This window comes from Cornus florida, unplaced genomic scaffold, assembly GCF_030987335.1.
Source record: "Cornus florida cultivar Cherokee Brave unplaced genomic scaffold, ASM3098733v1 CherokeeBrave_3.0.0_Hap2_Chr06, whole genome shotgun sequence".
Lineage (NCBI taxonomy): Eukaryota > Viridiplantae > Streptophyta > Magnoliopsida > Cornales > Cornaceae > Cornus > Cornus florida.
In genome coordinates this window covers 85378841-85450029 of record NW_026775576.1, presented here as the reverse complement: position 1 = coordinate 85450029, position 71189 = coordinate 85378841, and the positions used below count along the sequence as shown (strand labels likewise).

Genomic DNA, 71189 nt, shown 5'->3' with positions numbered 1-71189 from the left:
TGGACTTGGTACCACTGCTGCTTCCTTTCTCCACTGTCTGGTAGTCTCGGTTAGCCCGCTTATCTCCCTTGGACTTCCGGTAATCACTCCTCATCTGGCAGTGCTGTAAAGCGGCATTAACCACCTGGATATAAGTAGTATATGCAGGACTACCTATGATCACCACTTTAATCGGCCATATCAACCCCTTCACAAAGCGGTCTCTCTTCTTTTCTTCCGTATTGACCTCCTCTGGTGCAAATAATGACAAATTAATAAACTTCTGTTCATACTCAGCCACAGTCATATCCTCCTGTTGCAGATCCAGAAATTCAGTATAAGTCAATCTGGTTCTCTCTTCGACAGTAGTAATAGACTCCCACCACTGCAATGCATTGCCTATTAGCATAAACGTAGCTAGCATCTGTTTCTGCACTTCGGTACCGATTACCATCCGAAGATGACGCTCGCTAACCTGTTTCCACTGATATGCTAACAGGACATCTGTGGACCCTGCAAATGTTGGTGGATTTCCCCGGATGAACGAGTGACGAATTTTGTCCCATGACATTGGCTGTGCCACTGGTTCAAGAACAGGTACTATCGGAGGAGGTTGCTGGTTTCGTAGAGCAGATGTTACTCCTACTGCTACAGCTCGTGCAATAATATCAGCAACTTGAGGGGAAAATTCCTGATTCTCATTTTGCGTTGGGGAAATACTACGATGACGGTTCGCATTCCTTGTCCCACGCCGAGACATCCTTCTTTTGGATTCAGAAAAATCTAACGTCAGTACATTATAATGGACCGACTAAAAGAATACAAAGAACCCTAATAATGAGGCTCTAATTATCAGAATACACAACGCGGAAGTATAGTAATCACAGATCCCTAAGACACTCGAACCTGGAATGCTCTGATACCAACTGTAACACCCCCAACATTTTCCACGCATAAGTTGATCAGACTTATACACGAAAAACGAGGGATATCAAAACAATTGGCAATATACAAGCATGGAATACAAAATGATAATAATAAAAGAATTTAGACAGGAAAGGAACCCTAAATAATACAACATCCATCCATCCTTTATTTAATATAGTACTCCATTACAACTTGGAAATCCTATGTCAAGGATTCCTAAATAAACCTGAGAGTTCAACGTCAAAAGTAAATAAAAACTGAAACTGAAGTAATGCATAAAACTTCTACCCTGAACTGGATCGTAAGAGTAGATGAGTTCGGATGATGGTCCCACACTGCTAACCTCAACCTTGGAACGGGTACTGACCGTATCCTGAAATAACAACAATGGTGGGTCAACCCCACGAGCAAGTCCTCTCTACTATGACCCAAATCAGATAATTAAATAAATTAATCATTTATATCCGGATGAGTACTATATCTGTATACATCCTAATGGAACTATCCAATGTATAACATGACCTCAACTAGAATAGACGGTGATCACTTAGACTCACACTAGGTGGTTAAGTATCTCATTTCCCTACCCGGGAAATCAGCTATTATACATGGTGCACGGTACTGACAACACAGAATGTAAAGGCTACACAGTAATAACGCATCTCAATGTACTAATGAGTTATTGAGCATAACAATTAGGCAATACATGCCAATAATAATACTAAATATACTGAGTATGTTAATTAGGCAACACATGCCAATAATATTAAACCACATACTCCGACAGCCACACATCTGTCTATAGCAACGAATGCATAAGGTATAAATGAGTCTAAACTTATTAGCCAGCTCGCATGGTTCTATATGGCAACACATCCATATAATATAAATGCGACATAATTTAAACAGTCCATTTATTCTCTGAAATGCACACAGCATAATAATCATGGTTGATATATGATTAACAGTATAAATATCCCATAATATCTAATGCATAATTTATATGACGATAACTGTGACATTATTAACAGTACTACTGAATACCATTTAATAAAATAATACCAGCATCTATAGTAATGTTGTTAAATGAATCACATTCATATCCGTACGGTAAACGGGTCAATTAAGGTTTAGAAATATTAATCGGCCATAATAATACTTAACGGGTATTAAAATAATAATTTCGTGGCCCGTTAAACCAGTAAATACCAACACAGTACCTAAAAATCCAAGTTTAAGGTTTTGGAATTTACAAAACAGGCCCTAGGGGTATTCTGGTAATTTTTAGCAGCTGAAAGGGCCCCTCACGCGCCCCCACGCGCTGCCCTAAGCTCCCCCACGCGCAGTCCAACCTTCCCCACTCTCCCACGCGCCTCCACGCGCGTCAAGCATCAGCCACGCGCGCACGCGCTCCCACGCGGGCGTTTAAGTCTGCTGCAGATGTGGCACCTCCTGGTTGGTTGGCTGTATTGACTTGCTGTGGGTGCGCTACACAGGATCACTTCATCTCATCTCACTTAATCCAAGGGTCAATGATCCGGGTGTACCGCGGTAACATGGACCGCGATGCACCGGATCAATCAGATTCATCTAAGGCCCAGGATGCGCGCGCACGCTACCCTAAAGTACGCCGCATCACACCGGATCACTCCGGTCATCTCCCCCACATCCGGTGGCCGGAAAACTCGCCGGAAATTGCAGAAAAGCCCCGGAAAAATCTAGAAAATTCTAGAAAAATCCCTAAAGCCTTATTTAATTATTTTCAGCCATTATAAATTTTATAGGATATTAAATAAATATATACCGTCCTATATAATTAAAATTTCATTAATTTAATAAACTAAAATTAATAATTTATTAACCTCCTAACCTGGTCTCTATGCATAAAAATAAACTAAACAATTAATTTATTAATTCAAAGGGGAAAAGTAGATACTAACTTGCCTTTTGGATTTAAAATAAATCCGCCGGTTGCGCGTAGTCGGGTAAATTTCTTCTACACCGGTCCAAGCTCCTTCTTTCTCTCTCTTCCTTTCCACTGTTACAAAGGCTCACTAAAAGGTATAACTTTTTTTTTTAACTCCCTTTCATTCTTTCTAAGGTAGGCTAACTAATTTATATACAATTTATATAATATAAATATTACAAATATCTAATTTTACATTTAACTAACCACATTCACAACCATATGGCTTCAAGTCTACCCATAAATATTAATGAAATCCTATCCTAATCTCTAATTTCATCATGACATTATGATTTAATACTATTATTATTATTATAACTATTATTATTATCATTAATAAACTATTATAATTATTATAATTATATTATTATTATTATTATTAATAAACTATTATAATTATTATAATAATAATTATTATTATTATTAATAAACTATTATAATAATAATTATTATATTATTATTATTATTATTATTACATAAGAATACATTATATCATCATAATACTTTATAACACAAATATAATACTTTAATTAACTAATATTGCTTAATTAAACATAATCAACAAATAAAAATTATTAATAATAATACATGCACAATTAAATGAACTCAATATAAGATGGTAAAGAAATCTACACATTAATTAATTCAAATAAACTAAACTCTTTAATAAAATACGGGGTATTACAGATTTGGCCAAAAAATCTGATATGTTATGAACTATTTCAAACCAATATCAGTCATTCCAAACATGATATGGGCACAAATTTGGATACCAATACTGGAAAAACAATATCATAACGCATGCCAAACGAATCCTAAGAGAATGAAAATGACCGTTTCATTCCATTCCATTCCATTCCTAACTTCATTTCATTCTCATTCATTTCATTATTGCATGCCAAACTAGGACTAAGGAGTTAGCCCAAATAGATAGTGTAACAAGAGTCATTTGTCTCACATCGGATCCGAATAGGAAAGTGATTGGGCATAAATAGGTTGGTATGCAGTACTACTCAACAGCTTGAACTTTTGGGTAAATGAGCAAGTGTTCACCCATTACAGTTGATATCAGAGTCAGACGCAGTCCTTAATCTAGTCTCACACCAAGCGTCTGGCCCGGAGGACGTCTAGGTTTATAGCTTGAGTAGGCAGGGTGGTCCGAACCTTAACGAGGGCATTACGAGTTTGGGTGGGAGAGAATGTAATAAGGGTCATTTGTCCAACATCGGATTCGGATGAGAAAATAATTAGGTATAAATTGGTGGGTATGTAGCACTACTCAACAGCTTAAGTTTTTGGGTAAATGGGCAAGCGCCCACCCGTTACAATAAGTCATTTGTCCTTCATGTCTCATAAAGTATCATGTTTAAAACAGTTCCTTAAAGAGTGTGTGTATGAGTATTAACTTGGGAAAAATAAATAAATAATAGTAGGATTTGGTTCGAATTGATTTTAAAGTATAACTTGTGAGCTGAATGATTCACTTAATTATAAAGTCATAACCATTTTCTTAATTATAAAACTGATTGGTTGAGAAATTGAATCGAATTGAATTAATGATTTTGTGGGTTACATGTGTACCCTATTAAAGATGAATTATAGCCATATGAGTTTGAATTATTTTTACTATATGATTTCTAATTACTATATAGTCTCTCAGTCTCTGGGCTTATAGTAATATTGGTACTTCATTTAGATTGAAAAATGACACAAAGTCTTGATAAATCAGCCACTAAAATCCCATTAAATTGCTATTTCTTTCTTAAATCATTTTGAATCTGTACCCAGTTCAATTAACCGATCAAGTAGAGGGTGTAGTTAGTGGACAGTGGGTTGAAGTCTTGAAGATGAGTGAGGCCTGTTTTTTGTACATAAATTGGGCTATGGCTATTAAAAGTCAATGGGTCAAGCCTATTCCTTAATCTGTGGGCTGTGCTTTAAACTGAACTCTTACTCAACCAAAATGTGCTTCAAACTCTAATTAGCCTATAAAATAATATTATTTTCCAATTATCGGAGTGTTCGGGCCCTGACTAATTAGCAGCTCCAATGACTCTCTAGAAAATAATATATTGCACAAATGAGAGAAAATAATACTTTCTGCCATGGATGACAGTCATCATGCATTTCTTCTAATAAACTTTGTTGTCCCTTTAATGTAAAAATATTTTTATTTTTATTTTTTAGTATTTGGTTGTGGTAAAATATTTATGACGAAAAAATATATATTAAAGTCTAACAAAAATTTACTTAAATAATTCCAAATTGTAATTATTAGTTTTATCGTATGCTAATTTGGTAGGGTGAAGACCAACCTAAATCTTACATCTAGAGGTCACAGAAGGCCTTATAACTAGTGCCATAAAATTGCACATTTAAATTTTTTTAGCATCATTAAATTATAATTAGAAATTCTAAAGCTAATTGTCCAAACAACGCTTTTTTGGCCCAAATCTTCAAACCCAATGACCGTGGGCAGCTCAATTATGGCATTCTTGGACTCCAAAAATTCATACAAAAACAGTAGTCTGGACAACGAAGAAATCCCTCCAGCTGAATAATCAGACTCTCCACCTGCTTCACCTACTATAGGTACCAAAAAGTCCATAGGGGCAGATAATGTCTTTATTCCCGCCTTCTCATGCCTCTTCAATCGAATCTATAATAAATAAGGTCACGTCAGGAGTTTTGTCAATGATGATCGTGGGCTGGTCGGTGAGGTTGCAACGAAGTCATCTACCGAATGTTGCAATTGCGGCAAAGTCATCTACCGGAGGTTGCAATTGTGGCGAAGTCATCAACCGGAGATTGCGATTGGTCGGTGAAGTCGTTGGCTGCCACATAACAAGATCGTAAAGTGACAACGTAGGGAGAGAGCTCTTTTTGAATGGCGTAAGGTCGTGTTCGGTACTAAAGTGATGTGTAACAATTATTGGGTGTTAAAATTGCTTTTGACCCATCATAAACTGTAGTAACTAAAGCAAATTGTTTTACTAAAGGGTAAATTAGTAATCTAAATTTTTTGGTGACCTACTCTGCTGCAACTTTTAATTTGTCCTAAAAATGCAATTTTTTTTTTATTTTTTAGTTCTTATATATATATATATATATATATATATATATATATATATATATATATATATATATATATAACACAACATGCATGTATATGAAACATGAGAATTGCTGTAGAAAGAAACTCGGAACAAAAATAATATCGATCCCCGAAACAAGTATGCATGCATATATATGCATTAATAAGAGAGAAGACAATGGATAAATTCAAGATCAAGAGAGAGAGATTAATAATGTAAGAAATATACAACCCAAAGATATAGATGGTAATGGTATCTATGTGCACTACCGGTATCCGCATGCTTGCAATGTGAAGTCATGAGTAAGATCAAAGAGTAGGCATGCGTGAAATATTGGTGTGTGTAATGGCCGGCCGCCAGTGTGCATATACATATGCACGAGTATTGTGTGGGCGGGCATATATATTGTTGGTGCCAAAAATCTACACGTTCCAGAGTCGGTGGCGATTCCTGCAAAACAAGAGAAGTGATGACCGGCGTGGTGCCGGCCGGGTGCACTCCGACGGTCAAGTTAGTACTTGACGATCTAATATCCGATAAGGATTACATATAAAATTTATGGCGTACCTTTTTAGGTTGACTGATCATTTCTTTTATAGAAGCATTGATGGTAGTAGTTGTTGAAGCGAGATTCTCCCTGATCCAAGATGATATCGTTTCCTTCTTACAGGAATGGTAACCAAAGATTTTTTATAATTCCATAGAGATTTTGAGGAGGATAAATCCCTTACCTTTATCTTATTTTGACTTTGAGTTGCCTCATTAGTTGCCCCCCATTCTTGTGCTTGTTTGTCAAGCATCGAGAATGTGAAAGTGTTTTTTGACTGACATCTCTTTGGAAGAAATCATTCTCTTTTTAGGTTAACCCTTGTTGGGCGACCTCTTTTTGGTTGACCTCTTTTACTCCTTTAATAAGGAAGCAGATTTGCCCGAACTTCATGAGCTGAGGGAGTAGACTTTCTTAAGTTGAATGAGCTTACCTTTTAAAAAGGGAAGTATATTTATGAGCTTTACTCAACTCGCCCCTTAAAAAGGAAAATATATTTTACGAGCTTCACTTAACTCACCCTTTAAAAAGGGAAGTATATTTTACGAGCTTCACTCAGCTCGCCCTTTAAAAAGGAAAGTATATCTTACAAGTTGATTTTGACCCCTTTTAATATAGAGGACAACAATTACGAGCTTCATTCAGCTCAGGCCCTTATAGTACGTGGCACTTTTATATCAATCCCTTGTAATACGTTCAACTCGCCCTTTAAAAAGGGAGTAGGTTCTCCAAGCTTCATGAACTTATCCTTTTAATATGGAAGGTTCATCCTCGTGATTTTCGTCACCTCATCTTTTTAATAAGAGAGACTAATTATCTGTAGTTGCGTGAGCTCATCTATTTGATAAGGAAGACTGATTTTCCAGAGCTTCGTGAGCTCGTATCTTTAATAAGAGAGGTTAATTTTCTGCCCCCATTCTCAAGCTTACCTCTCATGCACGAGGAATACTAATGTTCTCTTTCTATTTGCAAAGTTAGCAAAGCAAAAATAGAGGAACAGATGTACAGTTTGAATGGATAATATATATATATATATATATATATATATATATATATATATATATATATATATATCAGAATTGATACAACTAAGGCAAAGGCAAAAACTTATCATTGAGCATTATAGGACCAAAATCATCCATGGAGCTAGCGATTGTTCTCTAAAATAAGAGAGTGTAATCATGCTCTCTTTTTTTTATTTTATGACTATTCACTCAAACAAAGTATAAGTTAGAGAATTTAAAATAAAGTCACAATAACAAAGTCATTATGATGTGGTTTGTACCCACTTATATGACACCAAACAAAGAATTTGCATTTAAGAAAATTTAGATATAAAATGATTATGACCATTCAACATTGTCCTGGACACTTTTTTTTTTTTTTCGTGAACAGTACCCGCGGGTACTATTCATGTAAACAGTACTCACAATTTTTTTTTTTATTTTTTATTTTTTTGTGATGGATTAATTAAGAAATTAATAAAATTCTAATCTATGATTTTTTGGATACCAACGTTAAATCTATGATTTTTTTTTTTTTGAATGATAGTGCAGACCAAAAAATCTAATCTTACTCTATGTGTTTGGTCTTGATAGATTATACCAAACAGAATCATAAAGATTTATGTATCATGATTGCATCATGTGTGAAAATATATATACATATATAATATTGATATATATATATATATATATATATATATATATATATATAATTTTTAATAAAGATTTAATTGTAAAAATTAAGTTGGAAAACTTATCTGATTAGAGACCCATCACCACGTTGTGTCTGAAAAGGAAAACATCAAATGGAAAAACTGCTACTATTGATGTCGACTGGGAGAGATGGGGTACTCTCTTTGATTGGATTGCTTGTCTGCGACTACCGATACCATCAATTGGAAAGAGATTTCGTCCACTGCTTCTCTAGGAATTGAGTAAGTATCATGCAACCATAATAATGTGTCAAGTAGGAGCTACTAAGAAGAAATCAAGGGCGGGTCCCAGTTGTCAACAAGAAGATGAAAAGCAATGGATCATATAAGCGCCATCCTCTATTATTCACTTATATTAATATGCTTGTGCTGTTGTCTTGTGAACAAGAGTGGGCTCACTGACTTCTTTTTGTGTGATAAATAGAATGAATTCTTTCGAGGTACGGACTAGTTGGCCTGACGTGAAAGCCTGCTGCCCATGTTAAGAGGATAGCCCAATGCGTTGTCTGAAACAGTGGTGACTGATTCAATGCTTCAAGCCTTTGAGATAGAGCTTCCTCCGCCTCCAGATAGTTGGTTTTAGATTGCGATGGTGATAGAAACCTGTCGGCACTGTACTTGAGCCTTTTGAGAATGGATTTATTTTTTTAGACCAATAATGAACAGAACGTCAGAGTTAGCCAATAAACACAAATATCACTAAAAATATTAGGAATTTTTTTATTATAACTTCTTTGGGGGAAATATAAGGAATTTTTAGATCATAATTTCTTTACGGGACTAACACACGTTTCCCACAGACGGCGCCAACTGTTAATGCCAAAAATCTACACGTTCCGGAGTCGGTGGCAATTTCTACAAAACAAAAGAAGTGATGACCGGCGTGGTGCCAGCCGGGTGCACTTCGACGGTCAAGTTAGTACTTGACGATCTAATATCCGATAAGGATTACATATAAAATTTATGGCGTACCTTTTTAGGTTAACTGATCATTTCTTTTATAGAAGCATTGATGGTAGTAGTTATTGAAGCGAGATTCTCCCCGATCCAAGATGATATCGTTTCCTTCTTACAGAAATGGTAACTGTCGTTACACATGGTAACCAAAGATTTTTTATAATTCCATAGAGATTTTGGGGAGGATAAATCACTTACCCTTATCTTATTTTGACTTTGAGTTGCCTATTATTTTTATCCTCATCATATATATATACATACATACATACACACACATTCACGCACATGAAAAATTAAGTTCTTAATTGGTTGTTGACGTGAATATGATTGTTGGGGGATAAAGGATGGTTTTTGCATGGATAGAGAGAATAATGTCACAATTCAGTCTTTAGATGTTACGACACGTAAGGGATATGCCCATTGAGTAGGGTGGTGCATGACGAGAAGAGTCTTTCGGAGTTGTATGGAGGTTCCTAAACATGTGTACAAGTATGTAGACATATGTAAATATATATAGAATATTGTAGAAGTATAGAGATGATGGGAGAGAGATGATTCTAAAAAATCCATTTTTACCGTACATTAAATTACTTTTTAATCCTCAGGTCAAGGAGGAGATACCTATAAATAGAAGGTAGGACTTTATTTGTAGCTATCAGATCATAAAATGTGAGTTGAGAGTTAATGAGGGCGAACTTGATCAGTGCGTCCTGACAGGAAATCAATTGACTGTGAGTTACATAACCTAATTTGGTCACACATTCACACAGTAACAACTGCAACTGCAATTGAGTTTTATTCCAAAGCAAATAGGTTGTGCGAATGAGTAGTTTGTGTAAGAAAAACGAAGTAGTTTGTGTAAGAAAAACTAAATGATACTGTATTTAGTTAACCTCTTTAAACCATTCTCTGTTAGCATGACAAAATAAAAAATAAAAAATAAAAAGTATTTAATAGATTTGTATTAAGTTATTCTGTTAATCTAAATTGTCACTCTAATTAAATTATTTTATATTTCTATACATTTTTATTAATTTAATACTAACTTAAATAAGTGGATTAGAAAGAGTAAAATACATGTAAGAAGTAAAAGCTTTTCAATAATCTTATAATAAAGGGGAAGGGGGGTAAAGCTCGAGTGGGTGGATGGGAAAAATCCGGGGCGCGAAAGCAATGATCACCCAAACTCAACCAAAATCTAAAGGATTTTCTAAACTCCTTCAATCAATCACAACCTAGATTCAACTGGTTAAAATCTAAGAAATTAGAAGAAACCATTTTCAGAAAATGGTACCCATTTACATATCTCGTAATAAATATGATTAAATTTCAAAAGTAACATATCATTTCATTTTTCAAGAAGGCAAAATCAAGAACTAAAATAATTCCTAATTTAAGTTTTTTTTTATTTTTATTATTATTATTATTTTGCGTAAATCCTAATGAAATTTTTCAAAAACAATCATTTTCCAAATCATAGATTTTATACAGAAGACCACAAAAGAGATATCTGTGTGCAAAGGTGTGCGTCTGTGCTATGTGTTAAAAAGAGAGAAACAGTTACAATAAGTGAGAGTTACTCTTTTTTTTTTTTTTTGCGCCAAAGCAAACTTGTGATTGCTGGGCTTTAATGTGTTTTATTGCAACCTGTTTCAGATAATAAACTACAAGGGCAGATATTGTAAAATATTGAATGCTTAATATATATATATATATATATGATCGGTGTGATATTGCAATTTCTAAACTATTGTTTCTTTTTACAATAAATTCTTCTGTTGTTTGAGAATATTTTGCTGTAAAGCCCCTTGTCTTTGCATCAGGTTGTACCCAGCAATCTGCAAATTAACATCAGCAAGTTGTATATCAAGATTGATACAGATCTCAAGTTGCTGCTCGCAGACATTGCTCCTCCAAGCCACCAAAAACTCTTTCTAGAAACTTCTCAACAATTGACACAAACTCTTCCACCCTTTCTTCTTGGGGCAGGTGGCCACAGTTCTTAATTATTTCGAGGGAAGCTCCAGGTATGGCTCGTGAAAGTCTCTCCGAATTCCAAGAGGGGACAAGCCGGTCACTATCACCCGTGACAATCAGAACTGGGTTTTCATTAAAGAAAACAATAAAATTAGAACCACATTTTCACTCATTCAACTTGATGGTCTAACCTATTGGTTGAATTGTATATGAAAGATAGCAAATTGGTGTCTTGTTCAATGGCAGAACATATGGACAACCTGAAGATTAGTGAAATTCTGAATACGGTAGTTCCAAGCTACATATGATAAGACTCAAACAAGATGATCATACTTTGTTTTCCAGGCACACCACCTACAACTGGATAACTGAACTATTAGCGCGATGACTCTGTAGCCCGAACATCATATGTAGGCAAATGAAAAATTTCCTGATCTAAAAGCATTTTTTTCTTATGACCAGTCAGCAAAAGATAGATAAGAGACTTAAACTACCCTTTCCTAGGGAACTTTGAGGCTGAACTGCAAAATAGACCAATTGATGGGTGAGGCCAGTCCTTATCCCCATTTAGCACACGACATGACATGACGTGAAAAGTTAGGTCAATCACCGGAACTCTGAATAGAACTTCTCATTATCTCATCCATTCTAACGTGGACTTATCTCACTTTTTAGTCTATTGAAATTTCAAATTGAGTATTATGTCTTTTTCCCCATTTTAGACAAATATCAAGTGACACAAACAGAGAGTTAACATTATTACCTGGACATGAGATATCACCGAGTCTTTTTACTAGTGGTGGCTTTGATTCAGAAGCAGAATCTGTAAGCATTGCTGCTGTGTATTCCACAAGTGCCCTGTCCCAATCCTTGGTCCTCAATGGCTGCAATGATACCAATAAATGTGAACATTGTTGGTAAGAAATAGAATAAAAACCATCCAAGTTATTTTATTAACCAGTACTGCATTGTAGTATATAGAATCAAAGAAGGAATTAGAAAGACAAAGTCTAAAGGCAAATTACCTTTGTATAGCCATTTAAGACATTATCAGTGATTTGATTTGCATCATACCATGAATTTCGAATGGCAGCTATACCAAATTTATCTATTACCATCCTTATCTGAGAACCATGTAAGTATGTCCATGTCAGATCAGAATTATGATAGGTGACCATTAAAATAAAGAATTAAATTTTGTATGTTTGGCAAACAAGAGATATCCGACATCAGCAAGCAGAAAAATCTTTCTCAATCTAATACTTTGTCATAAATCACACTACGGTTTCAACTCGCCCTTGTGAACATGAGTCCTGAAATGATTGAAAGAAAAAAAAAAACTGTCCCTCAACCAAACCCAAGTAGCTGGGATATAGCTACATTGAGATTAAATGCCTTTCACCCTACTGTTAGATGTCAAATTCCCTCCACACAGAATGCTGTGTTTCTCTTTAGACAAGGCAATTTGCTAAGCGTGATGCCAAAACTTAAAATGTAAGGACAAAATTATATGAGATTCTATCAGTCTATTGATTTCTCGGATGGGGCCTACAAAACTGATTTAGTAGTCATTCTAGCATAATAGCTCAAGCCTAGTGTATTTTGGAGTCATCCAGAGAGAAATTTATTACCAACATCACAGCAACGGCAGAGCGCAGAAGAGCGGATAAAGCTTTCTTATAGAGAGAGTTGACCATATCTACCATCCCTTTCACCAAACGCATTATTGCCTGTGCAATGAGTTTAGAGAACTCTGATAAAAAGTTGCCAAGCCTGATAAATGGATTCCCATGAATTTTCGAATTCGAGCCTTCTTCTTGGATCTCATTATCTGTTCTAAATTGACTTCCTCTGGCAACCTTATGTGCAGTGCGTGGCGCTATAATTGCTGGTGCAACGAGGACCAGGGCAGCAACACGCTCAGGTGCTTCAAAATATGTTTGAACTGCTACAATCGAACCAGCTGAATGCCTGACATCTTAATAATATTGCTTTCAAGTTTCAACATGTTTAGAGAGAATCTGCTTTCAAAACAGAGAAAAAAATCCAGGAGGAAAACCCCACTAAAACAGTTCACCAACTAAGATATAATTTTAATTAGAATATCAGAAAAATTAAAAAGTTTTACAACAGAAAGGCTAACTGTATTTGCTGGTGTAAGCTTAAATGATTCCATTTTCTTCACTGACAACAGTATAACAAAAAATATTTATCAATATTCTACCATTTTCAACAGTAAGCAAATAGCCTATTTGATATTGAAGACAGACACGCAGATGAAGTCAAACTTCAAGGATGATCACCGCCATAGTTTGCATAGAAAGGCAAATGCACATTGCATCCATACTAAGAGGTCCTAATAGCGACTTCCATAGGCTATGAAACTAGATGGCAACTTGTACAATGACAATGGATGTCACGTTAAATTTCTATAGCCATCAAGCTATAAGTGACCAAAAAGCCCCCCATAATAGTTTCCAATTCATGCTTGTTCACTCGATCTTGCATGTGCACTATAAAATGCACATTTATCAATTCCCATTATTGTTATGAAATAATACTCCCCCTAAAGATGAAAGAGAAAATGAGCTACGGAACAATAAAAATTGACAAATGTACATACCCAACAAGAATTGCCTTCTTAGCTGTTAAGAAGTTGATGAAGTGCAATGTAGCTAGCACAGAAAACATGGTAGAGTATGGGTTTAAAGGTTTTCTATCATCACTCGCAGGAGATGAATACGCAGAAGAATTCACCCTTGATGTCAACCCAAATGCAGGTCTATCGAAGGCAAGGACTTTTGAACCAGTGAAATGTGCCAAAGGCTTCATAACTCGATCCCATGAGAAAACCGAGGCTCCAAAACCATGTAACAAGATCATAGGAAGACTTTCTTTCCTGATTTGGTAAGGAGTTTGAGAACTAGTCGGGTCATGAAACATGCCCTGTGAGGGAGATTCTGGGTCGCATATCTTGTGGTGTATCTGTACCCCTTTGAACTCACAAAAACAACTGTCTGGATCAGCTAAAACTGCCGGATCCACTAACTCATCCTGATCTATGCCAGCTATTCTCTGCCTCTTTTTCTTCGGTTTAGCTCCTAGCAATTGCTCTGGAGATTTGAAGAAAGCATGCCATAAAAAAACCCACACTCTAAATTTTGTACAAAAATGAATGACAAACTGCAAACCAATCTCTCTCAATATATGTGTGTGTGTCAGATGATTCACTACTTAGCTCACTAAAATCAATGGAAGACCTAGGATTCATGATTGTACAAAAATGAATGAAAAAATGCAAACCCATCTCTCTCTATATGTGTGTGTCAATGTGTAAGTGTGTATATATATATATATCAAATGATTTGCTGGTTAACTCACTGAAATCAAGGGAAGACCTAGAATTGATGTTTGTACAAAAATGAATGACAAAATGCAAACCCATCTCTCTCTATACGTGTGTATATCAAATGATTTGCTACTTAAATCTCTAAAATCGATGGAAAACCTAGAATTCATGTTATCTAGCATCTGGGTTCAACTCCTTTTGGTTAATTAAAATCTCACCAAGAACTTTCTTAACTCTAATGCCTAGACAATCGATGAAAACCAAGAAAGGCAAAATTAGCATGCTTAAATAGTATAATATATGCATAAAGATTTACATGTAATTGACCAGAGTATTTAACCCACCATACAAGTATATTATTGCTTAGTCAGTCATGAATGCGAGGAAAATGCAAGATTAACATGCTCACATAGTACATGTGTATGTGTGTGTAATTTACCAGAGTATTCGGCGCCGGAACCACTGACAGAAGCAGCGGAAGCTTTAGGGATGAAATCAAAGCGTAACATGTTAGTCTTTTGCAACCCAAAAGGCTTTCTTTTGCTTAGAGATTTTGATAAATCATTGCGGTCAAAGAACACAAACTGATGAATCAACCCAATACTCATATGTTCAGGCCTTCTCTTAGCTTCCTTCTCCTCAGAAAATTGGGTGATTCGATTTGGAGTGAGAGGATTTCACTGAAATGAAGTTATTCGGCGGGAATAAAAAGGATTTTCTTGCGCCCCAATTTGCTATTTACTCCACAAAACAATACCCAGTTGAATAACAGTAATTGGTATAAAATGGATACTAGTAAATCATTTCTGGATTAGAAAATTAATTACCTAAATTTTGAACTGTTTTTCCATTTTTTTGTCATATTAAAAGAAAAATTATTTTCAAAAATTCAATCAAAAATAAGTTAAGTCCTGCAAAATGACATCATTATTCATGGATATTAGTTCAAATGGTATAAACTCTTCGTCTCAACTGCAAAGGTTGAATGTTCAAATTCGTGAATGCATAATTTATGTAGTAAATATGCGTTTAGTTAAAATTTTAAAAAATAAAAAATAAATTACATTGTTCAATGTTGAGAGATTTTTTATAATTTATATTTATTATAATTATTTTTTTCTTGGAACTTAAGCTGGCAAACTACTCACTATTATTTTATTGGAGATTTAATTCAAAACTACTTGAACTAATACTGGAGATTATTTATTGACATTAATAATTTAAATAAGATAAATGATTTTTAAAGTTACTTGAAAGGCCAAAAGGCCAAACCAAATTTTGGTGCAAATAATTTCAACCCTCAATTGAAGAGCTGTGTTAATTAAAATAAATAAATAAATTGAAAAATGAAGAGTCAGTGGCTATCATCTCACTACGTTGGTGCTTTCTCTCTCTACATTTTATTTGAACAATTTGAGTGATTCTCGTTGTCCCACATAACATACCAAATTGTTGACTTACAATGCAGTGTCAGACACAAAAATACTCGGTTAAATTTTAATGAGACAAAAAAGTAAAAATGAAAATAATAATCAAAATGACCAATACTATCTCCAGAGTGATTGCTGTATAATAATACAGCCATGATACTTCTTGAACTGTAACTATTTTTAGCTCTGATTACTAAATTTATTTCTTGTCGAACTGATTTATACATATGAATATTAGATAAGATGGAGTTGGATTGTTTATTGGCCTTTTAACCTAAGTTTACTTTCTACGCCTGACAACATAAGTTTAAATTCATTTCTCTGTTTCACAAATCTATTGCTTATAATCATAATAAACGCAACATGGACTCCATCGGAACTCAACAACATTTTACACCTTCTAAACCCGACTATCAAACTCATGCTATACAACCACAAAATAATAATAATAATAAATCAAACTCATGACCAAAACCATGTTTATATTTGTACTCAGACAACAAATCCAGAATCCCAATTACACAAGTTGGTTACATAATTATGCAATTGCAAATGCTGAAAAAGGCATGGCACACTCAGTTAGAAAAGATGAGTACACAAGCACCACGATCTTATAACAAGTATGAACAGATGTTCCTGTTATATAGTTTTACAGATGTCTAATGAGAGCAATATTTGCCTTTGCAAGCAATTTATGACAATTTACAAGTTGCTAGGCTCTCAGCGTGTTTCCAAAACATATATATACAAAACACGATCGTATATTTTATGAAACAAATACATGTATTTACATCCAGGTTCTATATTTATATAGATAGTAGGAATACAACTATTGCTCGTGCAATTATGGAGATTTCACTATCTAGGCCTATTGTCAGTTTTGAGAAAGCGAACATATTCCTGCTGCAACATCTGCCCTCCGTTTACAGGATCGAAACTGCACCTGTAGAAACTGATACACGGGACAAGTAAAAAAAAAAAAAAGAAAAAAAAATGCATGAGGGTGGGTAAACATTCCCAATCTGACTAAAAGAGATAGTGAACGCCATTTTTTGTATTACTATTTGCCATTTTGCTAAAAGTATTAAAGTCCGCTTTTCAAATAAAAAAATGAAAAATATAAGAAAAAAAAGGTAAAGATACACTCGGTGCAAAAACCACAATATCCACACAAAGTAACCTAAGGGTTTGCACTCTCTCAAAACTTCACATGACAAAGTTTAAAACAAGACACAAGGGGTGTGTACTGTGGACTCTTGTTCGGAATCTCCGAATTGGAGAGCAAATAATTTTCATATGTAAAAATAATTAGAAAACCAAGAAGAAGAGGATAAAATAATTATAGTTTTAAATTGTGGTATTAGCTAACGTAAAAATGGAAAAATTGGCTGCAAGACTGCAAGTATAATCAAAATCAGTTATCATAGCCTTGAATTTAGTTTGTCTAATCACTAGTAAATCAATCAAATTTAACCAACGAAATATAAGATAGATTATGAGCAAAATTCTAATTAATTAAACATCAAAATTATGTTTGTTAAAGAGAAGGGTGATTTAGATAGAATTTATCTCAGTCGAGTAGCAAAATGAAGAAGTTCCAAAATAAGGTTTCAACAAGTTTCTACTTATCAAAAAAAAAAAAAAATAATTGTTTCAACAAGTTTCTACTGATTTTCTTCATGGTTTTAGGGCATTCAAATGTCAAGTTTTCTTGTTTCTATATTTTTAATATTAATTTTTCATATGCGCATATGTATTAAGGTTTCCCAAAAAAATTGGTCTAGACATTAAGGTCTGCCCCTGTGCATACAACTTGCTTACTCTGGGACGATGTGTAGCATCATGCGCATGGAATGCTCGGTCAAAGCCACTCTCACAATGATCTATAAGTCACCAGGAATTTTTTATTTTTTTACTTCGATAAGTGTCACCGCGAATCTATACTTGAAGTGAAAAATGAGATAAAACACGTATAGAGGTAGACCTATTGTGATGACCTTGGAAATCTATCAATTTAATAAAAAGAAAAATAGAAATGACATGTTAAATGTTTTCTATAAAAACAAATGAAACGGAACAAAATTAATGGAATTAATATCTATATATATATATGCTTCTTCTTTGAGAGGGGAGGGGGTGTCTGTGTTAAGATGCGTAGTATGTAATTAGATTATACATGCAATTTACTAATCTAGAAGAAAGGCACAATACGAGACTTTGTTGGGTTGGCTTATAGTCTAGCAACATATTTACAGCAGGATTTCTTTAAACGTAGAGACACAGAGAAAGAAAGAAAGAAGACAATTTCTTACCTTCCATCCATGCCAACAATAATGACAGTGTTCATAGATCCAAATGCCGCAATGAAGTGGGTGCATTCTGGTACGTGGAACTGGGCAAATGACCATTCTGAACTAAAATATTTTGGTAATACACCTGAGAGATCAAGAAATATGAGAATTGAAGAAAGCAAACAATACCGGAACCTTTTGAACCTGAATTATTTTGGAAATACCCCTAGTAATAATATGAAAAGCTTCGGTAGAGTTCAGGAAAATGAACATTCACATACTTCCAAACACTGACCACCATGCAGTCCAGCGAATATAATACTAACTAAAACAGCAGCTCAACTAGCAAGAATTCAATGGGCAGGAAATGCTTACAAATCTGGAAAATAAGAAACCTCACTAGGTTTTAAAAGATTAGATCTCTCAAATTCAAGTACCTTTATCAAATTCATGGTGATTACTAAGTTTGATACTATGAAATTCTACTTAGGATCTACCTGGAGCTTCATAAATAAGTTTTAGTAGTTAATTCTCATTGGTATTGGCATGTCATAAACCCTTATGCAAAGCCTACCCATTCTTTTTACATTCATTCCAAGCTTCACCTCTCAAATTATTTATTGGCAGACATCTCTTACCTTTCATAAAAGACAACGATGAGCCTGGGTTGGCACCAGTACTTGGAGAAATAAGGGCATCAAGTGAGGATGAAGAATTCTGGTAAAACAGAGCCGCACTTTGAGCAGCACTGGATCGAGTTGACGAGTCCTCCCCTACAACCCTAACTCTAAGACTGAATATATGAACAGTACCTTTGTCACTTGACACAGCCAACCACTGGACATTTGGAGAGAGAGCGATACTATAAATATCTGCTTTGTCCACTCCTCTGCGTACCTACTCCGAAGCAATAATATTGAGAATCAAGTTCTTAATTCATCTACCAACAAGACAGATCACCAAACAAGTGCATAATTATAACCTGATGGATAACCAAACCTTGTGCAAGTAAATCAAATTTTAATCAGAAAATTGACGAATGTAGAATTTACAGAAAATTGTGTAATGCATGGATGCGAACCAGCGTAATGAGACCAGGGCAATCTCAGAAAATTGTGTAATGAATTTAGAATGTGATGAAGTAGGTGCAATTGCAAGAGTTCTTATCTGATTCATTAAATAGAAAGATGATGCAACATTATTTTAGATGGCACAATTTCCTAATATTCCTGTCGCACGGTGTAATGCCCATAATTTTGGGAGAGATTTAATTTTATTTTTTTTTATTTTTTGATAAATAATAATTTTGGGAGAGAATTAATGCATTCGCATCAATTGAATCCCGACTTCTAGTTTAATTTCAAGCTAGCATATTAAGATAACACTTAAAGATTGTTCTTTGCAAAAGAGCTTGGCTAAAAGAATTCATTATTCTCTACAATAGAGTTATAATAAATTTATATAAGCAAAAGAGGGTATTCAAAATGTTTTCATTTAAGGATCAAAATGCACTCTTCTACAAGAATGATGGAACATCTTGACACTGTAAGGAAAAGTATGACTTCACTAGTTCCTTTTATTTTGAGATGTACAATCCAGTTACTAGCCTGAAAATATGCAAAAATAAACATAAAAAAGACTAATTCCAAGAAGCAAAAAATCCAGTATCATACCTCCTGTAACCGAGTCCCATCCATTGTGTTAAATATTCTTACTAAAGTGCCCTTTGTACTAGCAGTTGCAAGAAGAAGCCCATCCATTGTCAAGGTTAAGCATGCTATTTGAGAATCATGGGCATTTATTCTCTTGGTCATATTCAGCCCAAAGTGATCAATCCGAACCTGTCCTCGATGAAGACCTGGGCAAGCCAAGACAGATGTATTCACATGGTGCGAAAGGCAACAAAGTCCCCTGGGGTTTGCAGTAGTCTCTATCTGATGAAGAAGCTTCAGATCCGTAAAATCGTAAACATATATCTTGTGCTCAAGAACAATGACAAGTCGATCCTGTCTTAATTTTACCGCACGAACTTCAGATCTGAACGAAAGTTCACCAAAGCACCTGCATTGGTGATCATCCCAGAGTACAACTTTATTGGGAGGGTACTGGGAATTAGCTTTACCACCAACAAGTGCCAATATGTTGCACCGGAACAGCATCTCAACAATTCCGAATCCCCCACTTTTCAGATCACGTCTAAATGTTTCCTTAAAAGGATCACAGTTGTAGATACGAAAACCACGTGATGTGCCGGCAGCAAAGCATCCATAGTCTTGATTCCAAGATACAGACAGCAACTCAGTTTCATCACTGTCATTGAACTCTGATTCTATCTGGCTAAAAGGACCAGAAACCTCTCCATTTAAGGATTCAAATGTGCCAAGTATTGCTGCTGGAACTGTCCCTCGAGATGTTGAGACGGTCGAACTCATGGGGGAGGAAGAAATAGTCATGGCATGTAAAGCAATCAAAAACTGCAGAAATCAATAGCATCCAAAGTCAGAACAACGCAGGTATGATTCTCTGTGATTAATAAGAGATTCAAATTGTGAAACGAAAAAGAAAAAGCAACTGCAATAACAAAAAGGAAAAAGAAAAAGAAACACATCTTTACCCTATTACATGTAGGTGCTGCTGGCCAGAAACTTAATCAATATGACAACGCATATTAAAACTAGGGTTAAAGCTCACTAGAAAGAAAGAAAAAAAAAACGTAGAATAAGAAAGTTGATTGCGCATTCAACTTTGATGGTAGCAATCAGAAACACACACACAAATAGAGAGAGGAGTAAACCATTTATTGTCATCAAACAATACTTAAAAATTCTGACAGGTAACAGAAACATAATCTAAACTGGCTCTCATTCACTACAATAAACTTCTCCATCTTAGTCGGAATACAAAATTTTCAATTCCCTAATATAATTGCCACTTTCAAATTCAAATTTTATGATGTGAACAGGAGGGAAAATCAAAGAAAAAGTCAGTACACATTTCCATTGTCTAAGGGGTCACTAAAGAACTTGTTCTAGAAGTGTGCCATCTTATATATATATATTTTATACAGGATGAGGAATGAAAGGAGCTTTAAGGATTTTACTGTTGATTTTAGCAAATACAGAGAGGAATACATTCACAGCTACCCAGGAGGTTTCATTGATAGCCAAGAGTTTGCATGCATCAGCCTTCCGAAGTCATTAAGGAGTAATATGCAAGCTCCCCCATCTGTTTTCTCCACCCTTAATACAGTTCCATTGAAGCCTCCTCCCCGAATTTCCAATCTGAATGTTGATGCGCCGCCAGCAATTGCCCCAGTCCATGTTGGAGGATTGTGCAGAAAGCATAAAAGCAAGTCAGTGTTTAGACTCCCTATACTCACTGGTTTGGGTTACCCTAGCCAAGAAGAGCTACCCGTGTTCATGTACAATGAGAGGTTGAGACCTTTCGTAATCAGGTGGATTTTGCTCTAGCCGTCCATTAATCTAACCACAAGCTTAAAATGCCTTGCGGATCTTCGTATATGCAAAACAAGGCCTTTGACTGAATCTCAGACTGTAACGTCATTATCTTGTGGAACACTAGCTCTGCCATCTTTACCTTATTGTTATCCTGCATCACCTTTTAGCAAACTGAACTTCGGTTGATGATCCTCTGTCACCCCCAATATTAATTACCAAATGTAATCAACCTAACCTAGTTTATACACTATGTATACTGACAAATCAAAATGAGAATTTGCACCCTGCAAACTAAAAGTACATGCAAAAAAGTTACTGAAATTGTTCTTCTAGCTTTCAACGGAACCATCAGTCATTCCAACTAAGGATTTTTTTTTTTAAGCCATTCCAAGTATTAAGTTCCAATCAAGCCAATACCTACTCCAAATGAGCTTGAATTAAAAGAAAAATGCTCAATGCGAATTAATTGAAAAGTTGAACACTTGCAGTTAGGTTTTACAAAACAGATCGTTCATTTCTATATGACAGAGACATCAAACAAGTAAAGATAATAAATATTGCATAAAATACACAGATCTCGTATTGAATCGCATGGAAAGAAATATACAATCAATTATATATATATATATATATATATATATATATATCAAATTAGTCACTTACAAAGTCGTGCAGATCAAATCTTCTGATCTTCCAAACAGCACATTCTTAGCATGTCTAACGACGACTCGATCGATCTGCACGCATTTTTCGAATCATCGAAATTGAGAATATTACAAAAAAATTCCCCAACTATGAATTGATGAGAATGCTAAATTCGGGAAGATCATGGACATATGAACTAGCAGGCCTGAAAATCCCTTCGTGTGTGTTTGTGATTTTATACCTTCAAAGACGCTATCAGTAACACGATCGAGCAGAGATTGATTTCATAGACGATACAACAGTGCGATTGTTATTTTCAGGTTTAGGGGAGAGAGAGACTCTTCCTTGAAGCCGGTGGTGTCTGAGATGATGCCACGTTTGGGGCAAACAGATCGGATGGTTGAGAATTATGAGCCTGTGGAATTCCGCCACCGCCACCCATGTGATTCTAATATTTTATAAATGAGGAGAAAAAAAAGAAGGAAAAAAAAGAGAGGCATGCATAAATATCTACAATAATTTTGGGTAATTATTATTATTATTTTTTGTCACAAACTCACAGTTGTGGCGTGGACCAAAATAGCCATGTATGAATACTGAAACTGACCTGTTCCAAAGACCCTGCTTCCACGGTTCCACCACAATCTACAATAATTTTGTGGTTATTATTATTATTTTTAATTATTTTTTGTTTTTTTTTTTTGCATTTCATAGATAGTGGTCTCTTATTACTATAGAAATAATAAGATATTGGACACTATCTATTATAGTTGCACAAAAAATCTAAAGAATAAAAGAGATTGTATTCTTATTTAATGCTGACAAGGTTTTTCTTTTTTTGGTTAAAACTCTAATAGTAAAAAATAAAAAAACAACAAATGAAATATTGTAACATTACTTTTGAGAGATGTATATGTATGAAACTTAAATTTATTATTACCTCCCAAGTAATAATTCTTGAACCAATCCATTAATCTGGTTTCAATTTAAAGAGATAGGATTGGGTTTATAGAAATCTACTAATTTAGTCTTTGGACGGGTTAGGACGTTTTTTCCGTTTGTTAAACTTCTTTTTTTTTTTTTTTTTTTTTTTTTTTTAACTTTTTTTAACTTTTTTTTTTACTCTAGTTGAGTTTAAGTTGACTTTGCAATATAAATTGAAATAATTTTGTTATAATATACTCTATCTCTTTTAAAAAATTTGTTCATCTTTTTATTTTGAGATGTCTTAAAATATACGTATCATTTAAAAAATAAATGTATTATTTTTTATAACATTTTCAAATTATAGTATTTTGTAATTAGATAAAAATAAATTTAAATTTTCATTCTTATCAATGCAATAAAAAAGTAATAAAATTTCACAGCTGTATTCCCAAACAACCCTGAAAATTTTGGAAGAAAGGGCGTACTTTATTTGAATTTCATATTTTTATTATTTATTAAAAATAATATGTAGAGCATAATTATACTAAAATTTTGAAAAGATAAAAATAACTTTAACAAGCAAATAAATTTTAATATAAATTTATATAAAATTCACTGGCTTTGCCTACCAGTAGTGAGACATCCGAACTGGAGTAACACCGGATCAAGAATTAGAACTAGCTATGATATTAATTACAACGAGTTGGATACTCCTGACCCAAAAACTTAAACTATTAAATGAGACTAATGTCTAACCCGTATGTACGTACCCATTTAATTTCCCTTCAATATTTAATATAGGGCAAGTCCCACTGGTATAGCCTTGATGGCATGATCTTCTCTCCGACGAGAGAGTTTAGTGTTCGAGCACTTTTAGAGATGATATTGTATGTTCGCCTCAAACTTTTAAAAATAAAAATAATAATAATAATTAAAATAAAATAAAATTTCATCCTTTAGAAAGTTCTATGAAGTGCAACATGTGAAGCCCACTATAGTGGACAAGGTTAGACAATCAACAGCTGCACATTCTTCCAATTAACATTGCAAAGCTTAAGTTTGAAAAGTTGGTAGAACATTTTTTAGCACAACCCCTATACTATAATTACTATTCATTAAAAAAAATAAAAAAATAAAACAACATCTCCTGAAGATCCAAGGAAAAAAATAAATAAATAAATCTACTGAAGATCCACATAAGTTTTAAGGAAATGGTTTACAAACAAAGGGACAGATTGAGAAGACCACTTGAAACTAAAGCACACAACATTGACCAATTGATTTAAAAATGTGAAAAATACCGGATTAGTCCTGTAGTGGGTTGTGACTTGTTAAATTTCTAGATGAGAATATACACCAATAATTAAATTCAAAAAACAGCTATGGACCCATTTTCTATACATAGTGAAGAACAATGGGACCACATTACAAGTTGCATATATATATATATATACAAATATATATATTGACATTTTCAATACAAAGAAGATTCCAGATACAACCTGCACTATAATGACAGATTAGTTCAAACTAAAGCTCATTTCCAAAACAGGACCTAACTTACAAATGTCCCCCTATCCATATTTGGCAAAATCATATTAACCCAAAAAAAAAAAACCCATCAAATTATACTAAGTAGGAGCATTACATGAATCATGAGAGAGAGTTCAAGTTTAAGTTTAAGTGTGTGACCAAGTAAAATAACAAATTAGAAGTTAACATAAACAATTAACAACCACTTGAGATGTTCTAGTAAATAAACACTATGGCACAGTCGCACGTGAAAAGAATAAGATGAAATTTACTTTATTCCTTGGAAAACAAAAACAACCAAAATTTAAACATAAACCATCCATATAGTTGTACTTTCAACACACATTTCCACATTAAAGTACAATATTCTTTGCTAGTTTCAAATCTAATGTTAATATATTCACAACTCCATAGAAAAAGATCAGTTTTGATGCTTTATGATTAATAAACTTCACTTCTTCCTCAGAGAGTAAACAGAACTGAGGTTTCAATCTTGAAGCACACAGATACTACTCTCTACACAAAAACTAAGCACAAAACTACTGTTTTTGCTGGTTTATGACCAAATGTTTCATATAAAAGAAGAGCAATATAATGCTTTTATGGTTTTTAATGGACTTCGTTGCCTTTTAAGGCCACAATCTACAAAGGTGTGTTGCCTAATGCGTCTTAGTCGGAGTTGGGAATGAAACAAAACCTAAACTGGTTCCAACTATGCAAACATGAAGCCTGGCTGTAAAGTTCCCGAACATAAAATTATTAGCAATGAAGATGCACCAACAATATTTCAAACACACGTCACAGCAGCGTTCGATTTCTGAGTTAAATGAAGAAAAATCAATCAAAAATAGTATCAATATTAATTCTAAATGCTAATAATTAAAGAAGAGGCTTTAGGTCACGGACATGGTGGATTTATTTTAGGTTTAGGGAGAGGTGAGTAGAACAAGCAAGTAAAGGAACTCAATGGTGCTACCATTGTGATGACAATACCCTTCAACAAAAACATAATATTCTCTTCATTTTTATGTGATCATAACGGTTATTTATAGAAATCATATTAGTAAATGCAATTTAACTTTTCACTCTAAGGAAATAAAATCAGAGAAATGCCTATCCTTAGATTAAAAAAAAAAAAAAATTGTAACATATACCTTGAATATTGTTATTACAAGAATTTGGGAAAAAGAAGACAACAGTAACAAAATTTGATGGCTTTATGATGCTGTTGCAGAACTTGACCTTCAAAAAACGAGTACTATATATAAAGAATGAAAATATACGAAAATGAAGGCAACAGGAAAAGGGAGCTCCCTTCAGTCCAAGCACGGAGGTAGAGGGGTGAAAACTATCTCCCGCATCATTCACTCAATCACAGTAGCACAAAACTAGTCCTTTTCTACTGAGTAGTTGAATGAATGAGTCGGCAGCTAATTCGACCCCCTTATTTCATCCATGAGTGGACTAAAGGAAGCTCCCTCGTACCATTTCTCACTCCCGCGTCTACCATTATTATTATTCACATAATTCGATTGTGTTCCAGTACTTGGAAAGAGTAGCTTCCCAACCATAAATGATGAAACTATGGTTCCACTGCCTCAGAATACCTGAAATATAATTTCATTTTCAGTGACGCGAAATTATCATCAGTAGATCAGAGGAACAGTACTGCAGACATAGTTTATGCACTAATTTAAAATGGTTTATATTGTATAGAATGATTTACAATTTATTTCTAAACAACTCATTAATGAAAAGAAATTTCTTAGTAATTGAGTTTATTAAATAGTAACATAAATAGTTCTTTTTCTTCCCAGAGAAAAAAAAAAAAAAAAAAATGGTAATATGTACACAGGATAACAATTTCTTACACGTTGATTTATTAAAGCCACACAAAAGATTGCTACGAAATTTAATGCTTGAAAAAACAAAAGCACTCATAAGGAAATTGCAAGAGAGTACAATTTTTTATTTTTTTATTTTATAAAAAATGTAACATAAATAGCTTTCTTCTTTCCAAAAAATAAAAGAAACATATAACAGAAATATTTCACATTTCTTGATAAGGGCATCAAAATAATGCTATCAGCTTTATGCTTGAAAACTAAAAGTGATCATTTAAAGTAATTTATTGTAAGAGAATGCATTTTTTGGGGTTGTTCCAAATTCAACCATTTTTGGGCAATCATATTAAGTCCAGCACAAGAAAGAGAAGAAAAAAACAAGACCAAAATTATCAAATTATACTTGAAACAATTAGTCTTAAAGAGGCAATTCCAAATCCACTAAAGCCATCTAAAAATGAGTATTTTTCTGTAGATCATATGCACTTAAACCTAATTTTCAATCACAAAATACTATTTCGGCCGATATAACGAGTGGAACAATATTTCAAGGATATTACAGTCAACTACTTTAAAGACCTGAAATGAACAGCAATTAAGAAATATATATACCCTCAAAGAATAGGCATAATGAACTTACATAAACCATAGACCTAAACTTAATCATGAGAAGCTAGGTACTATAGAGGGATAAGAAAGACCATTTTCAAACTTTAGCCTAGATTATTGGAAATAGAAATGACCCATAAAGAACAGACCAACTAAAATTGAAAATCCATATTTAGATATGTGTGTGGGTAATGTGAATAGACCTACATGCGTGTGTAAAATTTTATGGAAAGAAAAAAAAAGAAAAAAAAGAAAAGAAAAGAAAAACTTAACTGGGACTAAAGGGCTTGTCTTGGATACTGAAACCCTAAATCTCCATTGATGCTGCATATATTTTTCAGTGTCATGTCACTGCAATGAAAAGAAACTACCACGATCAAAGAACCAAAAAAAAAAAATTTAAACATAAACATATATAAATTTGGATATGCTGCATATGAAAAAAAAAAAAAAGAAGATGAGAGAACAAAGAAAAGCTGTAAACATATAGATAACATGTTGAAGGAAAAATACAAAGTGATATAATGAGATATATATATATATATAATCAGATATGAATAGGGTACTTGCAAAAATTACGGAAGAGAAATGTATTTATGCAAAGAGGTAGATGATGGGTCATTTTCGTCATGTGATTCAGAGACAAGAAAGCGACTTTAAGATCTCAATAAATCAAAGACGATAGAGAGTGAGAGCTAGCTTGATAGAGGAAACATTACCTACATACACAACTATATATATATATATATATATATATATATATATACATACACTTTATGTTACATATTTTGCAAAATCTTCTGAACAAACACACACTCTCTCTCTATATGTATATATAAAGCAATTAACTGAAGTGGAAGAGCAGTTTCCCCATTTAATAGACAGAGGGGTGCAGAGTGTGTGCGGTTGAAGTTTGACCATTAAAATGCTTTCATTTGGGGGATTCCATGAAAGTCTCTGTCTATGAGTACAGTGTACCCCATTGTTAATGGAGGTACTACACAAACAACTGTGACATCTAATTTTATTTTATTTATTTTACTTAATCAACATTACATAGGTATCCAACTCAACTCAATTACTCAACACTCACTGTATAATCCACATTACATCTTTTTTTATTATTATTTACAAAATTACCCATGGGGTAAAATTTTTGTTGAAGTCTTAAAAATGAACCAACCCAATTTTTTATAATACCTGCTATATATTCTTGTTGTTTAAGTGGGTCCTTACTCATCATGGTTCGCAATTGCGGTGTAATAAACTCGAACAAAATTAGTGTAAATTGGTCAATACGAATCGCGTATCGAACTTAAAAAAAGATCGCGTATTGTCCGATACGTCGCCTATTTGAAGTATCAATGATGCTGAAATATCTTCGTTCAAGTTCATACCTAGACACTCACTCAGCAAGAAGATAAGAACCATCAATCTTGTTAGCAACAAATTGGTGAGGTAACAATTTATGGGTTGAATTCCAAGTTTACCATGTCTGCTTCTTGTTAGCAATACACAAACAATTCATGGTTTCAATGATAGTAGTTAATAAAAACTCAAAATGGCCAAATAAAAACTCAAATTAGTAGTTAACAAATAAAAACTCAAAATGGCCAAATTATGTTGGAAAAATAAACTTTTATAAAATAAAAAAAAAAGCAAAAGTACCCTGATACATGCTTCAATTAATCTTCAGAATCTTTATTTGAGTGATCAATACAACGTCAAACGATTGAAATCACCCCACTAACATAATAACGTTTTCCGTCTCAAAGTGTACATTGATATCGATCCAAGTCCTTCAAAGTGAAAATTAATATTCAAACCATCGTTGCAAATATTAAGCTAGTGTTGTGTTGATTCTCTTTGGTCAAGATTACTCATGTTCGTCAACAAAGCAATGAGGTGACTCATGTAGTAGCCAAACTGTTTAGGAATCATCTCCCGTATGATTTTGTTTTGATTCAAATTTCATGAAATATTAAGTTCTCTTATCCCTAAGGAAAAAAAATATGTAAAGAGCGCAAAGAAAATATTAATTAAGTGATCAACGTAAAGTTGAACGATTAAAATCACTCCACCAGCAAAATGCCCTCAATATGCATATCGAAAACGATTGAAATCACTCCACCAGCATAATGCTCTTGGTGCGCACACGAGACATCCAAATGTAGGGAGGAGAGAAAAGGTAATGTGACCTTATGGACAAATTTTGTCTATGTGTTGTTACTGTGTGAGGGGACATGTGAAGTGTCATTTAGATCCCAACATTATCCTTTATTGTATGATAGAAATTGGGGCAATCATACATCACAGCTTTCATCTCTAGGTTTATGCATCCAAGAAAGCTACTGTTCAAATATTCGACAGCTAAAAAGCATTCATCAACACCAAGTTTTTCACAGAAGGGCCTTCTTTTAAATCCACTTGAATCATAGTGTTGGTTGTTTATCTGACAATCTGATTGTTTCCTAGTCCACCACCCATTCGATTCTCTTTTTCCTTTTTCTTCCAAGTCTTCGTATAAAACTTTAATGATGTTGTGATATGGTGATTCAAATTCCTTTGATATTCAGTGAGATTATAAGCCATCAGACAGTTTTCAATTAGAACCATTAGTCATTCAAAACACCAACTCCAACAATACAAAGCCATCTCTCTGAGGTTGAAGAAAGTATATAATATTATGAAAATTTGCATTTCTCTATTACCAAGGTAAATTAAAAGTTTTCATAACTGTTCATTGGTTGAAATACCACATATAAATACCTCTTTCGATTGGTTCAATCAGACTTCTCCAAACTTTGCATAGAGCAAGATACTGTACAAACATGGGTCGAATCTATGGGACCCACAAAATTCAAGAGCTGGCTCCGAACTATATATGTAGATGTAGTCATGCTGCAACTACATCCTCAAGTAGCATCATTTTAAGTGTTTAATTTGATCCGATCCAGTGATGACTTGCATTTAAAGCTCAATCACTCAAATCATTTAGTGATTGAGCTTATCTAGGCCTCCCTTGCATTTGAGTTAGCATTCCTTTAAATGCAAGCTCTGACAGCTTTAATGTGTGCAAGTGGGCATTTAAAAGTACTACTACTCCTACTTGATGTGTGCTTCTTAGTTGAGTTCTGATGATGCCACTGCACTCAAAATGCTACTAATGTTTCCATCTGCACCATGAATAGTGCCTTTGTAGTGTGCTAGTGACCACCTTCCATACCGAGTCTTTTTTCGCCATCATATTATTCTTGCCGGAGTATGAATCTTCCGTGAAGGCGGGGTTGACCTATGCCAGCCTTGCAACCGGTCACCGGTGTGATCATGTCCATGTCCTCACGATTTAGATGGTGGCAGACAGACAACAACATTTTTTTTGTTATCATATCAAAGTCAAATGCCCAAATGCCAATGAGGGTTCTTTGTGTTTCCACAATCAGAATTCTGGGGATAGAACCATTTCATATATTAAAATGTTAAAAGATAAGATAATTTGGGATCTTTTATGTATTATGTATCTTTTGTTGATTGGTTTCATAAGATTTCTAATGGAGTTTTCTCCCTTTAAATCTTTCCATGATCTTCTTCTTTTTTCAGCTCTTCAAATTATTTTTGGTAGTTGACTTCTCATGGTCTTTTGTCCCACATTAGATTCGGATAGAAAAGTGATTGGGTATAAATGGATGGATATGCAATATCATCCAGCAACTTAAACTTTTGGATAAATAGGCAAATGCCCACCCGTTACATTTGATATCAGATTCAGACCTAATTCTTAATCCGGTGTCACGTCAAACGCCAGGCCCGGAAGATGTCTGGGTGAGCCGCCCCTGATAAACTGGGCCCGAAAGATGTCCGGGTGAGCCACATCAGATAAACTGGGTGATGAGTTGAGATGAAAAAATAATTGAGTATAAATAGATAAGTATGCAGCACTATCCAACAACTTGGAGAATATTATAACAAGTTATCCAAATGGTCCATTCACAAAAATGACAACCTAGATGTCCGGGACTTGGTGGCCTCACCCCGAATAAACTGGGTGGCGAGTTCGGATAAAAAAGTAATTGAGTATAAATGAATAAGTATGCAGCACTATCCAACAATTTGAAGAATATTATAGCAAGTTATCCAAATGGTCCATTCATAGAAATGACAACCTATCCAGTTCCATTCTTCATCCTTACCAAGCAGACTTATTAGATCCTCCTCTCTTTTAAAGAAGAGGTCATGGTGTCACATTATCAACTCAAATTAAATGTCCATTCATTTAATTCTTGCATTAATTCTTGAATATCTCCTTTCCTTGGGTGCAACTTTTTCAATACATATTACATACAAACTCCATATATATATATATAAATGAAAAAATAAAATAAAAAAAGTGTTACAGTATGCCTTTAGCGAAGAACAATACAACATAAAAGGAATAATATTTCATTCCTCAAAAAGAATTACCATATATACGGATGTGGGGTTAGAGGACACCCCTGAAGATTTCTCAATCTCATAGGGCAATGGTACATTTAACCTCATGAATACAACGCAAGAACATATTGTTAGTCCATTGATGATTCTGTTGATACCTTCCTTACAGGAAATTTTTTTTTCCCAGAAAACTCCAAGAACGAGGCAATGTCATTACTAGCCTATTGCCGAATAAGATGAGAATTTTGGGAAATAAAATTCTTGAGCAGAAAATGAATTTAGAACAGCTGGAAGAACAGACTTGTTGATCCATCCCCGAAGGATCGCAGATCAGCAGGTCTTACCAAGCTCCTGCACAAAGGACAAGTCCTTTCTCTCTCAAACCTGCATAAGAGGTGGTAGCCAAATGGTCAAAATATGGCACATTGAGCTTGAAAGGAATTACAACCAGCAGTATATGTGCAAAATATGTGAAATCAATTTCTTTATTAAAAAAATAATAATAATAATAAGATACTAGTATATGCTAATTTTTGTTTTAGAACAATAAAAGACAATTAAGATTTCATATAATCATCTTAACTTGCTAAGTTTACTTGAGCATGGTACACCAACTTTGGGGAAAATTTCATCCTTAATTTATGAAGTGAAATAATAGCAAAATCAAGGATCCTCAGTGTTCATCAAAATAGGCATGCTTAACTTGGGAAGCACCTGAAGAGGAAAGAATTGCTACCATGCACATCCATCCTATGTATACAAAATGCACTTCAAAGGAAAATTCTATAATCAACATGAACCCTGTTTTCTGGTACTCCTGTATGTTATGCATGTGCCAAACAGGTGAAGTAAAACTGATTTGACATTCTAGCAAATAGCCCTGTTAGGTCATGTAACTGAGCAATATATATTCTTATGTATTAGCCTTGAGAAACTATGATGACTCGCAATTCACATGTCCCCAACAGTCCAAATAGTATGCAAGGATTCGTACACATATTAAACAAAAAACAATTAAATCACAAAACAGTTGCAAAACTAAGAACACTATAAAGTAATTAAAAACTAACCATTCAGAAACACATTCTTCACAGAAGATGTGCTTACAGCGCAATAAAATTGGAGCATGCATCTTCTCCTGGCAAATAGCACACAGGTCTCCAGCTGCATTTACCTGGCATTTGATTACTAAGAGTTTAAAATACAGGAAAAAACTTATCAAGTTACATAGGACAAGAATATGTGCAAGCATGCATACAATAACACATGCATGTTAGTATGTTACTAAGTTTTAAGAGATTTATGCACAAGACACTAGTGTACTTGTGGACGTATAACAAGAATTGAATTAAAACAACAATATTTGTGAAGCATTCACTCCCTTGCTGAAAGACCATGCTGAACTTGTAACCAAACTTCTTCATGCAACAATTTTTCTCAAAACTAAATAAAACAAGAAACCTGGATTATTGGGTTATCCTCCATTTCAATCATCCCTTTTCAATCTCATCTCATCAATATTCGCTCGCAATTTTAAAATGCAAGTATAAAATAGTTTGGCGCACATATCTGGAGGGAAACAGTGTCATGACCAATAACAAGAAGTGCTTATGATGCCTGAAGTACTAAAAAAATTTGTGGACAGTTCAAACTAACATAAGGAAATGTGAAGCATTCACTATATTTGTATATATATTTCCATAGTAAATGTCACGGAATCAAATTCTATCTTCCCAGCATTCCAATATTTTGTTCGAGTTGCATTATCCAGATCTCTTGTGATTGTACATCAAGAAAGCTAGAATTAAGCATTATGCTTCATCTTGACATTAGTAACACCAAATTCCACATTATTGTCTGAACCTGCACTGCAAAAGGAGTTGTCCAACAATTCCTTGCAATGAGGTTATGCACTTTGCAGTTTTTTGCCCAAGGCATTTAGCACAACCACAGAATTACAGCAAATAAAATTCCACATTGCAGTTTTAAGTGTTATTCGTGACAAGGGCTGTACTTCTAGTTTTCATGCCTGTGTTGTATGTTTGTGCGGGTGCATAAAATGTCATATATATGCCGAATTGCTAGCATGTATCAATGAAGGTGACGCTTCTAATTTTGAACTCCTGATCAACAAGTTAATGCAGCAGAGAATCTGAAAGTAGCTTAAAGATATACCAAACTCCTTTCAAATGCCATAGCATACACCTGCCAGCATCCAGTTTGAAGTTTAAAGCAATTTTAGTAGTTGGATAGTCAAAAGAAACCATATACCTGTTCCGATGTGGCATAAGACCCATAATGGACTTCTTTTCGCGACAATGCCTTCACGGCAGTAAAGAAGGATTGTACCTGAACAGAAACTCAAATAGAGTCAATGACAAAAAAAAAAACAGCACTCCAGTTAAGATTATACGGAGTCAAGGAAACGAACGAGACAGGTCACAGACATAAATTACTTCTACAAGAAATCTTACCTTCTCAACAACTGTTGTAAGCTTGAAAGTTAGGTACAACCCTGTAGTCAGTGATGAAAAGAGGCTTCCATAATCTTTGTTCAAAAAGAATCGATACCAGACAGGTGTCGGTAACAAAGAACGGTATAACAGCAGTGTATATTCGATCAGAGTTAGCAATTGACCCTTAAAAACACAATTATCACTGTCAGGGATTTCTTTCTGATAAATCTAAAAAGTAAATTTCAAATTAGTACATAATTAAGTATTGAATGACTCAGGTTACCTGCCGACGGAAATTATGGCCCCTGCCATTCTTATAATACATTAGCAGCACACACTTCAAAGACATAGCTGCCTGTCGCACCATTATATCTGGAAGCAATAAAATCTATATCAACGTTCCCAAGAGAAATAGATTCAAACTATGACAGATATATACATGATAGAGATGTAGTATAGTAAAGGGGCAATACATGACAAGATGATGATAGTAAAGTAAAATCAATACATGAGGAAGTATAGTGAAAAAGACCTATAAAAGAATAAGAAACCAAATTAGAAATGAACACATGGAGCCTCATGCAAAGTGCACTGGTCTAGCCCCTTTAAACTAAATTAGAAATGAAACACATGGAATTCACACGATGCGGGAGCAGCGGACTAACTACAAACCCAAAATTTGGTATCATTCACACAAAGTGACTGCCCTTGAACTCAACCCTCACCCTTGACAGCCCAAGTGTTTACCATAACACCAAACAATGACCCTTTAATTTAAATACAGAGCTACTAGCATTAAACTAATCAATTAAACATTCTAAGAAAAATATGGACACATCCACCTCCCAAGCTGAAGTTTTCCTAGATAATGAAAGAAAAAACATAAAATGCAATAAGCCGAAGATGAAGAAAGAGGAGTACACATCTAATCACTCCAAACGAATTTACAAATTCTAACCCATGACATTCACTGGTGTACTAAATTTCTCCAACAAATTTCATTGCTTAGTATATATAAGCAATGCTTATATACGGGTTGCAAAAACTCACAAGTCTGCATCATCTATGAGATACTAAATGTATTCATAGCAAAAGTAGCCATGGAATGGGAATACATACCATTTACCGTAATGATGAATATGGCATGCCAGAATGGTGGTATTGCCTTTGGAGGAACCATGAATATTGGGTATAAAAGATCATCATTCCGATACCACCAGTAAACACCAATCACATGAAGCACAAAAATTAAGGAGATGCCAAGTAGAACAGATATTTTTCTCTCCCCCTGCAGAAACAAATAGTTTTTAAGCATGGCAGTTCCTCGTTTTTTTTTTTTTTACACCCTTCTTGGGAGAAGTCGGGTTTGCATGATTGGTATCAAATAAATTCAGCACATAGTAAATCTATTGCACCTTTAGAGCAGTCTGCTTTCGAAGAAAATCATTTGACTTAAACATGACTGCAGTGATCCAGATAGTAACAAAGCAACCTGTGATTCCTCATGGAGAATAAATCATCACTAACTATAAGAAAACAATGTTGACAATGTTCAAATAATAAAAACTCAATCCACAGGATTTTAAAGAAGGCTATAAATGGAGAACTTTTATGACAATTTTTTCTTTAAAAGGGAAACATAGCTTTCAACATACAAAACGTAAGACACTACCAGCATCCTGAATCCATAGAGAAGAATTTAAGTGGGAAAGAACTGAATTATGATGCAGCAGTGGTGGAATCATATAGGCATATTGATTGTGGAGTCATTCGGGGCATCAAATTAAGGTCAAAATCATTATTGGGAGGTTGAGGCCGAAAGAATCTTCTAGTTAAGCTATAAAATCTAGATTGTTCAAGAGGAAGGATGAGATGAGGGGCGTGCTTCAAAGAAAGAAGTTCGAAATAAATTCATCTACAAGATTTTAAGTGGTTAAGCTGACGTCTTCTTCCCTTTTAAGTGGTAAAGCCATCTATATGGTGGGTTAAGATACCTTCCAAGGTGGGTTTCTCTAGGTGGCCGGCACATCCACATCTAATCTTTGGGGGGGGGGGGGGGGGGGGGGGGGGGGAGAAAGGTCATTTTTAATTGGTTTTGTATGTACAAGTAGGACGTGGACTTGGCAGACCATCTTGTAATTTATTGTAGAGTAACCAGGCAAGTATCGTATCTGCAGTTGGCTTTAGTTAGGGCGACATGGGCGTTTCCCATATGAGTTGCGGCCTGCTACTCAGCTGGAAAAGTGACAGAGTTGGTAAGAGGATGAAGGCATGGAATGCTGATCCACTTTGTTTGATGCAATGCATTTAAGGACAGAAAATCAGAAATTTTCTGAAGGATTGAAGGGATTGGTTCACAAAATAAAGAGTAACTTATTGGGTGCTTTATTTGGTTGGCCAGCAGACTTATCAAAAAAAAAATAATCATAATTGGTTGACCACCAGGGAAGGTAACTGCTTGCCATGAGTGTTTTCGGGAGTTCTTAAAATATATAGACTCTTTTGTTCTCTATAAGGATTCCAAGTTTTTTGTGCTCACCATATGTTCACAGGCAGCTCCCTCTCTAATATTCTTGAATGATATAATCTTACTTATCAAAAGAAAATAAAAGTGCTGGTAGCTCATAATAAACCTTATTAATGATCGGCTCAAAATACCTTCTTTTGCAAAACGCATCACATTCACCCTCAATGAACCCTACAACTAGCTCAGGTGGTTTTACTGATGTGTTTGTGAGTAAGGACTAGTGTTCCTTCTTTTTCAGTGAAGTAGTTATCATAATAAATCATAACTACTTCTTTTCATGTGTAAAGATCTAATAGAAAATATTGTCTCTCTTTCAAAATTCATCAACTCCCTAATTCAGAATATTGCCCCGAGGTATCCATATCTCATAAATCAACAATTCTTAGATTACCAAGTTAATTGCATAATTCTTTATCTGAACCCTATCATTAAATTGGCTCTTCAAGTTACCTAGGGTACTCATGTCAATAAAGCATGTGTAATAGGACGAATTCTCGATTTTATAGTGTTATATAAACTACTTTTAATCTATCTATATAGTCGTTTACTTCCTGCATAACATTAATGCATTGGATATCAATAATTGTGATGCTTCATGCCAAGATAGGCCGGGATTAGGTCAAACTTTGCTCGGTCCATATTGTAGAACCAAGCTCACCTAGGTTGTATTTAATTCTGCATCCCCTGGCTCAAGCTTTATGTGTGCCGCAAATCAGGATGATTTTAAGTTAGACTGAACCTGTTTTATTGGATGTGGACATTTGACTTGATTTTAAATGCTCTAAGATATACGTTATATGTTTATTACGCACAATAGAAGATAGCAGCAGCTTCTGTAGGGATGTAATCCGTTTAAGTTGTTTAATCTATGTAATTTTCCAAACAAAAAACAAAACACACACACAATATGCTCGTTTAAGCTGAGGTATACTGCTAGTCTCATTCAATCAGCCTAAAATTGAGCATGCTGAGCCATGCAAATATTAAAAGAAGTAAGATTTACAATGAACTGCAGGCCAAAGTTGAGTTCAGACGAGCTAGAGCCAATCCTAGCTCAGCTATAAGCTCACCTCAACCTAGAACTGTTGATTTGATAAGTGTCGATGTATGAAAGATATTTTCTTTATCTAGTTCAAGATTGATTTGATAAGTGTCAAGTACCATTAGTTCACAAGCAAGTTTGCTTTTATTTGTTCCATAAATCTTTGTTCAGATCCTACTCCACAAATTAAATCATTTTCTAGTTTTTCAGCATCTTAAGCCAACAGATAACATAAAGCTTAGAATACTTTATGCCTCAACAAATATACAAAAAGATAAACAAAACGGAGTGTCTTTTTACAGAAATCAAGCTATGCCAACTGAGACAAAGCTCCCAACCTAATATTAGAATTGGAGGTCCATTCCAAGCCAAACTAGGCATGTTTCAATAATCTCAAATAAGGAGCCATTCCTGGGACTACCTTTCCCAATTCATGCATGAATGAAGCTAACAAACAGGTAGTAATATGTTACATTTCATACTAGATCAATTCGTAGTTGAGTTCCTGATTGAAGACATGAACCCTTAGAATCAGGGTTAAATAAATCACCATTCAATAACAGAACCTTTCACAATTCATGCATGAATGAAGCTGATGGACAGGTAGCACTATGTTGCATTTCATATTAAATGACTTCATGGTTGAGTCCCTGAAGACGTGAACCCTTAAAATTGGGATTAAATAAATCACCATGAAGCTAACAGACAGGTAGCAATGTGTTGCATTTCATACTAAATCACTTCATAGTTGAGTCCCAGAAGAAATGAACCCTTAGAATCAGGGTTAAATAAATCCCCCTTAAATCACAGACACACGGTTAAACCAGACCACATTCATTTTATTATTATTATTATTATTATTATTATTATTATTATTATTATTATTATTATTATCTTTTTTATTTTATTTTTATTTTTTGTGTAAATTATAACAGGTGTTCTTGTTTCAATACTAACACTAAAAAAACCCAGATAACATTTAATCTTACACAGAAGACCAAAACTAAAGACACTCTTCAAACATAATGATAAAAATACAGAAATCCAGAACAAAAACATATATACTACACCATTAGTACCATTAAAAACACAAACAAAAATGATATGCAAGTGTTAAAAGGAAGCTCAATTGAGTACCTTGCAAGTGCTGACGAATGAACACAACCAACAAGAGCAACGAAAACGGAAGAATCTGCTCCATCCACCGAGCAACCTGTTGTATATCGTACCTCTGGTATGACGAATCCGTATTACCACCATTCCCAACATCCCCATTACCCGAATCAGCCGCCTCCGGTGGAGACGCCCTCTCTCCAACCCCAACTTCACCTCCATCCCCAACACCGTCCTCCACCGGACGGTTCGACCCTGACAAACCCACCACCCTCTCAATTTGCCCTACACTCTCGTCACTCTCATCATATGTCACATGGTCCTGTTCAGCTCCGATTATCCTAATTGAAACCTCCCCGTTACTGCCACTGCTGCCGGCGGAGCTCAAATCTTGCAAATGACGGTGAAAGTGGTGGCTTTCGTCATGGATTGTGAGAATTTCCGATTCTTCATTGCTGGGTCTTGGCCGGAGAATGCCGGAATATTCCAACATGGTGGATACCGGCGAGCGCAAGAAGCTGAGACCAGGGAATTCAAAGCGATGGCTTCTTGAATTGCTACTGAGACTAGTACTGGTATCTGTAGAAGAAGGGTTTGTGGGTGTATCTGGATTGGAACCACTCGATGTCTCCATTTCTGGCCCTCTATGTGCACACCAAGAAAGAAATATTCAAAACCCTAACTTGTTGTTCTGTTTCTGGTCTAAAATTTTCTGATCAATAAATGAAAGAGATCGTAAAGGTTGTACAAAGAAGAAGAAGAAGATAGAAAAGTCAAAGGAAACAACTGAGTTGGTAGGGTGATGATATAAATATATATATGTGTGTGTGTGTAGAGAGAGAGGATATTATATAGTATTTGGACGGAGCATGAGGAGTAAGAATGGAGGAAAGGAATGGCGGACGAAGGAAAAAGGGCGGAATGGAAGTGTGTCTATGTTTGATAGAAGATACCAAGAAAGTGAAATGGAGGACTGAACTCACTTTTCCTCTGCATTTAATACCTCTTCTTTCTTAAGTTATTAATTATTATTGTTATTATTTAACACTTTTTCTTTTATATATATATATATAATATGTTATTAAAAATAATATTTTATTTAGTAGGAAAAAAATTTATATTCCTCCATTTGTCTTTTCTGAAAACAAGAAATGACAATTATTGTTGGTAATTTTTTCTGATTATATTTTTTTTAGATAATTAGAAAATAAAAAACAAAGAACTGAAAAATAAAAAATAAAAATCTAATTGACAATTTTTTGAACTGTGTTTTTTTGAAAATTGAGTAAAAAATTGCTTATTTTCATATAATAGTTTTAGTTTTTTGAACTTTTATTTTTTGTTCTAAGAGTTTCCCCTAATTTATAAATATTCTTATACTCTACCATTAACTCAAAAAATGCATTTTATACTTTACATAGAAAATAATTTTATTTTTATTAATTAAAAAGTGCAAGTCAATATCATATCCCTGGCTAATTATAGAATGTATGATGATTATCAAGCCATGCAATAAATCCTTCCTTTCTTGCCAAGGACGTAATACCTACACGTTTGACTAGTAATCCAACTTGTATCAATATATTAAGTCTTTGTTTTTTTTTTTGTCTAACATTGTAACTCAGTCCAACCAACTAATTCGTTGTCAATATCATATATATCCCTACCAACAAAATATATAATGTGTAACTATCAGTCCATACATTAAATCTTCCCTTTCTTGCCAAGGAGACAATACCAACATGTTTTGAATAGTCAATTCAATTTGTATTACAAGTGTTGTGATTAGGTTGCTCTCATATTTGGAATCCGTATTTGAATTTTGCACCATCTCCTCCTTTTTTAATCACTAACTTTTATGGTTTAGCGGGAGCGGAATTTATTTTTAAAATTTTTATTAGGTTCCCATTCCAACTAAATTTTTTATAATATTTATCGGACATACTCTCTTGTGGCCTACTGAAGTTTTCCGTCATGGAAAAAAAAATTTAACTCTCTCTATCTTTCTCTTACCATGTGAATGGCAGAGGTACGATCACTCAACTTTTTTGTTATGTTAATTTTACATATATGTCTTTTAATAATTTGTACAAGTATCACTAGAAATTTATATAAATGTGTTTGATCTTAAAACTTAACACAAAGGCGAGAGAGACGAAATAGAAGAAAAAAAACATGTTTACACAACTTAGCAACTTGGTGGAGACATATTTAGTTATAGATGTAAAGAAAAATATATTTAAAGTAATGCTACTTACACCTATTAGTCTTAATCTATTTGTCTAGCGGTAAGGGTTTCTACCAATTTGATGTAATAAAAAGTTCAAACATAGGTCTCATTCGTTGCATTAAAAGTATAACAATCCTTAAACCTGACAAATAGATTTGAGAAATTGGTATAAAATGACTTTACTTATATTTAATAAGACCGAAAATGTGTTGTACAACATTTTAAAAAAGTGAAAATTAATCGTGAAACTATTATTAATAAATATTTACATAGTTATATTTATTATCTTGGTTCAAAAACTAAATTAACCGTATTATCATTCAACATTGCCCCAACTAAAAAGAAATTTCTAAATCCGTCACTAGAAGAACCTCAAAAGAAAGACACCAAAACTCAGTTTATTATCACAATTCAAGTAAACATCTAGCAATATTATTAGGTTAGATTGGTCAACAACTCATCCTCTTTTGTATTATATTACTTTGGCCCACAATAATTGAAGAACAAGTTGAAATAGAGGAAGTACAAATTAGAAACCGCGTGACCCAGCTACTACAACCATTTCAAACCCTCTCTTAATCTTTAAAAAATGTAAAATACCATGATTCTAGGAAGATTTTGAATAATAAAACATTCTTTCTTTAACTCAGTCAGTGTGTCGGTTATTAAAAAATTGTTTTATTTTTAAAATTTTAAAATAAAGTAGGAAAAGATTAATGGTTGGCTACATGACTCCTAACTTCCTCATGTTTATTGTTTATATCTTGTTTGCCATCTACGAAAATGGAAAGGAAAAGAAAAGAACAATGATTTATCAGTCATTGACTTTCTTATATAAAATTAAAATGTTCTTTAAGAATAAAAAAATCAGATAAAAGTAAAGAGAAGTCACATTTGAAATATATATATATATATATATATATACTTGGATCACGTGGCCAAGAAAATGGTGGTGGAAAAAAAAAAATTAAATTACTTTTTAGCTTTATTTGTTTTGGCGTTTGCAAGTTTGAGTATTTATTTTTTCTTTTCATATTTTTTTTTAAAACGTTTATAATGTGGATTTCACTTTCAACCCTTTTTAAACGAGCTAAACTTTTAAAACAGTAATTTAAAGCATAGACTTCGAATTGATTTGTAAAATCCATGTTAACAAGAATTTGGAATTAAAAAATTTCAAATTGACATGTAATCCCCATTCATTTTTTTCTCGTATCATATTTTACTAATTATGACTTGAAAGAAATAAAGTTGATAAAGAAATCATATATTATAAATTAAAAAAGAAAAAAGAAAAAATATACAAATGGATGAGGAAGTGGAGGATGAATTCAAGGAGTTACCTCTTTTATTGAAAGACAATTTTATCATCTGAATATTAATTTAGAATGTTTAATAAACATGTAAGACCAAATTATCCTTTCTTGGTGACAATTAAGTTTCAAATTTGGTGAGTATCCATCTTTTTCAAATTTTGTGATCGTAATTTTGTTTAAATTTGGTCATTAAAATATAATTTTCTTCACATAAGCATTTATGTTTCGTTTGGTTTGAGGGATAGAAAAATTGATAGAAGAGATAGGAGAAGAGATGAATAAAGAATCCTAAGGAAGGGAATGTATCTTACCTATTTTTTGTTTGAGTGAATGGAGTGGATTGATAGAAGGGAATGATAATTTTTATAACTTTTTTTCCAATATATCCTCACTGTATAAAATAATAAAAGATAAATATTTATTTGAATTTTTTTTTAAAAAGGTTAAAATTGGAAAATGAATATTTGTAGGTAGATATTAATTTTTTCACTCCTCCCTTTTATATTATTTTTTACCAATATACACTCACAGTATAAAATAATAAAAGGTAAATATTTATTAATTTTATTTTTAAAAAAGGTTAAAATTAAAAAATGAATATTTGTAGGTAGTTACCAATATTCATTCTCTCTCTCCACCGTCCTCAAAATTGGACGGATAGAAAAACAAAAAATTTCATCCATTCTTCCTCTCATCCATCACCTTCAATCATTTTAGGATTAAAATCATTTATTTTTAAATATGAGTGCAACAATAAATATTGTCTCCCAAAAATAAGGCAAAATTGGTATCAGAAAAAAGTTTCATGAAACTTGATACTAATTTTTAATTTTTAGATAGATAACAAAATTTATTTCCTTCTAAATCCCTCAATTTTCTTTCTTTCCCTTGTTAAAAATTCATACAAAATTAGGCAAAATTGGTACGGAAAAAGTTTCTTGAAACTTTATAGTCCTTTTTCACTCTAGGACGATAACAAAATTGCTCATCTTGCCTAATTTATGTCCTTCTAAATCCCTCAATATTCTTTATTTTCCTTTTAAAAATTTACAATAAACCCACATACACTATTTTCCTTCATCATTAACTTTCGTTTCTTTTCTTTCCCTCGGCACCCAAACGGCACATTAGTAATACCAAGAGTTACTCGCAATGCTCCCCTAGTCACGATCCTCCAATCCTCCTCAAATCGGCAATCTCCCACGGTTAAGAGCCGACGATCTCCAACGGCCCAGAGCCACCATATATATATATATATATATATATATATACACACACACACGTATAGATATACCTGAAGAATTGAAAATCGAATGGAAGGAGGAGGAGAGACGAAAGAAGGGAGCCCGACGCCGATCTTCAGAGATGTAAGGCGTTACAATTGCAACTACTGTGGCATCTCACGCTCTAAGAAGTCCCTTATTACCTCTCACATACTCTCCCTTCACCAGGTCAATTTTCCTTTTCTTTCCATCTCTCACTCTCTTCTCTCCATCAATTCTTTTGCTTTTCTCATCTTGTTTTATTAAATTTGTTATTATTATTATTATTATTATTATTATTATTATTATTATTATTATTTGTTTTCGTCAATTAGGAAGAAATGAAAGTGCGAGTAGCAGATGAAGAACATGAAAGAGAGGGAGCAAAGTCAAATACGTGTGAAGATTGTGGTGCCAATTTCCGGAAACCTGCTCATTTGAAGCAACATATGCAAAGCCACTCACTTGAGGTAATTTTCTTTTCTAAGCTTTTATTCATTTTTCCATTTTAGTCTTTGTTTTGCTCATATATTTTGACCCATCATTTAGAAACAAAATGTTTATGTAATATTTTTTTAGTTCAACATTTGGAAATCTCTAATGTTCAGTCTGGACTAAACTGAGTTTTGTTCTGTTCAAGTTTCATGGCCAATAGGTGCCTTTTTTTTTTTCATTACTATGTTATATAATTTTCTGTGTTAAGTTATTAACTCATTTTTGTTGGATGGTTGCTAGAAGATTCTCAGTTTTTATACAATGGATGTAGTTATGAAAAAAGAAATAGAAAAGAAGTTTTTGTAAACAGGTCTGTGTTGTATGTATGCGTCATGATTCTCTATCCATGGCAATTAGCTCTGCACTTGGGCTTGGAAAATATTTTTTTTTATTTTTACTTTTTTGGTGTTTGGCAAAGGTGTAGGTTATCGGACAGGTCGTGTAAAAACCTTGCCGAATTTTAATGGGTAAGTTATTTTTGTTAGGTTATAATTTTTTTTTTTCTTCCTAAATATTTTCCCATAACCAAACACCATAAAATAAAAAAAATATTTTCTGAAAAATATTTTACATCCAAACAAATGGAGCCCTAGTGGATGAAATCTCAATATATATAAAATTAGAACAGAAAGGGATTTGCAGTAGATTATAATGGATAACATATAGGGTTGTGGTTTTATTTTTCTTAGTTTTCAGATAAGCAAACACAATATGTAGGAACACATCCCGAAAATAGTGTAGGAGAAAACCTTAATACTGTAACATGTTTGATTTTCAGAATACAGCGATGATTCAGTTGGTGTTAAACATGATAGAAACGTTTTTAACTATATCTTATAATTTTTTATGTTAATGTAACACCAAGTTAATGTTGATCATATACTTTATTATACCCTTGAACTTCAAGTTTAGCATAGCTGGAATATCTTCTGCCGCTGTTTACTATTCTATAAATCCTTAGATCTCAAATTTCGATAGACATGTATAGCTTTAATTGCTAGACGTATCTTAACACAGTCTTTTTTCTGGTAAAAGAACCATAGGCTTTTGGGGTTCCTTCGCTTATCTCATGGATGATGAGATTTGGAATGTGATAATTTTTTTTGAAGTTCTATGCTGAAGTTTTTAAATATATAGCTATTAGTTCTTTTAATCACTACTTGCAGCAATTGAAACTAAATGAACTTGCAGGTCTGAAGGTATTTTGAATGATTAAATTAATTTTTCAAAATCAATGGATGTAGTCGCGTGAAGCATTGGATCCCACATAATGAACTCCAAAATGCGAGAGGCAGCAATAATGCAATATCTACCTTGAATGGATCAGTACCAGGTAGGGGGACCTCCTGAGAAGCTCCACCAAGTGAGCCTCAACCACGCTTATTTCAGTCTGGAGGTTTGAAATTTATTTTATTTTATTTTATATGTGTGTTGGAATTGAGTTCTTCTACCGTCATTTGCTATACATTATACTCTTATCGTGTCACAGAGGCCATTTACTTGCCCAGTGGAGGATTGCCATTCCAGTTACCGAAGAAAAGATCACTTGACCCGTCATCTTCTTCAGCACCAGGGGAAACTTTTTCAGTGTCCTGCTAAGAGCTGCAACCATAGATTTGCTTTCCAAGGTAACATGAAGAGGCATGTGAAGGAATTTCATGATGAGGAGTCTCCCTCCAACAATGTTGAAGGTCGGAAAGAGTACATCTGCCAAGAAATTGGGTGTGGGAAGGTGTTCAAATATGAATCAAAGTTGCGAAAACATGAAAATTCACATGGCAAGTGGCTGTCCTCACCAATTCTTTTATATTCGTTTTCAACTACTTAAGAGATGTAAATTGATATATGCTAGCTACACTCCTTATATGAGGTTGGTGGATTTCATTTGAAAGCTTTGATGACAACCATTGCTCTTGCAGTTAAGTTGGATGCGGTGGAGGCACTCTGTTCAGAACCAGGCTGTATGAAACATTTTAGCAATGAGCAATGCCTCAAGGCCCATCTACAGTGTTGCCACAGCCATGTAACCTGCGAGGTATGCGGGACCAAGCAGCTGAAGAAGAACATCAAGCGGCACCTTCGCATGCATGAATCAGGGGGGTCATCAGACAGAATAAAATGCAACTTCAAGGGCTGCCTCCACACTTTTTCAACTGTAAGACACAAATACGCCTTGCGAGAATTTTATTGGTAATCCATGTAACAATTGTATAAGTTAATATATATAAATGCTTTTCTTGCTTTTATGTGAAACCAGGTAAATTTCTACCTCAAAAGCAAGAAATATATTTCTAGAATGGTAACCAAATGATGCTAACTATACAAGTCTATCCGATGAAAACTGAATTGTGTTATATGATTTTTGGAAGGAGCTACTGAACTTTAATGTCCTCCCTTGCAGTTAAATATCATTTTGCTTTTAGTGATATTTTTTTCACCTATGTGCGCAGAAATCAAATCTCCGTCAACATGTCAAAGCTGTACACTTTGAACTCAAACCTTTTGCCTGTAGCATTCCTGGGTGTGGCTTGAGATTTCCATTCAAGCATGTGAGAGATAACCATGAGAAATCTGGGTTACATGTCTATACTCATGTAAGTTGTTGCTCGAATCTATAGGTCACTTTAACGCTGTTGCATAACAGATTTCGTGTGTCTATATCGGTAATATTCGTTTTTCTAAACCTGGTGGGAAAATGGAATGATGTTTGGGTGTGCAATTGCCTTTTGTTCAGGGGGACTTTGAGGAGTCTGATGAACGATTCCGACTGAGGCCAAGGGGTGGACGCAAGAGGAAGTGCCCAACGATAGAGTCTCTTACGAGGAAGAGAGTTATTCCACCAAGTAATTCTGATTCTATTCTGAATCAGGGGTCCGAGTACCTCTCTTGGCTGCTCTCCTCATCGGAAGCTGAGGACCAGCCTTGAGTTATTGATGGTTTGGCATGTGGAGAGATTTTTTTGTGATGCATGACTTCTCCAAGAGATCTCCTTTTGTTAGTAGTTAGATGCATTGGAAAAAATGATCATGAGAAATGAATATATATTGTGGCTCTCAATGAAAAAGTATTTGTTCAATGAATATTTATTATTCAGTGGTGGTCCGTGTTATTAATCATGTATCTTTTTTTGTTAATGGGGTGGAAATGTTTTTCCGACTCGAGAAAAGGTTGGTGTTCTGTACTAAGTCACATAATTTTTCTAAACATGAGTCGCTCTCACGCTCAGCGCGGGCACCCGCTATTGCGTGCTCCGCGTACGCTCTTGCTCCCAATCCCACTATGTATGACTTAAATTTTGCTGCTTTCGCGCTCCTGTTCTCGCACTCACTCCTGTTCTTCCAACTGCTCTGTGAGACTTAGGTTCTGCGCTATTATTCGAGTGAATGTCAGCTATTATATGCATGAAATGCTTTTTGTTTGTTTTTGGATGAAGTTTCTTCTGAGTTTCAGCTTGGTAAAGCATATTATAGCTCTTGGCATTATGTAAATTGCTTTGAATGAAATTTGTTCTTGTTTCCCAGATGTAGTATTTTGGATGTGGTGATGTACTATTTTGGATGTGGTGGTGTTATTATTGTAATAAGGTAAATCCCATTGTTGGTTAACAAAATTCATGTGTATGGCGTACAAGAAATTATTAAATGATACTTGTTGATTAAGAAAAAGTGAACTCACAAGAATATAATAATATATTATAAGAAAATTTAAATATTAATTTTAATTGAATTAAACCATCAAATAACAGATAACTCAAAATCATCTAATAATTTTTGGCATAAGTAACTATTTTTATTTTTAAAAAAAATACGAAAATACAGTAGTAATCCAGGTGCATCTTACTCCTTTCCTCATAAACCCAACTCAAGTCCATCACAGTATGATAAGCAATTTATATATATATATATATATATATATAATAATTTTTTTTGACACCAATTTATTTATTTATTATAAATGGTATAACAGCAAATAATATATAAGCAATTTAAATGTAACTCTTTGAGCCCAATGAGCAGATAAGTATTTGGCCCATATTATTGTTACAGTTGCTTGATAGTCCTTTACAAAGACAATGCTGACTTGGGCCCAACTCACCAAGCCCATAACAATTGCCTTCCGCCATGGAGGCGCCTGCAAGTTATCGGTCAATTAACCAAACTCTCTCTCTCTCTCTCTCTCTCTCTCTCTCTACATAAATACATACATATAAACGTCTATTGTATTTTAAATTGATCAGTCAAGCAGTTGATCGTCCTGAGTTTGTGTTTTCGTGAATCTAAAAAGGAAAAAATGTCAAAACCCTCAACAAGAATTATCCTGAGACAGCTTCTTCATTACCACATTCCATCAAAACCCTCATCACCCGCTAACCCAACTGCTGGTACTGGCATATCTCAATTTCTCTCTCATCACCCAAAGCACAGTCCTCTCACTCCATGGATTTCGATTTCTCAGAGAGCCCACTTCTCATCATCTTCAACACCATCATCGATTTCAAGAATCTTCCAAAACCCAGCTCAAAAACTTAGCCCCCAAACCAATTTGTTGTCTAATAAGAACTTTCTAGGGTTTAGGTACTTAACCTTCAAAACTTCAGATTTAGGTACTAAAATTAAAGGGAGTTCGATGAAGAATGCGGTGAAAAATCCGGTGTCGGCCGTTAAGGATGGGGTTTCGCGGTACAAGCAAGCGGTTGGGCTGCAGATTGAGGCGTTCTGGAAGAGGAATAATCTGGTGCTGTTGGGTGCGGCAGGTGTTATGGTGTGCATACTGTTGTGGAAGCTTTTGTTTGGGGTTGCCAACACATTCATTGGGTTATCAGAAGGCATGGCCAAATATGGCTTTCTTGCTCTTTCCTCCGCTATCGTCGCATTTGCTGTAAGCCCCTTTTCTGTTTCTGAACTGTTTAGTTGCTTAACAATGTTGGTATCTAGTATTTTGCATTCATAGGTTAACTGAGACTTTGCTTGAATATATTGCATAATTGTGGCATTACATTGATTGGTCAAACAATTAATTGATGCATATAGTATATTCCAATTATTTGAGCACAATTTCTGAAAGTTTGATTATAATATGCCTACTCTCCCTGTAGATTTTGAATCCATATGCATTTAGGTTTAAATTGGTTTAGAGACTTGATGGTTGAATATGTAGGTTGGGGTTTGCATTTTGACCAAGTAAACAAAAAATCTCCCCACAATTCTTCATCGGAGATATCTTATTGTGTCGAACAATCAGTATACGGAATTTCAAAAAAATGAAATATAATTTAACTGAGGAATGAATGATAATGAATTTTTTTTTTTTTTTTCCTAGTTTGTACTCACGCACACATGTTTCTTCTTAGACTTGAACCCCTGACCTCTCTTATGAGGAATGAATGATAATGGTGTTGACAACACCATACTGGTGAATTCCGCCTTCATCCAAGTATAACATCACTTATTCGGATTATATGCATTTCATGTCCAGCTTGCAAGGCAGCAGCAACCGAAGGATATTTTTTGGGGTAGGCTCGAGATATATAATGCTGTGATCCATGGTACCAGATCTGCTAACTATGCAGCAGTTTTATCTATAATATAGATTATTCAAAATCTAGTAACTGACATTCTGTAACAATTCATTGCGGCTTCTTATGCTGGTCCTTTTTTAGCACTCAAGTTTTATTGTTTTCTCATATTTATGGGAATTGTGAATTTCTGACATGTTCTCTGTGTTGGTGCTTAGCTTTGTTGAAGAAGAATATAATTATTTTATATTTTAAGCATAGTTGAGGGTTACCAGTGGATGGAATAAAACATCTTGTTAATTGCAAGTGCTTGTTGGAGAGAGTTGTTGTACCGTTGTACGTATTTGTAATTTGCTACCTCCTGAAACCAGAATATAATTACTACTATTAAGCAGAATTAATGGCTACAGTGGATTGAATAGAACATGTTTTTTTAGTTGCAAGTGCTTGTTAGAGAGAGTTGTTGTATATATAATTGTACAACAACTGAATGTAGAATATGAATAAAGAATATGATTTAGTTATTCCTAGAAACTTTGAATATGCCTTGTGCTTTAGTGTAACAATGGAATGAATCTCCACTTTCTTGCCTCCGGTTTGTAAAACCCTACGTCAAATCAAATATCATGAAGGCTGAAGCACAGTGCACATGACTGGGCTGGGGGCTGTGCTCCTTGTTTGATGGGATTCCACCAGTTGGACCTCTCAAGTCTTCTATAAAACTGTTACTTTTATATTATCTTCATTCTCACAATCATCTCATTTTTAATTTGCAAGCTCTGTTGGATTTTTGTAATTTTTATGAAGTCCATCCATAATTGATTTGACAGGTCCCTTTTTTTCTTTTTCTTTTTTCCCATGTGTATGGGTGCATCATTTGTGTGTGTGTGTCTTTGGTGGGTGGGGGCTGCTGAAAGTTTGATTTCCTTGGGCCAATGATTCTAGATCGACTCTGGTTTCTAACTCTTGCTGGAAATCTTTTGACAGTCATCTCATTTAAACCTGTGATCTCTTTTGGAATTTGTGTGATTCTTATGGAGTCCACCTGCAATTGGTATGATAGGTCTTTTCTTATCCTTTTCTTTTTTCCCTTTGTTACTTTTGTGTGGAGGAAGGAGAGGGTGGGGACCTGTTTGTTGAATTCTCGTTTTGCAAATATTTGTAGATCAACTATGATTGTAGATTGTAATTATTGCTGCCAATTGCACCCAACTTTTTATTGAAGGAATATCATTGGTGCTTTTTGTGATGTTAAGGGCTTGTATCTCCGTTCAAGATTCACCATCAATCCTGACAAAGTTTATAGAATGGCCATGAGGAGGCTTAACACATCTGCTGGGATTCTTGAGGTTATGGGTGCTCCACTCTCAGGGACAGATTTGAGAGCATATGTGATGTCAGGAGGAGGGATTTCACTGAGAAACTTCAAACCAGGGTTTCGGAGCAAGCGATGTTTTCTCATCTTTCCAATACGAGGCTCTGAGAGAAAAGGGCTAGTCAGTGTTGAAGTCAAGAATAAAAAAGGCCAGGTTTGTTTTTATACTTGCTACTTTGTGTGTGCGCGCGCGAAAACCCAATAAATATTTTTATTCTTGACTGGGTCCACAATTTTTAAACTCAACCTTCCTACAGTTTAATTTGTTAAGGTGTAAAATTGATTCGGGACTTTTTCTTGTTGGAGTTGAACTAAACTTTTGCCTTTATTTTCTTGATTGAAGTCTGTGGAATGTGGATTGCAGGAAGCCAAGAATAATACCTAATTTGTGAAATATACGGTGATGGTGGTTGGGCTCTGCTAGTGTGATTTTTCCAGTCATAACTTGCTCCTGTTTGACATGCGGGAATCACAAGTCAAGTTCAATTGGAACAAATTAGATGTCCACCATTGGTGGCTGTTTCATTTAACAAGCAACAAGTTTTGTTAACCCCAACTGAAGCCAGAAAGGAAAGAAGTGTGCTTTTTAAGTTTCCCCTACAACATTTGGAAATGAAAAACCCATAACACTTTTGATTTTTTTCCAGGAATCACTCTGAAGTGTAGCCTTAGAGGCTTTCTTCATAAGAACAGTCGAAATGTATTTTTTATTCAATAAAACTACAAACAAAAGAAAGAAATAGTATATTGACTTAAAGGCTTGTATTATGTATGTGCTTAGCCGGGTTGCTGATATGTCGAATTAGAAGCTTACGTGAGCATTTGATTTTCTTCTTTGTAGTATGATATGAAGTTATTGGCGGTGGACATTCCCATGGCAACAGGACCTGACCAGCGCCTGTTCCTGATAGGGGACGAAGAAGAGTATGGGGTTGGTGGTGGAATGATTTCTGAACTAAGAGATCCTGTTGTGAAAGCAATGGCAGCAACCAAGGAGTTTGAAGATCGTGATCAAATGGAGGATGAGGAGGATGCCGAAAGAGAACTTCAAGAGGCAGAAAGAAAGCACCGTGAAGAAATTGAAAAGCTTGAAAAAGATGGCTCATAGTGATTTGTTTCATTTCGTTTGCCTACATATTGTTTGCTGTTTTAAAATTTTCACTGGCTTTTTGTTCCTTGACCAGCCAAACGGGAAAGATAACTGTAACTGATATAAGGGCTCATTGCGTCAAATATAGAGTCAAGTTTTGCAAGGTTTGAATTACCTTGTACGGCTAGTGTTGATAATTCCACAGTGATAACTTTGAGATGTGTGTCCAACTGTGCCCAACTGAGACATATGGAGCATGTCCTTGGGGCATTTCTTAATAGTTCAGATTTAGTTTCAGCGATGTTCATGTTACCATGTAATAAATCACGTTGCTTGATATTCCAAAGCTGCAAATTCTGTGTCCCCATTGGACTATGTAAGAGTGTAGAAGCAATTTCTGGGAAGAATGATGGCTGAAATTGTTTTTGAAAACCTACTTTTCTAGTTGAGTGTTATTTTCTCTAGTCAATAATGAAAACCTTTTGCTCATTTATTTAATTGAAATTACTCTTAATAGTCATATTATTCTGCAAATTAAACTGCAAATATTGGAATGTTCATCTTCGCGTTGAGCAGGTTGACATTTCACAGTTTTGCAGGTACATTCGCTCCGTTGTTCCATTCAAGTTTTGCAGGTACATTCGTTGCATTTTTCCATTAATTTGATCGATAGGCATTGTACCTTCTAGATCCCCTGATCTACACACTGGCTATGTCTCCTATTAATTTTCCAAATTCTTAAACAGAAACAGTTTGAAAGTCGGTTCCTTTTTGTTTCATTCTACCTTAGACTCTGCTTCTTTTCCAAGACTCCGGCACGGCTATTGGCGATATCATCAACATATTTTGTGATCTAAAATGAACAAAGCAAAATACCAAACCACCTTCATATTCATTATTCAGAAGGCAATTAGTTCATATAGAAAGCTCAAAAGGTTCAGCTGAGTAATACACATTCACAGCCCTTTTGACTAAATGACTAGTTCTCAATTTCATCCAAGTCAGCATAGAATGTAGCTTTATAGACTACTTTGACAGCCTGATACTACAAATTTGGCTAAAAAAACGAGCAATATCACTCTCAATTCACAGATCATGATCAAGTAATGTTGGGCTAAAATTTGTTTTGGTACTAAAGCTTCGTGCTTAAATGTCATTTCTCAATAAACAAATCTTATTACATTTTTAACAGATACTAAATACAAAACAAGCAATTCATTTACAATCAGTACAAAATGGGTTGTAGCACTTCAATCATAAAGAAAACTGTAGCACTTCACTCATAAAGAAAACTGGATGAGTTACAGTATAAGTCGCGGCAACGATATCCATAGGGCCCCCATGTCTCCCAGATAAATGGCAAAAACATTCATCATTTAACTCGACTTCAACGCTAACACAAGTAATTTGAAACCATTGTCTTGCCTCAATTGATGCTCATTGAATTTCTTGCCGGTTTATGACCCAAGGATGGGAGAGGCTGCAAATTTTGACTAAGTAGAGAGTCAAATTTCACTAAAGATGGAAAAGGATGCGTGCGTGCGTGCGTGTGTGTGTCTGTGAGAGAGAGAGAGAGAGAGAGAGAGAATTACTAGCCAGCATTTATGTAGCAGAAATTGCTTTATAGCCCTCCTTCTCAAGAACTTTTGCTATGGAGATGTCTCCCGTCTTCACAATTCTCCCATCCTCCTAGAAGATGATTGATGTTTATGAAAAAAAATTAACTTGCTGTTTCATGGTAAAATGTCAAAATTTCAGACTATTTATATTCAATGAAATTTAATTATTTTTCTTAAATATGAACAAACCACACAAAACATACTACATATCAGCCCGATCGAATTTCACTCCTGTTTGATACATTTTTTGGAGATAAATCTTGATATATCTAGAATCTGTCTAGATTTTTGTAGATATGTGACTAAATTGTACTAAAAATATTTATATATTTAGAAATGAGAAAATAATAAACAATAGTAGATTTTTTATTTATTTATGTAAAAATAGAAAAATCTAGAAAGGGTGAGGAGTAGAAGTCAGCTATAAATACCCAAACCAACTGCATATGAAAACAAAGACATGAAGCTTTTCAGTCTTTACTTGAGAGCAAGTGCTCCAAGAAATAAAAACATTTTTTACATTATCAAAGTTTCAAAGGGTTCTAACATATTTAAAGCAACAGACATAAAGATTTTATCCCACTGTCTTGTATGTTTTTTAAAAGTTGTAAGTGCCAACCAACATGCATTATGTTAAATAATAGTGGTTGACCTAGATGTGAGGCACCAACGAACAGTGGATTTGTTCATTGGTTGCTCAACCTTTCCTTATAATACTTAGTGTCATGATGTGATGCCATATGAAGGTGACTCTAAATATTTCTTCTCGAAGTTTCAAATTTCCCTTGAATAATAACTAGCGACCACCAAGGATGGGACTGGATAGGGAAGGAAGAAGGGGAATTACCATAAAACAGCCAATTTAAAACCAAATCCTTAAACGTTAAATTGCAATCAGACACCCTCACATTTTAACGTTAATTTAGAAGAAATTGCATGTTAGGAAGAGGAAAATTTTCACGATAGCGGAAGGCACAAAATAAACTCAAACTTACAGCAGCTGATTACCTTGTTTCAATAGGACGTGTATTAATAAATTGTTTTAATTTCAAGGAATGTGGACACACCATGATGCATATCTTTCAATTTCTGATACAAATTACCTTATAATAATTTGTCACAACTCACAAATTATAGCCAGTTTCTAGTTTACTGTCATTCCAAATAGGAGGTGCAGGGCTGCAGGATTTAAGTGTCAGTTGGCATGTGGATACATATTTATTTTGTATTTTTAACAACAAAAAACAATAGCAGCAACAACAACAATAATAACTCGATTTAAGTTTTTTCCCCCCTTTTGAGGCAAAACATAATTATTGACAATGGACAACTTGCTTACCATAACATGGATATAGGTTGGCCTTATGAATTCCAGGAGTCGTAGGTAATGGGTAATCATCAAAACAGAATTCTTCGAATTCAAAAGCCTATTCACTGCTTTTGCAACATCTCGGAGCGCATCAACATCTAATCCAGAATCAATTTCGTCTAAAATAGCCAAGTCTGCCCCCAGAACCTGCAAGAGGAGGAAGTCAAATAAAGAAGGAAACAATTCTGAAGCATTTGGTCATCTATTCTATATTCGCAATATGAGTGATATCTAGCGAGTAGTGACATTTAAAAAAAAAAAATCAGTGGTATTCGTGATATTCAAAATAATTTGAAGAGATAAGATATTTCAAAATAAAATTTGATAATTCCTGGAGATATTTTGAATGCTGAAGTAAATCAGACAAGAAAAAGCAGAAACAAGATCACCCGGTCAAGATTTAACACACTTTTCCCATCTTCACTACAGTGTTCTAACTGCACAATGGAAAACAGAAGACTACTGGGCGCAAGAAAATAAATCAAAGTTTTACTAATCCATACCGCAAGTTGTAAAATCTCATTGCGCTTCCTCTCACCTCCGCTAAATCCTTCATTAACATTTCTATTTAAAAGGTCTATCTTCATATTCACTAGATCAAGCTTGGGAGATATGTAGCCATAGAACTGCAAGGATGAATTTAATTAATTAATTAACCAATAATTCCCTGAAGCGAAATGTAAATATCTCATTACCAAAGATGACAAGCGGAAAAAAAGAAAGAAGAAAAAAAAGATAAGAAACCAGCATGGCAGGTACTGATAATTAAGCTACCAGCTCTTTTGATAAATCATATAATTATGAGAAAACAATAAGAAAGATAAATCATTAGCATATAAAAGCAAGCAATAAATACATTGAGATTAACAAGGTAATCTTAGCTTATTTCAGAATCAATAACAGTGACACACATACAGAACATGGGACAAAAAAAAAAAAAATCCTTTCAATCACAGTAATTGGCGAATCATGTTACAAACGAATAACAAATAATGTTACCATAGTCCAGCTTTTATCTTGTGCCTTCTAGAACAATGTGAAAATCAAATCCTTACCAGAAAAATAACAAATATAAACATCAATTTGTATCTGAATTATAGTGTGCTCCAAAGAGAAATAACATCATATGCAGGTATATTATAGAGCTTTTATTAAACTTGAATATGCAATCGACCATTTTTTTAAGGATGATGCTCTGTTCTTTAATGCCATTTATATAACGTGTGAATTTATGGGTTTTAGTTGTTGTAGCCTCACTGTTGGACTCCTTGTTAGTGTTTGTGTTTTCTCTCTTTGTTTTCCATATTGGATCTCTTATCTTCCTTTCATTGTTGTAACTCAATGGAAATGCCTCATTGTCTTCCCTGGTATGCGGACGCCTCATTATTTCTTCACTTCTTATAAGAAAATGAAAGAGATGCAACTGAAGAATACAAAGGATGCTGACTCGCTCTAGATGAAATCTTAGGGTTGCAAATTATACGTACCTCAATTGGTCCAAGCTCTGGAAGACCAAGCCTTCTCCTTTGAGCATTATAAGCCATATTCAAAAAATCAATATTGCTAACACCGGGAATCTCCACTGGGGATTGGAAGCTCATAAAAAGCCCAGCGACGGACCTCTCCTCTGGCTCCATATCAAGCAGGTTCTCGCCTTTAAATGCCACACTGCCACCTGTAACTTCATAATCTGGATGGCCAACCAGAACCTACAATTATCAAAGCCTCATTGAGAGTTTTGGACATGGAATAAGCAATTTGTCCCCTTTGCTTGTCACAGGCAAACATAAAAACCAATTATAAAAACCGTTCAACCAGAAAACAATAAACACAATTGGGACAAGGAAGAGAGTTAGGATGTCAAGACTCCAGAGAAGGAAAACGGGCTAAAGAGTAATGGACAGAAATCCAATATCTTCTAGACTTTTTCATATGCGAATTAGAACAGATATTGATAAAAATAAAATAACCTTATAAATTGCTACATTTTCCGAACATATTGTAATTTGACGTTAATAAAAATAAAAATAAAAATAAGTACAAAACAAAATTGAAGAAGGAGAACAGCATATCTAGGACAGACAGCTGCACAGCAGCCAACAAGGATCACAATAACAAAATTACAAGACAAAACGTGGGAATCCTGAATAATCAGTTCAAACATTCATTACATTTACAGCAGTAAGTATATAGTTATCGGTTCAATAAACACAATTGATCATTCCATCTGACGAAAAGTAAGCACCAACCTTCGCAAAAGTGCTCTTCCCAGAACCATTCTTCCCCATGATGGCATGAACCTAGCAGAAATTCAGACTTGAATTAAGCATTTGAGCTGAAACATCTACAATCCACAAAAGATGGAGTATTACACTGTAATTAATTAAGTTCCCAAATCCAGATGGATAACTATAATACCCTGTTACTTATGTTAAGCATAAAAAAATTCATGAATGTTCACATTGACTAATAAGAAAATTAGTACAAAATTTTCAATAACAAGACAATACAAACACACACACACACACACACACACACACATAATTCAGGAAAAGAAATAATGTCCTATTTATTTCTAAACAATAAGGTTCATCATTGTTAAGACTCTATGAATTTGTATCATTAATTAGCTAAACTGTTTAAAAATATGCTTCAATTGAAAAGAATGAAGCAGCTCAAATTTATATATGTGTATTGACATGAAATAAGAAGAGTGGTTTGAGATCAAAGACCTCTCCTTCGTAGACGGTGAGGTTTACGCCCTTAAGAATCGGCTGTTTCGATTCAGCAATCACTGCCGAAAGGTCTTTAACTTCAAGTAGAAGCTTTGGGGAATCTCCGGCGTGGTATACGCCGGATTCCGCCGGAGAATCGACGGCGAGGCTCGCGTTCACTATCGGACGCCGACTGTTCAGGCCGTACCGGCGACGGAGGGCAGAGACTGTAAATAAGAGCGAATTAGATGTCGATTTTTGGGACGGAATAAGAGGGTAATGTGAAGGACGTTCCAAGAAATAACAAGAATGAAGGAGAGCCATCGGCGTCGGTGAATTTCAGCTTTCGTCCCAGCTAATCGACGTTGGAAGATGAAGATGGTAGCACTGAGGAGAGAGAATCCTTTTCGTTTACCAAATTACCCTTACTTCTTTAAAGGAATAACAAAATATCGCATTTCACGTGCAATTAAATATGTGGAGAAAAACCCGGTCGGACCCGATCCTCTAATCCGATCCGGTCCTTAATCCCACCTTCACATTTTATTTATTTTTTAATTTTTATAAATCTCGTTATGCTGTATTTCTCTCTCTCTCTTGCATGGAGTAAACAGGGAGAGTTTGGATTCACTTCTTGTTTGTATCAAATTTGATGAACCATTAAAAAGTAATGAATTCGATTATCAAAGCTAGTAATTCATGTTACGATTGCAGTAGTTTTACTTTATGCCAAATTTTAACAAAAAAAAATTTGAAAAATGTCTTCGATCAATTTTTAAAAGAATAAGGAGATTAATAACATAATTATTAAAATAGAGAATGGAAGTACTATGCGAAATATACTATAAAAATATTTTCAGCACTTTACCTTATTATTAATTAGTATACAAGTTAATTACTAAATAATAATTACAATATTATATATTATTTAACAATATGAGTAATAATTTAGTACAACATGACTTAATACAATATAATAGGATATAGTCCAACAACAATAGCTCAAATTACCTTTCAAAACAAAAACAAAAAAAAAAAACAATAGCTCAAATTCTCAATTTCAGTCTTAATTTGAAATTTTCAATCCAATTGCATGAAATGTCATTCACATAGAGGCTCGTGGGCTAAGCTTGGGTCTGACAAAAGTTTTTCAGTCGGGCCTTGCCTGTTAACAGGACATACTGTAGCAAGGCCAGATCTGGACCCCCAAAACAAGGGTGGCATGGGCCCAGCCCAGTTCATTTTCCATAGATAAGCCTCAAATGCTTCTAAAATTTTCGCCAATTTATTTCATTTGAATCATCTGAAATGCTTATGCTGCATTCACAACCTCAGATTCTTAGTGTGGATGATTATGCGGTAGCAAACTTAATTATAAAATGTTCTAATCTTTCATGTAATTCGAGTTTTGGAATTAAAATTGGTGGAACTAGAAGATTTTAGTTCAATTTTATGAATTATATTTCTTTAATTTCACAAATTTTAATTTCAAAACTCCAATTTCATACCTTTTATAAATCTTATTCAATCCTTATGTCTTGCAAAAAGAGTAATGAAATAAAAATCTACTAAATGTAAACTACACAAAAGGAAATGTACTTCTTCAATTAAATATATATAATAACGCAAATTGAAAACAACATTGTTAATTACTACATTAATCGACAATAGACATTGGCATTACTTACAAGTGACAACAGTACGGTGGGACCCATCACTCACTATGACCCATTGAGTAGCAATGAAGGCCCCACTGTGAATAGTGTCAATGTCACAGTGGTTGAAATATAAATTTTCATTTAAATATCACTTAAAATATAAGAAAACGAGTTCCAAATCACGAATTGTTACCCCCTGCTACAACTATTTCCATAAAAAAGTAGCGAGAAAGATAGCATGCTTAATTAATGCCAACAACTAACTTCTAACTGTTTTCTCAGTCTATATGTCCATGTATCTCCTCTCCCTACGTGTCTATATCTTACAAAAACATATAATTAATAAAAAAATATTTATTTTTATAACCGAGAATCACTTTCAAGACAGGGTCCTTTGAACCCACCCCTATCGCATAAATCACAAGAGTATTGGGGTAACTCGAATACCATCCCCAAGTAAGTCACAAACAATCTAGGAATAGTTTTTACCTTCAATGTGCCTTTTGAGTGTCGAACTGAGGACCTCCTTCTTTAAAATATTTATCTCACGCATCTGCTCCACTAGACCAACCTGTTGATGTTTTAATTAATAGTGTTACTAGTCCTGAAACTCGATGAGTAGTCCTTGTACTTCACTTATTCATCCATTCGCACTCAAAGAGTGTAGTTAGAAAACGATACTCGATACCTAATTAGGCAACATGGTTAATTTCTACTGCCCATACTCACAACTATTAACATGTATATGTATGGCAACCATATGCAATACCTTTTATTAATGCCATTACTTGCCCCATAAAGCTCAGGAAATTGATGGTTTTAAAAAGAAAAGGGACTCTACCATGTGCGTTCAGATACTCTACATGCAGAAAATTATAATGAAACTAAAGAATTCGGATCCCCTCGTGTTTATGTGCACTCACTAGTGGAACATAATTACTTCACAAAATGTAACACTCATTCAATTTATTACATTAGATCGTGTTGTAATGTCATATTATTATTAAATCGAGACTTCAACGATACGTCATTTAGAATTGTTGCATCAAACACCTAACAAGCGCGGAACGAAGATGACACCGAGAGGATCTGATGGACTGTATATTAACTCTGAAACACTTAAAACGCAGTGAGTGGTCCTTGTACTTGACTGATTCATTCACACTCAAAGAGTAGTTAAAAATGACATATAACAAGCCAATATAGTTAATGTCAACTGCACAGACTGTGTGTATAGATATATACCGGCATTAAATAATTATACATATGCAAGGCCTTTATTCTTATCCTTCTTGTTGATCCAAGAACAATGCCATAGGGTCTAAAAAGTAAGGGACCTTACCCTACCATGTGAATTCATGATAATTTTTTTAGCAGACTTGACCATTTGAGTGGAGGTCAAACACATGAATTATGAGTAATTTGATTTTTTCCGAATTCATAATTTGTTCTCATTCACAAGTTCAAATCCATCATAATAGGAGTATTTTTGGAACATCATGATTTTCATTCCTTTCTTAGAATATTTGGGATCTTATTGTGGATAATCTATTTGTGAATGTCATGAAGTGAACAAAATTTAGCATGACAACTAAAAAGTGATGGGTGAGACTAAAAGAAAGAGCTGTCATATATATTCTGTTATTCGGAGTTTTGTCCAGATTAATTCACAGTAGAGTGTTTGAGTTTTGGTAGAAATAATATTGTTCGTGTATTTTTTATTTTATAAAATTTTAAATAATAAAATAAATAATATTGTTGTGATAATTCTATAGAAACAACAGCCTTTGCTGAGAAATTGGAACACTAGGAATGTCTTTGTATGAAAAAAGGTTTGCAAGACCCACTGAGAGACCATTCAGGTACTATAAGTCAACCGACAAAGGATATGTAAGTAAATGCTTGGTTATGTCGTTGAGGCCTGATCGGCATTAAGTACTAGTAATGCATGTGGATATTATTATGGTACCTAAATCCGAGTTGTTGAATTTATATAATGGGATCCTTTCATATTAGTGCTTCAAAGAAGGGATGGAGTCAAAAATATTTTTTTAGGGGTAAGATTGGTAGTATGAAATTAAACAAAAATTAAAAAGAATTTTCAATATTTGTGATAAACTTCTATGCATTGATTCTATCACGATGATATTTTCATTTAGCTTTTTTTTTTTTTTTTTAAATGTTTTAAGTAATTTGTTTTCAAAACTTTGTCCCCACTATGTATAAGATTCTTATAATAGTTTGATTAAGAGATTGCCATCTTAACTTTGCATAGTAAAGATTATTAGAGTACAAACTTAGTAAGAGAATTAGTATATCCTTGTAAAAAATTTCTCCTATTCTTAGGATAATTTATAATTAAAAAAAGAAAAAAACTTGCCTTAAGCTAAGTAGGGCTTTTTTGATATTGATATGGACCAATAACAACACGACATATGTCAAAAAAATTAAACATGAATCGTTCGAATCTTTTCACGGGTCATCAAAAAAAAAAAGATGATTTTTCTCTCAGCGTGTGTCAGACTTTGTAGCGGGCTCCCCCTTTCTTAAACTCACTATTCCTTCTCTCTTCCGACCAAATCCCTAATTTTGAAAACCCTAATATTAATCCTCTTTTCTGCCAGCCAACCTCCACCAACTCCACTGCTTGCCACCTCCGCCATTCTCAAATCCTAATCTTTTACATCCAATATTTAGAGATGATTTAAGCCGCCACATTTGTTGCTTGTCATCTCTGTTGCAACCCCATCTCCAGAATGACTCAAGAGGCCAATCAATTAATAAATACGCATAACTCTAGTGACATCAATTTTTTTGAGATTTATCACCACCTGTTACAATCTGAAGCCAAATTGATTTCCTTAAACTCCATTGATAATTGCAGTTTTACAATTGCGGTTAATTTACCATGTTGGACTAATTATTTAACTTTTTCTGCAACGAATTGTATTATGAAGGGTTAATCTCAAATGCATGATGGGAAAAAAAATATATTTCCTTTTACATGATCCGGAGAATACAATTTAATTAATAAATAGAGATTGGTAACTGATATGATCAGAAGAAAAAATAGAAATGAGAAATGGAGCATTTTCTTTTTTCTTGAATTCATATAGATAATAAATTATATAGGCTATCAAAAATGGAAAATTTTATTTTTTAATATTGAATACTAAGAAAGAGTGAAGTCCAATCTCATTGCAGGGCCCACGTGGGTCATACTTCATTACTTTCAAGGGGATGATGATGCTATAGGGTTTGGCTTAGATTTTCACGTGTAATCTTATTTTTATAATTAATATCATAAATAAGGGTGTTGAAAACAATTGGAGGGTGAATGGACCACATAGAATTTTTCTTTATTATCGTTAATAACAATTTTTAGGTAAGCATAAATAAGGAGTTTTCAAAAAAAATTGGGTTGGGACCGCTCTAGCTTTGCCATGCTTGAAAGTCTTTATGAATGTTGAGAGTCAAAATTAGTGAAAGAATTTTATTTTTATGTTAAAGCTAGCAATCCTTTCACATGGAAAAAAGGTAACAATTAGATCCCTAAATTCTTTTTAACATCATTATGCCCCCAACCACTATACTTTAGTGACTTAAAAAACATGAGAAATATTATTAAAAAGTTAATTATTTTTTTATTAAAATTAAATATTTCGTAAATAAAGAGATTGCAAGTGTGGTGCTTTAAGAAACTCGACACATCATCATCCACTAAATTTTTTTTTTTAAGTTCACTGATGAAGTTCAAACTGAAAAAGTATACAAATACGAGTTTAAATATAAAAGTGTAGCGTCTTTTTATTTAAAACAATATTAAATATTATGTTCTTTTTTACTCTGATTTTAAATTTTTTGTTTTTTTCACTCTTAAAAATTAATTAAATATTGACGACAAAACCTAATATGATTGATAGTATATAGTATGTTACAGGTGGATTGAAGTTTTTTTTGTTTTTGTTTTGTTTTTATAAGCAAAGATCGTTAACGGTAGGATTAGGAGCATTAATGGTGGACCATATATTGATGCAATCCATAGACACAAGCAAGAGCGAGTCAACTCGGGCCGAGTTTCCTAAAAAACAAACACAGATATCTGAATCGGAGAGCGTTCTAATAAATAAAAAGCCAACGGCAGCAAATCCGCATTTTGCTCAACTCCCTTCTACTGCCGACCCTCTGCTCTCTTTATGGTATGCAAATTCGTTCCACTTCTTTCTCTTTCTATATATACAAACACATATACATATACATACACACATAAATATTTGTTGTGCTTTGTTTTCCTCTCACAATTTTTAATCTGCGGGTGTAATTTAATCACCTCAACAAGTTTTGTTACGAGTAAGTAAAAATCTTAACAGAGACCTGTTAGGTTGGTGAAAAGGCTTTTGATTTCGTCGCCGACATTGTTGTGGAGAGACAATATAATGCTTTCTATTATTATTATTATTGTTATTATTTTTCTGTTTTCATAGGTTGAAAAGTTCTGAATTCAGTTGAAAATTAATTTCTTACAAGCAATGCCATTGGAATTTCATTTCAAAATTACAATTCTATCTATCTATCTATCAGTCTCTCTCTATATATATATAATTGAATAATATGTGTATGTATTTGAATTCTTCCGATTTTTTTTTTTTAATTTTTGTAAAATTTTAGTTTTTCCACAGATAGATTGAGTGCTGATGATGAATGCATTCACCAATTATAAGGCTTGAAGTTCTCGGAGGCAAATTGTTAGGTCTTCCTCTTGTGAGTCTCTTTCTCTTTCTCTTTCTCTCTCTCTCTCTCCACACACACACACACTCTGTGCAATTGAATCTGAAATGGAGGAGTTAACACGCGCTTTATGCTGCTTAACAACTCAATACATGTGTTGTGTGGAAGCATCAATCTTTTTGTGTGTGTGTGTGTGTTATTGGTTCTTTTACATGAGCATCCAATGTAACCCCCTTCTTGGTTGGTTCTTCTCAGTTAATTAATGTATGATTTTTGATATATATTTATTCTTTGCGCATTAAAGCAACAAACATTATGTGTGAGGTAGGTTTAATGCAAATTAGTGACACCTAATTTTTTAGCACTTTCTAGCATAGAGTACCCTCCCTTTTACAGAAGAAAGAAAGTATTGAATACTGCTTTTTCTTTATGGTGACTTTTGCTTTTCTTTAATTTGGATTCTCTTAATCACTTGACTTTTCTATAACACTACTTTTTGGATTTTAATTTGGATTCTCTATCACATGACCTTTTTATTTTTATTTTTTATCACTCTACTTTTTGATTTGTAATCTTTTAATTGTGGTGTTTCTATTAGAATAAATATTTACTAAGAATATATATTTTAATCTCTTATTGCAGTGTTTGCTTTTCCCTTTATGGGAAACATTTTGATTTTTTGGTATTTTTTTTTATTTTTTTATTTTTAATCTCTTTTTACTAGCAAACATAAAGAGAAGCTACTATTATTCAAAGTTATCAACTCTTTAAAAGTTGAAACAATTGATATTTCCTAATTGAACATTTGAAGGTAGGGAGTTGCTTTTGCAATATATGTATGTGTATATATATTGCAAAAGCAACTCCCTACATTCAGATGTTGAAGGTCTCAATTTACAATTCTTATTTCAAATGAGTAAAACCAAAGGCTGTAAAACATTATTTTTCTAAATGAAGCATTGTTCTTGAAACAAATCTTAAGCTCAGGTGCTCTCTATGGTGGTGGGTTTTTGACTATGCTACCCTGTGCGGTTGTGCCATTCTATCATTGGAGAGAGAACGGATTAACTTTTAATTTTGAAATGATTTCTCTTTTTATATGGAATACCAGTTTTAAGGATTTTTTAATTATTATTTTAACTTCAAGTTTTCAATTTCTTAATAAAGATATTCCCTTTAGAAAAATAATAGCCATGCTTTTCCAATATGAAAAAAGTTGACAAAGAGTAACTTTTTTGCTAAAAGAACTCGAGACAAAAGTAAAAAGAATCAATTATCTTGTTGAATCACATAAATTCGATGGTTCAAGTGCTCTGTTTCTTCAATGATTCTTGGCTTCTTGTTAAGATCAAGTGAAATACCTCTTATGAAGAAGGTGAAGAAAATATCACTTTGACAAGGTGTTGTCTATTAGATCAGGCAAGTTGATCCTAAATCTGCAATCCTTTCATTTTATTGGTTCTGTGATTTATTTTTGACTTTCATTGTTGGTCCAGCATGCTTCCTCGCAGTTGTGGTTTAAAACATTCATGATAGTGCTTAAGTCCTCAATTTTATCGGGGGTTAAGAGGCGACTACTTATCTATGTTCGTTCTGCTGTCGTGAACACATTCATTTTAAAAATAATACGGGTGTTTTTATGAGGCTAATTTTCTCTGTTATTTTTCAAATGTGTATTCCTCCTCTTTGATTTCTTCATCAAACTGGTTCATTCAAATTTGATTTGGATTTTAGATCGTTTGTACAATTGCTACATTTCTTAATTAGAGCCTGATCCAGTATGATCCTTGCAATGGAAAAGCTAATGAGTCTGTTTTTTTCTTGTAATGTGACTAATTAGTAACTATAGTTGCTTCCTCCAGATACATGTTCAGCTAATTCTTTTTCATGGTATTTGTTATTCAACCAGGAGAGCAACGAGCCACTTAGGTCCATTTCACATATTTACATCATTATGAGGCTAATTTTCTCTGTTATTTTTCAAATGTGTATTCCTCCTCTTTGATTTCTTCATCAAACTGGTTCATTCAAATTTGATTTGGATTTTAGATTGTTTGTACAATTGCTACATTTCTTAATTAGAGCCTGATCCAGTATGATCCTTGCAATGGAAAAGCTAACGAGTCTGTTTTTTTCTTGTAATGTGACTAATTAGTAACTATAGTTGCTTCCTCCAGATACATGTTCAGCTAATTCTTTTTCATGGTATTTGTTATTCAACCAGGAGAGCAACGAGCCACTGAGGTCCATTTCACATATTTACATCATTACCTTTAGGCTTAAGCCCCCCACTGAAAAACCTCATGAAGCTCCAGTTGTTAGCAGTGATTACTACCACTGTCCTCCTACTGCCTTTTCTTCCGTTAATTATTGCTGACCTAAACTCTGACCGACAAGCTCTCCTTAACTTTGATGCTGGTGTGCTACATCGTCGAAAAATCAACTGGAATTCTTCTGTTCCAGTGTGCTCTTGGTTTGGCATCACCTGCAATGAGAATGGAACTAGAGTGACTGCCATTCATCTCCCAGGTGTTGGACTCTCTGGCCCCATCCCAGCCAACAGTATCGGAAAGCTAGATGCTCTTAGAGTCCTCAGCCTCCGATCCAACTACCTCCATGGAAATCTTCCTTCTGATATACCCTCCATCCCTTCCCTCCAGGCCCTCTATCTTCAACACAACAATTTCTCTGGTGAAATTCGTGCTTCTCTTTCCCCGCATCTCAATGTATTGGATTTCTCATTCAATTCATTTACTGGTAACATTCCACCCACAATTAAGAATTTGTCGCGACTCACTACTTTGAGCCTCCAGTTCAATTCATTTTCTGGAGCTATTCCTGATCTCAAACTCCCAAGACTCAAGCTTCTAAATTTGAGCTTTAACATACTAAATGGTTCAATTCCATTTTCTATCCAAAAGTTTCCAGTTTCTTCATTCGAGGGAAACACCCTTTTATGTGGCTCACCTCTGACTAATTGCTCTATAATGCCCCCTTCTTCTCCTTCTCCAACTTACTTGCCATCTCCATCTGTTGTCCATGGAGCGCGAAATGCTGGCCGCAATAAGAAACTGGGTGCAGGCGCTATCGTTGCCATTGCAATAGGGGGGTCTTCAATGTTTTTTCTTCTATTTCTAATGGTCTTGTTCTGCTGCTTGAAGAAGAAAGATAGTGGTGACAGTGCTGTGCTGAAAGGGAAGGCTTCTAATGGTGGGAGAAGCGCGAAGCCTGAAGACTTTGGGAGCGGGGTGCAAGAAGCTGAGAAGAACAAGTTGGTCTTCTTTGAAGCGTGCTCATATAACTTTGATCTTGAGGATTTATTGAGGGCTTCAGCTGAAGTTCTTGGGAAGGGAAGTTATGGAACAGCTTATAAGGCCGTTTTGGATGAGGAGACAACTGTGGTGGTGAAAAGGTTGAAGGAAGTGGGGGTCGGGAAGAGGGAGTTTGAACAGCAAATGGAGATTGTAAGAAGGGTTGGGCAGCACCCTAATGTTGTACCACTCCGTGCTTATTACTATTCTAAAGATGAGAAACTTCTAGTCAATGATTACATGCCAGCCAGCAGCCTGTCTTCACTCTTGCATGGTAATGTTTTCTTTAACCCTTTCTTCGTTTTATTTTTATTTTCGGTAAAGCTGTGTTAAATTTACAGAAGGTTGACAAACTTCTCTTCTGTTTTGCTCCATATGTGTTGCAGTCATGAAAAATTTAGTTGGTTTATTACTTCATTTACATTATTTTTACCATTCAGTTAAGCATACTGTGCAAATCTATGATCATTTAAGCTATCTGAAAAAGAAAGAAAGAAAGAAGGAAAGAAAGAAAGAAAAGCAATGTGTTGGTTTCAAACAAACAAAATGCTTGAAAACACCACAGAAGCAACACTTGAACACGTTAAATTATATTTATCTGATAATTCCACTTGATGTAAGAATGAACTCTCTTAGAGAATGCCACTGTACTGAAAACATATCCCCGGAAAATAATCCTTGCCTACTCTGGTCAGAATCACAAAGATGGTTTTATCCTTTAGTCAGCAACATGTAAGGAAAGGTACACTAAAAAATGCATAACGTGATGTATCTGAATGCCAAAATGGATAGTATTAGGCTTGCATCCAACACTCAATTGACTAGCATGAATAGTGTAAGGCTGAAAGCACAAGAGGCTAGAAGTTGTTTTAAGTAAAAACTTCCCCACCCATTTAATAAGATCAGTTTGCCGACTTTTTAAACCATTTCTAAAAACGGTTCTTGTACTATGATATCCAGTGCCTAACTATCATCACGAACTACTTAAAAACAAAAAAGGATTTTTAATCATCAATTAGTAGGTTAAATTGAATGACATTATTTAGTTGCTTTATGTTGTATTTGAGACAACCATTTTTCTGTGTTATAATGGTTGGATTAATAGAAGACATTGACATGGCTCTTGGTCAAATCTTTGTCAACTAGTTTCCTTAATACTATACAAGCCTGATGGCTATCGTACCCTAGCACTTCTCTATCTCTCACAATTTAGACTTTCAATCAAATTTTTTATGTTTGTACTTTGTATACTGAAGAATGCATGAAGTGCGCACTCATTTATCTGTGTGTGTTTGTTAATTGATCATTGTCAATGATCCCATATTTGCCTTCTCTGTACTGTTTCTGTACAAATAACAGGCAATAGAGGCATAGGAAGAACTCCACTAGACTGGGATTCAAGGGTGAAGATCTCACTTGGAACTGCTAGGGGAATTGCCCACATCCATTCCGAGGGTGGTGTTAAATTCACCCATGGCAACATCAAGTCCTCCAATATCCTCCTCACCCAAGATCATGATGGTTGCATCTCTGATTTTGGATTGACTCCTCTAATGAACTTCCTTGCAAACACATCTCGAGGTGCAGGATACCGTGCTCCAGACGTGATTGAAACCCGCAAGGTCACTCAGAAATCTGATGTCTACAGCTTTGGTGTTCTCCTCCTTGAGATGCTAACAGGCAAGGCCCCTCTCCCATCTTCAGGGCGTGACGATATCATTGATCTACCAAGGTGGGTGAGGTCTGTTGTCCGGGAGGAGTGGACAGCCGAAGTTTTTGATGTGGAGCTGTTGAGGTACCAAAATGTGGAAGAGGAGATGGTGCAGATGTTGCAGATTGCACTTGCATGCGTTGCAAAAGCTCCAGATATGCGACCGGCAATGGACGAAGTTGTTAGAATGATTGAGGATATGCGACAATCTGAGTTGGAGAATCGGCCATCCTCTGAGGGTAACTCCAAGGACTCCAATGTGCAAACCCCATGATTATTTGGAGGTTGTTGAACGATGGAGAACCGAGTCAACTGACCATTCAGCTACTCCCTTCCATCAGTATTATCTCATTCATTAGGCTGCTTCAAAATTTGTATTACATCCTCTGTAAGGTGTCAACCAAGGTTGCTCATGTAACACTTTATGTCCAATTTATGAGTTCTGGAAGGCTTTCTGTATTATGAAATTCGATCTTCTTTCTACTGTTTATCCTGGAAATCAATTCTTTCTATTGTTCGAAACTGCATTGAATTGATTCTGGACTTCAATCAATGAACACGATCCATGATTCGTGATTATTTTTAGCAGAATTAATATCAATATGATTTTATAGAGCAATCAGAACAGATAGGATATAAGACTGTAATATACTGTTTTGATTTTTGAAAATTCTGAGATGGTATTATCAAAACTAATGGCAATGGCTTAAAAAAAAAAAAAAAAAAAAAAAAAAAAAAAACCATAAGAATTTGGTCAAATAGCAAGGAATAGCATCATTGATTCATGGGTCATATTAATCTACAAGAGTCAGCATTATAAAGCAAAACACACACAAGCCCAAAACACATTGACAATAGGCAGGGGGACCCGAGATATTAAGTTTTGAGAAGAAAAGAAAAAAAAAAAAAAAAAACACGCGCACGCACACAGAAACCTGGAAATAGTATGTAATTTTCCCCTCACGGGTGGAAGCAACATGTTGACTACGGTGAATCACATCTAAAACCATAGAGCTCGCGACCTGGAGCTTGTGAAAAATGCCATGAAGCTCAAGCTCAACAAGGTTCTTGGGATTAGGATTTAAGTCGGCGCATTCTATGATGAAGAGGTCAACATTCATTCCACTGAGCTTCTGTTTCAAATCATAATCCCCAATGATGGCTCCAGCAAGGCAAGCGTTTACCTATATGTTGACCTGGCGTGGGTCATGATTAACGCTCAAGGGATGATACTTGTAATTTCGTCCGGCCATACCACCAGTACGGCCTGAATCAATGGCACATGCATCAAAGGTGAAAGGCTTCCCAATTTCGCAAATGCCATGGGCAAAATGGCATTTGTCTCCAAATTTGCGGCCCAAAATAGTATTATAATCGCAGCACAGCCGGGTTTTTTTAACAGCAGGTCTGACAGAGCCATCCAGGAAGGATGGTGGGGCTGCCACATTGAAACTTGATTTGGTCGTCCCGGTTCAACCATCTGAGTAGCTGAGCTGCAAAACAAAACATGAACCACCACACCAATTAGATTGCACTTAATGACTGAAAAGATATTGTGGTTACAAGTCAATCTTACTTATGAGGTATGCTGCATTTTATCTGATCCCTTATATGATGACGTATTAAAGTCTGAATCATATATTTAGATTCTATTTAATAGTTAATCAAGTGGATTAGCTTCTATTTAACTAGTTACGTGTAGCACATGTTCATTAGTTATGGGGTTATAATTATATTAGTGATTTAGGGGCGAATTCAATTTATATGAGTGGCACCATCCCACTCATATAAATTGAATTTGGAACTGTTGAATTTAGTCCTTAAATCACTATTCCTATTATTATTGGTATGCATGGTTAAATAATAATTCTTTGCATAATAATAAAATTACTTGTTGAAGAGGAGGGATCTTGTTGAACTTGTCAGCTCACCCAATTATTTGCATTTTAGGTAATTGATGGCCGTAGAGTTGATGG

At 34.5% G+C, this 71189-nt stretch overlaps 7 protein-coding genes across 14 annotated transcripts; 3 read left to right on the top strand and 4 right to left on the bottom strand.

Moving 5' to 3' along the window:
- Positions 1–10919: 10919 nt before the first annotated feature.
- Positions 10920–15259, bottom strand: LOC132312507 (uncharacterized). Its single transcript, XM_059810892.1, has 6 exons — positions 14954–15259; positions 13789–14278; positions 12797–13136; positions 12191–12289; positions 11929–12049; positions 10920–11287 (listed from the first exon to the last, which is right to left on the bottom strand). The coding sequence occupies exons 1-6, from the start codon at positions 15120–15122 to the stop codon at positions 11073–11075; spliced, it is 1434 nt and encodes a 477-aa protein (XP_059666875.1). The 5' UTR covers positions 15123–15259; the 3' UTR covers positions 10920–11072.
- A 1264-nt stretch (positions 15260–16523) lies between these two features.
- LOC132312506 (autophagy-related protein 18c) lies at positions 16524–22782 on the bottom strand. The gene is made up of 6 exons (XM_059810891.1): positions 22580–22782; positions 22357–22430; positions 19909–20709; positions 18874–19132; positions 18257–18380; positions 16524–16896 (listed from the first exon to the last, which is right to left on the bottom strand). The coding sequence occupies exons 3-6, from the start codon at positions 20686–20688 to the stop codon at positions 16803–16805; spliced, it is 1257 nt and encodes a 418-aa protein (XP_059666874.1). The 5' UTR covers positions 20689–20709; positions 22357–22430; positions 22580–22782; the 3' UTR covers positions 16524–16802.
- An 8804-nt stretch (positions 22783–31586) lies between these two features.
- Positions 31587–39793, bottom strand: LOC132312505 (uncharacterized). 2 transcript variants are annotated; one of them, XM_059810889.1, is made up of 8 exons: positions 38845–39793; positions 35554–35630; positions 35258–35426; positions 34422–34510; positions 34157–34321; positions 33954–34031; positions 32753–32856; positions 31587–32066 (listed from the first exon to the last, which is right to left on the bottom strand). In XM_059810889.1, exons 1-8 carry the CDS (start codon positions 39452–39454, stop codon positions 31961–31963), a joined length of 1398 nt encoding a protein of 465 aa, XP_059666872.1. In that variant the 5' UTR covers positions 39455–39793; the 3' UTR covers positions 31587–31960. The 2 variants fall into 2 exon arrangements, with proteins under 2 accessions (XP_059666872.1, XP_059666873.1); XM_059810890.1 differs by having other exon boundaries at positions 32753–32846.
- Positions 39794–43476: 3683 nt separating this feature from the next.
- Positions 43477–47595, top strand: LOC132312504 (transcription factor IIIA-like). 2 transcript variants are annotated; one of them, XM_059810887.1, is made up of 6 exons: positions 43477–43817; positions 43964–44098; positions 45613–45901; positions 46043–46278; positions 46574–46717; positions 46858–47595. In XM_059810887.1, the coding sequence occupies exons 1-6, from the start codon at positions 43680–43682 to the stop codon at positions 47047–47049; spliced, it is 1134 nt and encodes a 377-aa protein (XP_059666870.1). In that variant the 5' UTR covers positions 43477–43679; the 3' UTR covers positions 47050–47595. The 2 variants fall into 2 exon arrangements, with proteins under 2 accessions (XP_059666870.1, XP_059666871.1); XM_059810888.1 differs by lacking the exon at positions 43477–43817 and adding an exon at positions 45315–45519 and having other exon boundaries at positions 46858–47594.
- A 697-nt stretch (positions 47596–48292) lies between these two features.
- Positions 48293–52478, top strand: LOC132312503 (uncharacterized). The gene is made up of 3 exons (XM_059810886.1): positions 48293–49001; positions 50895–51167; positions 51855–52478. The coding sequence occupies exons 1-3, from the start codon at positions 48414–48416 to the stop codon at positions 52119–52121; spliced, it is 1128 nt and encodes a 375-aa protein (XP_059666869.1). The 5' UTR covers positions 48293–48413; the 3' UTR covers positions 52122–52478.
- Positions 52479–53203: 725 nt separating this feature from the next.
- Positions 53204–58247, bottom strand: LOC132312502 (ABC transporter I family member 6, chloroplastic-like). 3 transcript variants are annotated; one of them, XM_059810884.1, is made up of 7 exons: positions 57824–58247; positions 57341–57391; positions 56579–56800; positions 55595–55717; positions 55062–55238; positions 53696–53792; positions 53204–53596 (listed from the first exon to the last, which is right to left on the bottom strand). In XM_059810884.1, exons 1-6 carry the CDS (start codon positions 58127–58129, stop codon positions 53706–53708), a joined length of 966 nt encoding a protein of 321 aa, XP_059666867.1. In that variant the 5' UTR covers positions 58130–58247; the 3' UTR covers positions 53204–53596; positions 53696–53705. The 3 variants fall into 3 exon arrangements, with proteins under 3 accessions (XP_059666867.1, XP_059666868.1, XP_059666866.1); XM_059810885.1 differs by having other exon boundaries at positions 53204–53583; positions 53700–53792; XM_059810883.1 differs by having other exon boundaries at positions 53205–53583.
- Positions 58248–63515: 5268 nt separating this feature from the next.
- Positions 63516–69701, top strand: LOC132312500 (probable inactive receptor kinase At5g58300). 4 transcript variants are annotated; one of them, XM_059810880.1, is made up of 4 exons: positions 63516–63662; positions 64143–64224; positions 66416–67776; positions 68862–69701. In XM_059810880.1, exons 3-4 carry the CDS (start codon positions 66495–66497, stop codon positions 69485–69487), a joined length of 1908 nt encoding a protein of 635 aa, XP_059666863.1. In that variant the 5' UTR covers positions 63516–63662; positions 64143–64224; positions 66416–66494; the 3' UTR covers positions 69488–69701. The 4 variants fall into 4 exon arrangements, with proteins under 4 accessions (XP_059666863.1, XP_059666862.1, XP_059666864.1 ...); XM_059810879.1 differs by having other exon boundaries at positions 63586–63662; positions 64132–64224; XM_059810881.1 differs by lacking the exon at positions 63516–63662 and adding an exon at positions 63750–63813.
- The last annotated feature ends 1488 nt before the right edge of the window (positions 69702–71189 follow it).

Bases quoted from the DNA above. Each gene is read 5' to 3' on its own strand.
- LOC132312500 (XM_059810880.1), top strand. From the start codon at position 66,495: ATGAAGCTCCAGTTGTTAGCAGTGATTACTACCACTGTCCTCCTACTG. The intron at 67,777-68,861 runs GTAATGTTTTCT...TACAAATAACAG, and splicing joins CCTGTCTTCACTCTTGCATG to GCAATAGAGGCATAGGAAGA.
- LOC132312506 (XM_059810891.1), bottom strand. From the start codon at position 20,688: ATGACTATTTCTTCCTCCCCCATGAGTTCGACCGTCTCAACATCTCGA. The intron at 19,133-19,908 runs GTATGATACTGG...GCTTCGGAGTAG, and splicing joins ATGGGACTCGGTTACAGGAG to GTACGCAGAGGAGTGGACAA. The intron at 16,897-18,256 runs GTAAGAAATTGT...CCCGTGTATCAG, and splicing joins ATTGTTGGCATGGATGGAAG to TTTCTACAGGTGCAGTTTCG.
- LOC132312503 (XM_059810886.1), top strand. From the start codon at position 48,414: ATGTCAAAACCCTCAACAAGAATTATCCTGAGACAGCTTCTTCATTAC. The intron at 49,002-50,894 runs GTAAGCCCCTTT...TGTGATGTTAAG, and splicing joins CCGCTATCGTCGCATTTGCT to GGCTTGTATCTCCGTTCAAG. The intron at 51,168-51,854 runs GTTTGTTTTTAT...TCTTCTTTGTAG, and splicing joins TCAAGAATAAAAAAGGCCAG to TATGATATGAAGTTATTGGC.
- LOC132312505 (XM_059810889.1), bottom strand. From the start codon at position 39,454: ATGGAGACATCGAGTGGTTCCAATCCAGATACACCCACAAACCCTTCT. The intron at 34,032-34,156 runs GTAAGATTTCTT...GTTTCTGTTCAG, and splicing joins TTACAACAGTTGTTGAGAAG to GTACAATCCTTCTTTACTGC. The intron at 32,067-32,752 runs GTTAGTTTTTAA...CCTCTTATGCAG, and splicing joins GAAGAATGTGTTTCTGAATG to GTTTGAGAGAGAAAGGACTT.
- LOC132312502 (XM_059810884.1), bottom strand. From the start codon at position 58,129: ATGGCTCTCCTTCATTCTTGTTATTTCTTGGAACGTCCTTCACATTAC. The intron at 55,239-55,594 runs GTATGGATTAGT...CTCCTCTTGCAG, and splicing joins ATGAGATTTTACAACTTGCG to GTTCTGGGGGCAGACTTGGC. The intron at 53,793-55,061 runs GTAAGCAAGTTG...ATCATCTTCTAG, and splicing joins CAACCTATATCCATGTTATG to GAGGATGGGAGAATTGTGAA.
- LOC132312504 (XM_059810887.1), top strand. From the start codon at position 43,680: ATGGAAGGAGGAGGAGAGACGAAAGAAGGGAGCCCGACGCCGATCTTC. The intron at 44,099-45,612 runs GTAATTTTCTTT...ATCGTGTCACAG, and splicing joins TGCAAAGCCACTCACTTGAG to AGGCCATTTACTTGCCCAGT. The intron at 46,718-46,857 runs GTAAGTTGTTGC...CCTTTTGTTCAG, and splicing joins GGTTACATGTCTATACTCAT to GGGGACTTTGAGGAGTCTGA.
- LOC132312507 (XM_059810892.1), bottom strand. From the start codon at position 15,122: ATGAGTATTGGGTTGATTCATCAGTTTGTGTTCTTTGACCGCAATGAT. The intron at 14,279-14,953 runs GTAAATTACACA...TCAAATCTCCAG, and splicing joins TTCCGGCGCCGAATACTCTG to AGCAATTGCTAGGAGCTAAA. The intron at 11,288-11,928 runs GTAATAATGTTA...ATGAAAACCCAG, and splicing joins CGGTGATATCTCATGTCCAG to TTCTGATTGTCACGGGTGAT.